The sequence below is a fragment of the Lygodium microphyllum genome, chromosome 3 (assembly GCF_053477565.2).
Source record: "Lygodium microphyllum isolate KBCC chromosome 3, Lygodium_microphyllum_v1.1.10, whole genome shotgun sequence".
In the NCBI taxonomy this organism is placed as follows: Eukaryota; Viridiplantae; Streptophyta; class Polypodiopsida; order Schizaeales; family Lygodiaceae; genus Lygodium; species Lygodium microphyllum.
In genome coordinates, this window is record NC_141137.1 from 172,330,559 (window position 1) to 172,402,647 (window position 72,089).

General features: G+C 40.9%; 1 protein-coding gene across 2 annotated transcripts; it reads right to left on the reverse strand.

Moving 5' to 3' along the window:
* Nucleotides 1-19,010: 19,010 nt before the first annotated feature.
* On the reverse strand, nt 19,011-55,135 carry NTRC (NADPH-dependent thioredoxin reductase C). 2 transcript variants are annotated; one of them, XR_015690372.1, is made up of 11 exons: nt 54,533-55,135; nt 22,442-22,655; nt 22,028-22,133; nt 21,563-21,828; nt 21,137-21,416; nt 20,724-20,831; nt 20,308-20,394; nt 20,079-20,183; nt 19,772-19,902; nt 19,327-19,489; nt 19,011-19,232 (listed from the first exon to the last, which is right to left on the reverse strand). XR_015690372.1 is itself a non-coding variant. In XM_087675090.1 (10 exons), the coding sequence occupies exons 1-10, from the start codon at nt 54,948-54,950 to the stop codon at nt 19,429-19,431; spliced, it is 1,776 nt and encodes a 591-aa protein (XP_087531216.1). In that variant the 5' UTR covers nt 54,951-55,135; the 3' UTR covers nt 19,012-19,428. The 2 variants fall into 2 exon arrangements, 1 of the variants encoding a protein (XP_087531216.1); XM_087675090.1 differs by having other exon boundaries at nt 19,012-19,489.
* Between the last annotated feature and the right edge of the window lie 16,954 nt (nt 55,136-72,089).

Here is a 72,089-nt window from a genome sequence, read left to right on the forward strand (position 1 = left end):
CACAACTTCTGTAGATGTCTTCTGTAGTGGATCCTTCTTTGGATTCATCACTCGATGATGTCTCACTAGCAAATACATCTTCTAACATTTCTAATTCTATAGAGGATAGAGGATCTCTCTCACTTTGAGGAGACTCGGGATAAGCATCAACTACAATGCGGCGGGCACCTCTACCGAATACGATCGACAAGTATATCCACTTGACCTTAGTGATGCAACCCTCAGGCTACCTTAGACTATCGTCAACCATCCTAAGAATCGTGGAGGCATCCTTTTGAATTGTGAGACCTAGCCTCTCTATCAATTCTGAACTCATAATGTTTACAAAGGATCCCATATCGACAATAGCATGATCCACTAGTATTCCATCAACATACGTTGCAACCCTTTGGTAGTTCTTTTCAGCATGCTCAAACCAATCATCTCCTACTCGTGCTATACCCAAAGCTTCTACGATGTACCCAGTATTATGCAGGATCTTTTTGAATTCTTTGCATACTCCACAAGACAACTTGATCAGCTGCAAGAGATTCACATCTGGTCTAACTTCACAAAGAGAGCTTGCCAAATCGAATTCTGATAATTCGCTAGAGCTCTCTTCTCCCGCCGCCAGACCGTTCTCTCCTTTGGTCATTGAACTAGCTTTGGCACTTCCTTCTTAGCTTTTTCCTTCTTCCTTGGTAATTCTTTATCCTTCTTGGCATCGCTTTGCTTTCTACAAGTTTTAGAGGTCTGCCCTCCCTGTCAGGTTAAGGACTTGCGTCCCTTTATCGTCTTACTTAGGGTTTCTATCGACAGGCTTTACATTGTCCTTGTTACCTTGTCTACCCTTTTGACCTCTTGTGATAGCTCGTAGACTAGAGGCTTCAGTCCCATTGACCCACACAACCTCAATAAGGCTAACTCCACTGCCACTAGGCAACTCCTCTACAATAGCCTTGCCTCTTTGAAGGATTTGCTTCGGCCCATCATCTCGCTGAAGGTTGTTCCCTTGCGTATGATGGTTAACAGGACCTTTCTGTCTACAAACTTGCTGGAGAGAGCTAATCTTACTCCAACAGGTGGTAGCCAAATGGCCAAACTTCCCACAAATATCACATTTGACGTTGGAGCAATTCCGCGAGTAGTGCTGGCCACCACACCATTTACAGCTGAATATCGATGGGCCACCCTCTTCAAGGCATCGACTCCCTATCAGATTCTGTTGTTTTTTAAGAAAATTAACATCAACAACTATTTGTCTATATTGCTCAGAAATCATGTCAATGTAGTGCTTCATCATGTCCTTAACTTCACTAAGGACATTCAAGGCACTCAACCTCATAGCCTTGAGCATCTATCCGGTGTTCCATTGGCCTAACAATTTGATTGGGCATTGGTTGTTGCTTACTCATAGGAACAACGTTAGAGTTTGATACTTAGCCTCCAACATTTGGCAGAGCCATCTAACTAGCTATAGGCATAGTCACACTCGGAGGAGCTGGCAATAAGGGTACATTTTGAACCATGCTTCCTCTCCCATTAGGGTTAGTCATCGCTACCCCTTCACTTTCATTGCCATTTATCAATGCCAAATTATTTTCCGGAACCAAATCCATATTAATATTGGTTCGAGAGGCATAAGCCGCTTGCGGTAGGGATTCTACTTCTTGTGCTCGTCTAATGACAGTGTCTACATCCGGCAAAGTGACACTACTCAACTGCACCTGAATGTTGAAATCCAGACCATGCAAGAAATATTGCAGTTGGGCAGCTGTTGGGATAGGGATAGAGGCTTGAAATTTGCGAAAGAACTCTTTCAACTTCTTGGCATATGCTCGTATATCCTCATGTGGCTCTTGACGTGTCATGTTTAATACATGCAGCCAATATTGACCACCCCTTTCAGGGGCAAACTCCCTTCGAAAGGCTTCAAAAAATAAATCAATGGTAGTTATGGTTCCCACCTCTAAGCCATGATACCATATGGCAACTCTTCCTTTGAGAGTCATATTAAAGAACATCATTAGATGTCCTTCATCCTGGATGCGACAATTGAACATCAACTTTTGGAACTCATTAATGTGCAGTTCCGCATCCTCCTCCACTAACCCATTGAAGATGGGTAGAGGGAAACCTAAAGCGGGCAAATCCGCCATTCCAGCAAGTATGGCAACTTCATCCTGGATGCGACAGTTGAACATCAACTTTTGGAACTCATTAATGTGTAGTTCCGCATCCTCCTCCACTAAGCCATTGAAGATGGGTAGGGGGAAACCTAAAGCGGGCAAATCCGCCATTCCAACAGGTATGGCAATAGGTTGTGTTGCCATGGTAACAACCGAATTTGCTACTACTATAGGGGTTCGGACAACTGAAACTAGAGGTCCACTCGAGGTGGAGGGACTAATTGAAGGGGAGGAAGAACTAGAGCTTGCTCCCCCCCCTAATGGACTATGTGCCAAGCTAGGGTTATTAAAACCCTGCCCTTGCAAAGCTATTGGCCCAATCCTTTGCGGAGAGTATCTTCTGTTTATCTCAGCCCGTCGTCTATGTGTTTCTAGTATTCATAGCTGTGGACAATTTATCACAACCTTCATGGAAGGAATAAAATCAATTAATATTGGTTATTTTTTAATGCTTTAATTACTTAGGATTACCATTTTCTAATGCTAAGTATTGCAGTATTCATATCATGAACCAATGGCCACTTTTTCAGTCGAAGGAAATGCCTAATAAATAGTCAAATACAGCTCGTTCAACCCTCTCTTGCTTTTAGAGCTCTGCTTGACAGTCTTGTGAGTCTAGCTCACTAATCTTTGCATACACTAGAGAATAGGTCCCAATCGACCAAGGCAAGGAAATCGCCACTTGTAGGCAGCTCCTGGCAAACGCGCCACCTGTCGGGACCTAAAACGGGCCCGACACTAGCTCTCTAGCACTAGCCAGACCTCTAAGACACACAAGACACCCCACACGGCCTCGCGACCAAGAGCGTCTAAGGGACACACTACACTAAAATCTAATATCGATCTTGCATTTGTAATAGGACACACAATCCAACGTTTGCCCTCCCCTACTCCTCAGAGGGAGATCCCATACACAATGGCATAATATACCACGTATCACATACATAGGAGGCAACCTCTCGGCTAAAACACCGTGGCCCCACTGCAGCTCTCCTACATCTCGAGGATTGGCCCCTTGATGTGTTGCTTCAACATAAAGAACAGATATACAAGCTCCACTCTTTTGTATATTGAACAATCCAAGAGTTGATATTTCCTCACTAAACTTACCGCAAGGAAACCGTAAGCAGTGTTATGCTAGTGAATATGGACAGTATCCATATAATGAATTTCCTGGTCAAATGCATGAAAATGAAGTTGCAGAGACAGCACACCAAGGGAGCTGGCTTTGAATTACTTCTGGAAAAGGTATGCTCTAGTGATTAGCTATCCTAAACTCTAGGATGTTACCATCGTTTTCACAGCTAGCTTCATGCTTAAGGGTGTTTGCCACCTTTTCTTCGAGCGAGGCCTGCTATGACAGAGAACTGCTTTCTTTTCTCCCATAGCAATTTTGTTTTTAATGTTTTAGTTCTTTTCTTTTGCCCTACTCCTGAGGGTGTTTCCACCTTTTCTCAAAAAATAGGTCGATATGATAGGGACCAAAGTCCTTTTCTCCCATGATTGATATAAATATTTTTATTTATTTATTTATTTATTTGAAAGAAGGGTCTATCCTATAGCCTAGGAATCCTCACACACTCCATGTTGGTCATTTATTTAACAATCAAGTGTTATGCATCCAAGTTTTTATACCATGTGGCATGTAAAATGCAAAAGTGTATGACCATTTTGCGAAAGTATTCTATGACTAAAAATTAGTCACGTGGTGTGCAAAGACAATTCTTTAATGATTTTCCAATCTGCTCGTTGTTGCTACGTTGCTAGAGACTAGCACCAAACTTAATCATGCTACTAGTCTCTTTAACTTAAGTAATCAATTGTCCTATATGACATGCACAACCAAATGAATGAGAATTTGATGTATTTCCAGCAACCTCTCTTTTCCACGTACTATTTATGTGTTGCATCGTTCCATAGGTGTAGGGTTTGGTTTTTTATCTTTTTCAATGTATAAAGCAATAAAAACACACTAAAACATATAAACAAGGATGAGATGAGGCTATACCTCATGCCCCAACATTGCTAAACATTCACAAACATTAATCATATTATTTTTTTATTTTTAAAGCACGAAAACCTATTTTTCTCTCATTTTTTCTTTTTTCTATTTATTTATTCATAAAAATAGGATATTTTCTGATCTATGATTCTTGACTGATTATGATAGCTAAAGGATGGTTTTTATCAAAATTTTATTCCATGTGAATCTTTTTTTCCCGCCCTTTTAATTGGCTCACATGAATAAACCCTTAGCTAGAGAAAAAGGCTATGACATCATTGCTTATGTAACACTAGAATGATCCATTAGTGAAGCTAACTTTGCAACTTTGTTATATCTAGCAATGTTAAGATCTTAACAAAAAGAGTTGACTTTTCTTTTTATATGCTAAAACATCAATATGAATTTCATGCTACTTCTTTATTGCTATAACTTTGTCCATTTTTACGTTTTGTCAAGTTGTATGCCACGGTTATCTTTGAGTTTCATCCACTTGATACATGTGTAGTGAGCATGTGATTAGAGTAATGAGCCTAGATAAATTCCAACATGGTATCAGAGCACATACCCATCCTAGGTTCATGCTTTTGCATCCTCATTGAGTCTAGGAGACTCTCATTCTAGTGCAAAGATAAAAAACAAGCACAATCCTTCCATTTATATCTCTCTTTATCCTCACACTATCTTTAGCCCCCTCTGCCCACCTACATTAGAGGAGTCAAACCTCAAGATTCACTTCACCATTGCCCAAATGCTTTTGTGGCATCTTCCTCACATCAAGTCCCTTCATGCCAACATGAAAATTGGGCGTCATTAACTCATATGTTGGGCAACATTGTAGTTCTCCCAAAAATAAGTGCAAATTTTATTGTTAGAAACTCGTGTTCTTCTCTTCACTACAAAGCATTATCTTAAGGGGTACCATAGGATTTTTGTAGTTATTATAGTTAGCTAACCTTAGCTAAAAGTTCTCCCCAATATTCTCTCTCCATGAGCCACACCATTCATTTTTCTCAAACCACCTCCGATGGCAACTATATCCATTTTTTTCTTAAGCTCACTCTTCTTCACTTTACTTAGTTTCAAATGCTCTTGAGATACTAAAAATAATTACTAAAGCATTCCTAGGTCTTTGCACACTCTTATTTCTCCTCTTAAGGCTACATTACAAGATGACAAGCTCTATAGAGACTTCCAACATCAAACATATCAAGGGAAAAGAAGCCAAGCATACCAAAATGTGGACAATGAAGTTCCCTAGAATGTGGATGAGATTTAAAAAGCTTGAAGCTCAAATGAAGTGGAGCAAGACAACCCCGACAAAGATGGCTACTCCAACTTTCATTTAGACTGTTGGAACTTATATAGGACCAAAATTCCCATAAGAGACTTTCCATATGAACCTCCTTCTAGTCCTCTAACCATTTATCAGGATCTATACTTTGTAATGGTTAGGCTTAGTTTATGGGAAACTCTTCCATTTCTTTGTAACCTTGGACTTTGAAAAGAACCATGAAAACTTGGAAGTTGCAAATACCTCTTTCAAGTCTTGGATTTTTGGAGAGAATCAAGAAACTCCAAAAATTCTAAATGTTTGTTTTGTCTTAGGTATTTTGATATGGGGAGTGAGTGCCACCTAGCCAACTTTGTTTCTTTTTAGATTGTTATTTAAGCCAAGGAGGGTATTGAGTTTCACCCATCCTAATAGATGTAGTGAGCATGTGATTAGAGTAATTACCCCACATAAATTCCAACAAAAAAGGGGCTTTGTGTATGGTGAATTGAGATTTCAATGGACTTAAACTCAACCAAGTTAGAGATGAGCTTAGGAGCGACTACTAATGTTGGATTTATGATTATAGGAATAGATAGATACAACTTGGAGAAGAAAATTATTGAGAGCATACGACACAAAGTATATTGATGATAAGTATTGATATAGAAGATTTACAAGACCAAGTTTGCTCTAAAGAGAATGGGCATATATACAAAGCTCCCTAGTCATCCTAAATATACTCACACACATAATTATCAAAATATGGTAACAAATCCCCCTAGGAGCTCAAAAGAAGTGGAGCAAGACATCCCCAACAAGAAATTTGACCATGTACTCAGTTTCACAACTAGAAGTAGCCATAGGAGGCTACTTCTAGCTTAACCACAATACATATGAGGGTTGCAAAACATGAAGCAAAAACCAATTGTGAATATCAAAGTATTGTAACATCCAACCCAATTAATATCCATAAAAGCATGTAAACATAGTAGGAATGATCTACCTTGGGATAGCATATACCAAGGTACCAAGCACTACTAAAATAGAAAAAGATATGCTTCAATGACTACCAATCCTTATTTCTTGGACTAAGCATAACATGCCCATGTTTAAGATTATTAACCCATTGTTAGGCCTCATGATGCATAATCAATGAAGCATGCAATAGCATGTTGATAAAGAAATACATCAAAAAATTGTCTAGCATCATCAGGGCTCAAATTCAAACTCACTCCATAAGCATCACAATAGGCTTGCAATTCCAAGACCAAATCTATACAAACCTACCTCCATAAGTGTCCTAATAGGCTTTCCATTCCAACTCTCTAACATCATGAAGGCTTAAATTCAAACCTACATGCATAAGCGTCACAATAGGCTTGCAATTCCAAGACAAAATCTCTACAAGCATGTCTCATTATGACCAATCAATAATATGTCATTGATACAAACCACAATCAATAGAGATATGTCACCTTCATGTTTGACATACAAGGTGCTCTCCATTGGACTACTATGAAAACATGAGTAGTCAAGTATGCATGTATTTCCTTATGCCCAAACCATTGTGCTTGTTTTAGACCACATAATGCTTTCTTCAATTTGTACACTTTGCTCTCTTACTTTTTGAACAAAACCACAAATTGAAATGCATATACTTTCTTATGAAAATCCTCATCCAAAAATATAGTTTTAATGTCCAATTGACATACATTCCAACCATTATGAGCTACTATAGCACAAATGCTACAAACTTTTCTCACATTGCAAGTGGAAGAAATGGTCTCATCAAAGTCAATACCCTTCTCCTAAGCATAATCCTTTTCAACGAGTTTAGCCTTATAACAATTAACACTACCATTTGGATTACATTTTAGATTGTAAATACCAATAGTTATTTTGCTTGTAGGCAAGTCACACATGAACCAAGTGCCATTCTTGTCAATAGCATCATACTCAAATTGCATAGCAACCATCCAATGTTTTGAATTTTGTGCCTTTTCAAGTGAAATGACCTGCATCCTTTTAATTTTGTGCCTTTTCAAGTGAAATGGCCTACATCCTTTGAATTTTGTGCCTTTTCAAAGGATACTTTCCACAATCTTTTGAATCCATCAAGATGAATGAGTTTTATGGCCACCATCCTTGGAATCCATCAAGATGCATGGGTTTTACAACCTCGTCCCAACTTGACCTCATAAGGCTACTGCTCAAAATTTAAGAGCCTACGAAAGTATGTACCACCAATGATGGCAATCCATCAGATTGCAAGATTCTACCAAGGCTTGAATCCTCCTCTAGATATCCATCTTGAGACAATGGTGGTCATGACTCTTGAAGATGCCCTCATGCAAGCCAACAAACCTATAGCCACATAGATTGCTCATAATAGTCAAGGGATTGTATCATCAACAATAATTATGGAAATTTTTATCTGAACAAGATGGTGAGAGAAACAATGCCAAGACTAAGGTGTAGGCCAATGCAATTACCCAAGACATGAGAGGTACATGTGACAAAGTAGTGCTACCAATCACACATAGACCTAAGAGGTCTACGTGTAAAAAATCTTTATAGAGCATTTAAGTGTTATTGTAAACCCTCTAGTGAATCTGAGATGAAAATAATGGCATCACCATAAAAAAGGCCATATTATATATCATCTTGTCAAGACAAAAAGCATATGTGACAAGGGTGTCCTTATTGTTAGCACTCATGTGTGTCCCATGTGCTAATCTCTTGCCTGTGAACCTCAGTCTGAGACGAGGACATTAGGAGCTCTGACATTGTCTTTGTCTGTCAATTTATGTATTTTAGGCACTTTAGATGGAGGGTACATTTGTACATTTCTTTATGTGTACTTTTGGCTATTTTTTAGTGGTTTGACCACATTACCAAGTGGCCTCTTTCTTGGTTGGGTGACAAGTTTTTGACCTACTTTTCTTGCATTTACTACAGCCATATCTACATTTTAAAGATCTGCCCCTTCACCTCAACATCAAGTCATCCCTTCTACCTTGAATACTCCCCATCTCCATCAATCTTTTCTAATTGATAGGTTGGAACCAGGCCCCCTCTAGGTGGAGGGCCTTCCAGTTGAAGCATCTTCTTTGTTTACTTGCAAGTATTTCTTGAAGGACGTATGTGGCCGATGTGTATGCTATGGGGGATCACATGGTTCGAGATCATTAAGTCTGACCACAATTTTATTACTCTTTATTGTTATATTCTTGTGGAGCTTCTAGTCCCCAATTTGCATTGATGGCATCTTCTGAGAGCATGTGCCGATCCTACCCTCTCTCTACATCCGACAAGCCGGATGGGATGAACTACCCTCTATGGTCATGTTGCATGGAGTGTCTCCTCGACAACTGTAACCTTTGGGATTTTGTTACAGTCCCTATAAACTGATATGGATCCTCATGATGGTGTGACTGTAGATTCGGCAACTTTATAGGATCGGTTGAATTCCAATGCTTGCTATTTTCTCTTATTGAGTTGTACACATTTTGTGCTCATGCATGTTAGACATCTCCACACCACTGCAATGATTTGGAGGAGATTGGCATGTCTCTTTTGAATCCTAACATTTGGGCATCACTTCCTGAGTTGAATCTATGATAGCTCTCTGTCCTCACGAATTCCCCTACACTAAGGGATCACATCCACAGGATGGAGGAGATTTGGGATGAGCTTTCATTCCTTGGTATTTCTTCATAGGATCTAGTTGTGACACCTCTCACATCTTCCATCATCGACATATGATGTGTTCTACACAAGTCTTCTCACTTCTCATAGCCCGGAAACTCTCACTTGGGAGGAGCTAGTTCCATTGGTTCTAGAGCAGGATGCGCATCATCATGAGATATATTCTTGTGGATACTGTGCACATGGCCGTTTTTATGCGACTTTATCTACGGGTATAGGAAAATCCAAGTAGAAGAAAGGGAAGTGGAAGAAATTGGAGTCATCTTCTGCCTTTAATACAAATTTTGTGGGGAGGCATATACAATATCCCACGTGTCGTCATTGTGGGAAGGCCTTGCACCCCAAGGAGAAGGGTTGGAAGATACACCCTCACCTTCATCTGAGACCAAAGGGTGGATCTACATTGGTGCCTTTGTCTACCTCTACTTTGTCACCCGTTACTACCAACAAGTTAGTGTTTCTATACATTTCTGAGGTGGAGAAGCCTTCTTCGATTGTCTTAGCTTCTCAGCCGCCTTGGCTCATTGCTAGTGGTGCCTTGAGTCATATAAATCCCCAAGGTGATTTGTTACAAGGCCCTCGTCCATCCGAGGGTATCATCATTTCTCCTGACATTTCTTCAGTGCTTGTTAGTGGTGTTGGCACCTTGTCTCTATTATATTCCCACCCATCAAGCTCCATTTTTGAGGCCCTATATGTTCCTAACTTGGGATTCCCTCTCCTCTCAGTTCTTGGCCTTCCTAGACTCGAGACCAATGTTGTCTTCACCAAGCTGGCCATCATTGTTGAGATATGTAAGGTTAGCTAATACTTCTACCGACTCTATCCAGTAGTAGACTAGTTGGATGACATGTGTGTGTAATAAAGTCGATCAGACTTAGCTAGTACAGCTAGACTAAATCTCTTTACATTGCTTGTTGACTTAGGTTATAGTATATTGTGCATTGGGTTACTCAGTTAGAGTAAGTGTGATGAATAATGAAGAAGGAGAATACTAAGAGCTGACTGCTCTTTGTTGCCCCTATCTCTCTCATCTTTCTAACATAGAAGTGATGAACCCCCATGACCTTGTGAAGTGTGTGAAGCCTAGAAGCTTGGTATTGGAGTTGTAGGAGCTAGAATGAAGAGTCCTGTGAGTGATCTGCAGGAGTAAAGAGCTGTCCTAGAGTATTGGCAGCTCAAGATCTAGGTATGTTTTGTGGTCTACCTACCAAACAGTGATCAGAGCCTATTGAGGCTTATTTGCAAGGGTTATGGCAAGCATTGGAGCTCTTGACAATGAGCATTGACCTCAATAATTGCAACAGCATCTAAAACATGGGTAGTACAAGTTGCGCATGTTTCTCGACTAATAGGAAGAGAGCAACATTAAACACAAACTATGCTTGCATTTGGAGCTTCATGTTGAAGACAAATGCCATGCAAATCTTTGTCAAGCACCACCTAAAGTCACCCAAGCATTGTGACATGCTTAATGCTAGATCTAGAAACCATCTACAACCTGCATGATTTTCCTTGAACTGTGCCTATAGCCTAATCATTCTCTCTTGCTCAAACTCGAATGTTGGTAGCCCCAAAAGCACACTCTACTATTGGTTAAACAACTTGTCATGGATTGAACAAGACTCCATAACATTGGCATTTTGGGTTTGAGCTCATGTGTGGGATGTTTGAATCAGATATTGGTTGGAAAACAAAGTAGGTCTATTGTTAATCATACAGAGACAGCATACATCCACTTGGTTGAGATAAGGTCACTCATTTTAGATCACTACTTGGGATACAGGAAGTGAATTGAGCTTGAGGGGGAGTGTTGAGATATGCAAGCTCAATCAATACCTCTACCGACTCTATCCAACAGTAGATTAGATGGATGACATGTGTGTGTAATAAAGTCGGTCAGACTTAGCTGGTACACTTAGAATAAGTCTCTTTACATTGCTTGTTGACTTAGGTTGTAGTATATTGTATTTCGGTTTACTCATTTGGAGTAAGTGTGATGAATAAAAAAGAAGGAGAATATTGAGAGCTGACTGTTCTTTGTTGCCTCTATCTCTCTCTCATCTTTCTAACAATTTTTGTTGAGGATTCTTTTATCAGAGCCACTTCTATGACGAGTTGGCCAAAGAGTGGGATATCTATGCCCCATTCCCCTTCCATTGTGCAGGGCCCTCTGAGGCAACTTTCTATTGTCACACTCATTCTTAATCGTGCACCATCTATTCCATAGGTTGCATCACATCCCCCACCATCTTCTCTAATGGTTCCCTCTCGTACCTCTCGACCCTTTCAGAGAGGGACGATATTGGTGATGCAACTATGGATTTCATGTCCCTTTGTGTTTCAGTAAGGGCTTCCTAGGATCGTGAGGAGTTTGTTCAAGGTTTCCAGACTCCTTTGGGCCTTTCTTTTATGTGGACATCCCTTTTCTTTGTCATCGAGCCACCATCCCTTGCTACTCGGCCCTTGGACCCTGTTGTTTCTATGCAGCTTAATGCACCTTTGATAGTTCCTCACTATCATCTCCTAGTTGGGTTAAAGGCTTAGCTCACCCATTCCCAATTAGAGTTTTCTGGCTTGATCTGCTCGAGACCTCTCCATTTCAATTTTCCCTTTGGTGGCCTTCACATCTCCTTTATCCCTCTACCACATCGAGTATTTGAGAGGGTGTGTTAGCAATCATGTGTGTCTTGTGTGGTCACCTCCTGCCTGTGAGCCTCAATCTGAGTAGTCACACAAGGACATTAGGGGCTCTAACATTGTCTTTGTCTATCAATTCATGTGTTTTAGACACTTTAGATGGAGGGCACATTAGTGTGTTTCTTTATGTGCATTTCTGACTATTTTTTAGTGGTTTAACCACATTTAGGGTTTTCGCTCTTTTTGCCTATATATAGGCCACTTGCCCTCACACTCTCATTATCCATCATTGATCCTTTGTAATCAGATAGCCCCCCTCATTCTCTCACCCCCTTGCTACCATTTGGCACCTACACTGGTGCATAGAGCTGCATGTTGGGGCTGAATGTTGCAGCCTTGTACCTTTAGTCATTGCAGTCACATTGTTCCTTCTCTCTCCTACATTCTCTTTTTCTCCTTCTCTATGTGTTCACTTTCCTCTTTCCATTGCACACTCTCACACTTACTTCACTCGAATATGTTGTCCACTCTACCTAAAAGGCCTTTAGTAGCCGGTACTCTCAATGTTGTTGGCTCTTATAAAGCATATATTGCTCCTATGTATATCATGTTGTGCTCTCATATTTTGTAGTATTCTCACAAGCCTAGACTGTGGTGTAGTGTCAAGGCTTTGCGAACATCTACAAAATAGTAAAAGACCCTTTTGTCATGTATCTTTTCATCCTCTATGAGAGCTCTGAGTGTGAGTATCCCCTCTAATGCTAGCTTACCTAGAGCGATGTGTTTGGCATTCTTGTGCTCTCCATGTTTGCAATCTATCAATGGCAACCTTGATTGTGTAAGGAAATCACAATGAGTTCGCATGGACGTAATGAAGCATGGTATATTTGGTTGTCCTAGTGTATCATACAAAAGACAACCGTGTTTTTCTCTTTAATACTAAGATTAAAAAGATTTGCTTATAATTAGTTATGTGTACATGTGTCCCTCTCTAAAGAAGCTCTAGTTTGACAACACTTATCATCATACCAACTGCTCAAAGGGGCCATGTGCTATGTTTGATTATTTGTAGAAGCCTTGCTATGTGGAAATGAATAAAATGCACATGCATGTAGTCTATCAATTAAGACAATACTTTCACTATGATTTATTCCTTCATGTGTTCTATTTGGGCTAGTGAAGTCATCATCTAGATGCACTCTCTCTATGACATTCATATTTATGACAACACACTATCTCACGTTAGCATTCACTCTCTAACATCATGAGAGAGAGAGAGAGAGAGAGGTCAACAAGCTAGGCAAATTTGAGACATCAATATAAAAAGTTGCAAGATTGTCCATGACGAGGGATGTTATAAGAGTATCCATGTCATTGTGGCATGTGTCTGTCCATGTGAGTGAGAAAGAGATTAAACGAAGGATTCGGGTAATGTCTTCCCAAACAAAGTATTCATGATCAAAGTATGGATTCATGATAGTAGGGTTGTGAATCAAGTGTATTACTTTGTTTGAACACTCATAGTCACATGTTCATGCAAGAGTTGGTTCTTGCCCACTAGGGCACTAGATTGTTCCCCACATGTGTATTCATTTAGGACAAGGTTCTTGCCCACATGAACACTTGATTGGTCTGTGCCTTTGGTACTAAGTGCCATTCATAACATCACAAATACTTCAACTTTATAAATTTTGATGTTTTTCCATCTCTTGTCTAGAGACTTATTTAAGAAATGCTTGAAAATCATAGATTTTATCTCCAAGAAGAATTTCCAATTTGTAAAAAGTCAAATGAATAGAAAGCCCCATCTCAATAAATCCAAGCACTCTATTGTGGCAAATTTTACAGCTTTTGGTCTTAAATTGCAATTACTCCATGTGGACCCTAAAAGGATCAAGTTGCCCATTTTGGAGCGAATAGAAAAGAAAGAAACAAAACTTACGATAGTGTGTGTGTGTGTGTGTGTGTGTGTGTGTGTGTGTGTGTGTGTGTGTGAGTGAAAAAGGATCAAGTTGCCCATTTTGGAGCGAATAGAAAAGAAAGAAACAAAACTTACGATTGTGTGTGTGTGTGTGTGTGTGTGTGTGTGTGTGTGTGTGTGTGTGTGTGTGTGTGTGTGTGTTAACATCTACATAAGGCCAATGTGTCCTATGAGACAAAATCCAGAGTACATCCATATCTAATGTCATCTCATCAGTAAGGTAAAGATAACATTAAAAATAAGTGGGTGGCCTATGAAACCATACTGAGAATAATTATACAATGGGACTATAGTAGGGTTGAACCATGTGTAGTGTTGTCCCATTAGTAGAAAAGAATAGAATAGAAAAGGAGAACCAAATTTGATAGAACCACATACAAAATGGTGGTGGAGACTATAGGTTGTAGATGATCTCAAGATCCGCACATGATCTCAGCCATGATGCAGTCCCTAACAGCTTCACTAATATGCTTGGTGGCAAGTCTTCGATGTCTCATGATAATGGCTGTGATCCAATTGTGGTGCAGCCTCCTCGAACGTGGCCCTAGTAGACAACGTCGTGCTCCACAAAGGGAGATGTCTCTATCCAATGTGACTCCATAGCATGGCATATAAGGTGTCTGGTGAGATGGCTTTGTCTCTGTTAGGCTAGTAGTGTCAATAGGGTCCGATCTGCAGAAAAAGGTTATCACTACTCTCTGTGTGGTCCCTTTGGATGAGCCGGCCTCTTCTCTCACAGTAGTGTTGTGCAGTGCCTCTCAAGCTCTAGGAGGAAAAGACCTAGGTATCTCTGGTCCTCATACTCCATGACATAACAAAGGGATCTAAAACCATCAGGCAAGAGGCATGGTACCGTCCTCATATGTCATAGTACACTATACATCTACATATGTAGTGCTCATCTGTCTCAAGCTCTCGACCACAAAGCTAGCAAGTCCTATCCTCTGCTAAGGTATCTGTCCATCTGTCTGTCTCCATCTAAAGCCTATGTGAGGAGGTATGAATTTATCTGATAGCAGCCTGTAGGCTATGGGAGAGATGGGTGTCCATATATACTGGTCGAATAGTAAAACTATCATTAAAGAGACAAGAAATGACTCCTAGAGAACTCCATCCTCAATCCTACAGGGAGTGGTGGGTGGATCCATGTCATTACTATCTCAATCCTCAAGATATCAACTCTGATCGGCTAAGAGAAAGTGTAGGGCAGTCACGACTATAATCAAAAGGTGGAGCGTGGTCAGTATACAAACCACATAGGCTCATCCAAATAGCCATCTGTGAAAACCAATTGTTCTTCTTGCCTCCTGTTGCTAGTTGTCTAAATGATGTTAGCACCAATTTGGAGTATCTATGATGTGGAAGCTTCCATAATCTGTGCCAAAAGGCCATTGCCCTCCTGAAGTCTGCCTCTATAACTATAGCTGATGCCCCTAACTCTGCTATGATATGGGATGTGGGATGGAGGGCTTACTCCTAATCATATGTGCTATCATCATGATCAATGGCCTTTCCATGCTATCCCAGCCATCATAATAATCCCTCTCTGCACTAATCTGATCGATGAGTGGGCTAAGATGCATGTGGTACAAGCTACAACCCCATACCTCTCCTCCATATTGTAGTGTAGGCATGACTAGGGTGTTAAACAGCCATAATTTGGTGTGGGACTCCTAGAACTATATGTGAGCACATTGACTCTTGAGTGCCCCTAGTGTTGCATATCCTCGTGTGCCAAATGTACCTCTAATGCCCCTCTCAACAAAAAACGTGGGCTAGAGAAGGTGACTCCCGTGTAGACGTATTCCCTCACATGCTCCACTGTCTCTCCCAAATGTGAACTAGTACATAGATCTACTCACCCATGTTGCTAAAGTATTGAAAAACCATGGTTTTGATCTCTCCAAGGTTCATTGTGAGGGCTCTATCTCTTCAGAAGATGTGCAAAGCATTTGGGTGGCACTCCAATCCCTCCGGTGAATCTGAAATGAGAATAACATCATCTACATACAATAATGTATCAACATCCCTACTACTAGGCTGGCTCTGACTTCTCCTCCTCGATCATTGTAATCAAACACTTCATCTATGTATAGACCAAACAATGTGGGTGAAAGCAGACATCCTTGTTTCACTCCTATGGTATTGTCAATCATCTCTAATAGCCCCTCAGGTGCCCATACATGACCTGTCTCACTGTCTCATTAATGCATAGATACCTCATTGTATACCCTCGTGTACTCCAATATCCTGCAATCTTTGCATGATACATGTACGAGGCACTGTATCAAAAGCTTTGTGAAAGTCTACAAAGCAACAATAGATCCTCTTGTCTCGGGCTCAATCCTCCTCAATAATGGCTCTTAGTGTGAGAATATGGTCGAACGTGGTATATCCTCATTTGAAACCTGCATGTCCTTGTACTCTCTTGCCTTGGGTTTCAACCCACTCTCTGAATTCGTGCTCAAATATAGATCCATATATCTTGGCCAAAGTATGACCGATCATAATAGTCCTATAGTTCCTAGGGATTAGGGGATCACCACTCTTAAATAGTAAAATTATAGCATTGTCTGACCAACTCATATGAAAGCCTTCATACACTACTCTATCGAACATATGTGCTAGTATGGGTACAAGTAGCATGTGAGAAATGTTGTGCCACTAGTCCATCCTCATCTTGTGCCCTCCCATTTTGTAATCACATCCCTAACCATTTTCCAGGTGAAGAAAGACCACTGTGTTGGTGGTCTACAGGCTTATGGGGGCTACATAGGTGACTATCCTGGCAAGTCATACAACTGTCTCCCATAGTCGAGCCAAGCATCTGGTGATGTGATCTGTATAGGAAACTCTCTTTCATCAAACATCTTCCATGCATTCTTGCTATCTTGTCCCAAAAATAGCTTATATATCTCTGCTTCTGCTTTCGCTAAGTAGTCGTGTTTCTTATTCCGCACAATGCATTTGAAGAATGTCTTTGCTTGATGATGTGTCTAAGTGTCTAGCTCCACTTCTCCCTATAAGCGAGCTCGGGTGACTCTACACTCATCATCATACGAGCTATTTTGGAAAGCAATGGAGCATGTGGATCTACATCAGGACAAGATGTGTGGAGATGCATACATGGCTAATCCATATATGACCTCTACTAAATACCTTGCATATTCTTCCAACGATCCACGCAAGTCTAATGTATGTAAATTAGTTTGCAAAGAACCATTGTAGATGTATGAGGTGTCTTCTATATAGTATTTGGGGTGTTTAGGGAGGCATGGCATTTTCATGTGTCCACAAGAGAATATGAATGTCAAAATAGTATGATTTGCTGCTATTCCAATAGGTCTCTTAGATACCTTTAAGTTTTGGATGTCTAGTATCAATACTAGTGAGCCTATTAAGTAGTCCACAATACTTGCCCCTCCTTTATCATTCCAACATGTCAAATTGTCAAATCTTGACCATTGTGACAAACCATTAAAGATGGTTAGTTTATGTGTACTTTCCAAATCCAATAGGTGTGTCCCATATATACTCACTCATTTATCTTGGGCTCTCCTACATCAACCTATTTCAACTATATTTATCTCATTGAGCATGGCATTATCATGCATATAAAGATCACTTTGTCTCTCCAATGCATGCATTGAAATCTCCTACAAATAATGTCCCCAATACTAGCATATTTCATGATATCCTTATAAAGCACATCAAAGGGAGATCCATCCTATGTGGCATAGATAGAGTTTGCAAGAGAAAAGTAGCATATTCCAATGAATATATCCAATGGTCTCCATGTATGTATGCTAAGCAATAAGTATCCCTTTGAGGTCTTCCTGATATAGTATGGCCACACCTCCAAAACCCCTAGTACTTCCTAGTTTTCTAGTTGCTAGACAAAATGCACTTTCCTACTTATATGCCCACACGTCTAATAATTAGCTACCTTTATATTGGTGTGTCTATGTGCATTACTATATCTATAGTTTCAAAAGCTATATTCAAAGTAACCAGCATCCAAGCATAAGGCTCCATTACAATTCCCTATTGACATCTGAAGTGCCTTATAGGCCTCCAATACCTTGGGCATGCATTTTCTACAATGTGCTATCTATGTTGGGGTAAGGTCATCATCCAAATAAATCTTCACACCTTTGAGGGCTCTTCTCTTAGAGAGGAATACCTTTTTTTTCCCTGTTCCCAAAGCAAAGAATTAGAGCCTTAGACTTAAAAGAGTCCTCCTTCCCCACTCTCCAAGCACGGACTATAGGTACATCTAAAGCCCGATTTTGTCAACAAGTATCTTAGCATCTTCTTGTGGACTACTCTTCTCCTCCCATTCTACTACCCGTACATGCAAAACCCTGGTTCATCTCCTAATCTCTCTTTCCAAAGTAACATTCATTACTTCAATCTTGTTCCCTTACTCTTTTTTACTACCTTAATCCGTAGATTGGTCTCTTCTATTTGCTTCTGCGTTATCTTTGCCACTTCTGCCTATGAGTGAACCTCCCTTTCACATGCCTTTAGTACCTCTCTATTTGTTGTTCTTGCACATTCATTTCTTTTTTCTTAAATGTATTCAATTCCCTCAATTCTAAGATTTCAAATTTATAGGCATCTACTACATTCTACATTTCAATTTGCAACATATGCACTTTGGACAACATTTGTGCCAATAAGTCGTTCTTAATCTTTATCTGCATGTCTTGCATTTTCGCCTTTTGATTTACTATTAGTTCGGCTTTGACCTACTCTCGTATTTCTTTTTCCAATTCCTATCCCAATTTGTAGTTTGTGAGTGTGCGCGCACACGCGCATGCGTGAAGTGATATCACACAATCCAAGATTGCTTCAAAAATATTTCTTGACAAATTCTTTGACTAAACCCTGGTGAACAACTCATACTAGAAAATTTGGAGACTCTTTTACTAACCATCCTTTTCTATTAGGCTATCCTAATCACCTCATTTTTTACAATGACCTTGTAGTGGCTATTGGTGGCTGAGAGAATTATTTGGAAATTATTCTTCTGATCATGCAATATGCTTGCACCCTAGTGGGGTGTATTAAATGCTTTCTTCTTTATATACCACATATTATGGTATCTTTTTTCAGACCTGTGTTTTCAACCTGAAGTACACATTGTATGTGTAGTCAATTTTCTAAGGCCCTCTTAAGGATGTTAATATTGAGCTGTACAATAGTGCACCAGGATCTCTCATGATGAGGCTCAAAAAGTAAACAGAGGTACATTGTTAAATAAAATTATAAAACAGAATATTCATGTTCAAAGAAATGCCATTCTTTTTCATAATCAGGGCCAAAATTATGAACAATGAAAATCTCTCTCAATACAGTATGTCTGAGGCTTTTACTGGGGAGCTGCACATATTGCGGTGAAGTTAAGCCTCCAGTCAGAAAAGAGCACCAGTGTGCTCCTAAAATCACGAGGGGCTGGGTGACAAAAAATAAGGATAGAATATGAAAGCTTACTGTATGCAGTGAACTACTTGTAATACAATGCTCAGAGCTGGTAAAGAAGGCATACCATAGCTAGAGAAGCTCAGCCAACTTTTCATCTACCTGCTCAAAAGAATCTTGAGAAAATTTGTATGTTATGTTAAACTTAAGACCATGGAGCACCAGTAAATCACTTGTTTGCTTCAATGACTTCACGGTACTCTTTCTTCATCTTTACACCAGACATTGACCTGAAATAAGAGATCCAAAAGTGGGTGACTGAACTAATAGATGCTGCCAAGTACCATTTGTAAAGATTTTCAAAGAGAGAACAGTGTGCAACAGTTCACTGGGATACGTGCAGACTGCATCACCTAGTCTAAATCATGAGATGTGTGAAGCCACACTTCAATGCAAGCAGAGAGAGAACTAAATCATGATTTAGAATGCATCACCTAGTCTAAATCATGAGATGTGTGAACCCACACTTCAGTGCAAGCATTGAGAGAACTAAAAGGTTTCAGTAAGCGTACTTCAACATTTCCTTTCCCTTGAAGAACTGGACACATGGTGTTCCCATAATTCCAGCTGCTTCTGCAATCTCTTGATCTTCCTCAATATCAATCTCCACAAAATGCAAGTCTTTTTCGTACTCATCTACGACCTTTAGTGTTACATTTCAATGACAAAAAATCAATAAGTGGAAGAATCAACCTGCAACAGAGCTCAAAACAACAATACAGCCAGAATGGAGAATTTGCTTTCCCAAGACCTGCAGTTTGCATTGGGGAGGAAAATCCCTTTTGTAACCACCTGATAAGCAATTGAATGTAAACTTACCTTACCAAGCATTGGCTTCAATGTCCTACATGGCCCACATGTCGGTGAAGTATATAGTACAAGTATCAGACGAGGACTCTCATGATAGAGCTTCCGAAGAGCATACTGCATATAAAAATGTCCAGGTATGAAATTGAAGCCAGAAATCTACTCTTAATCATTTCAAAGAGAACAATGATCAAGGCTATCTATACTTCAAATATCTGTATATAAGTTTAAGTTTAATTACCTGTCCTCTATGATTGGTCAAAGTGATATCAAAGCCCATATTCACATCTTGACTTGTCAATTCCTTCTTTGGAACCTCCACCTTTGGCTGCCAGCGTGTTAACAAACATGTAATGCATCAAAATATAAACATAGGACAAACATGCAACCACACCACCACTGAAATGGTGCAACCTAATGCATACATACAGGAGTCTGGACACAATGACCAAACATCATCAACAACCCTTAAAATATCTTTGGTAGTCCAAAAACTTGAAATAGAACTAGGAATTAATCCTTACAAAAAAACAGGAGTTTCATCAGGACTATAAATCTGAGTGAGAGAGAGAGATGGGATGTGGGGGATGCGCACTGTGTGTGTGTTTGTGTTATCTGCTATTTTGTTTCACCCAACCAAAAAAAAAAGAATGTTACCTGGTGGAATTCCACTAGAAGGTTATTCTTTGCCAGATAACGCTCAGCAGACAGTGCTGCCATGCAACCTGAACCAGCAGCAGTAACAGCCTGTCTCCATTCTGGATCCTACAAGATTAAATGGCATAACATCCGAAATTAAATGTGCTGAAGTTATGAACATAGCTTCAAATCACTGTCATGAAGATTAGAAGCCAAAAATGGCAGGGCTAAGCGAAATTGATTGCTCTGGGACTCCGGATACTAGCACTAACTTCCAATAGCAAGAACTCCTGAGAAAGCTTAGTCATTCAAAATATTATATTCTGCTTTATGTCAGAGAAACGACTGTCTCTGAGTAGTAAAGAGATTGTGTTCAACCTATTAAACGCTTTTCTAGCAGTTTTAGTGGATAGATGCCGAAGAATTTTTACCTGTAGATCTCCAGCAGCAAAAACGCCTTCCACAGATGTCTCAGCTCCACCATTTTTCACAACAACATAACCAGCATCATCTAGCTCAACTTGCCCTTCCAGAAGCTGACTATTAGGCTTATGCCCTATTCCATAAAAGAGACCCTTAACATTCAATGTTCTTTTCTCATTGGTCTTTGTATCTACAACTGTGACACCTGTCATTTGACCTTTACTATTGCTCTCTAGATCCACAGTTTGTGTATTGAAATGAACTGTCACATTTGGATTATCGATAACCCTGCAGAATGTAATAACATTGCAATTCTCATACATCATTCAACTAAAAAGCTCCACATGATGTTCTGAAGATAAAACAAGTTAAAGCCCCCCTTTCCTTTCAGATTTATGGAGTCACCAAAAAGAAACAAGTCAGAAAATGCACACCTGTCTTGCATAGCTCTGGATGCTCTCATTTGATCTCTGCGTACCAACAGATGCACATGTGAAGCATATTTTGTCAGATATAGAGCCTCTTCAGCTGCAGTATCACCACCTCCCACAACAGCGAGTTCCTGACCTTTGAACAGTGGGGAGGCCCCATCACAAATGGCACACGCACTGATACCCCTACTCCAAAACTCCTTCTCCCGTGGCAGCCCCAGCCTTTTTGCAGTGGCACCAGTTGCAATAATCAGGCTATGACATTTGACCTACATCCAAAAAGCCAGCAGCTGATTTGAAGTTATAATTCATTTTGACATTTTGAGTTCCTGCAGTAATTTATTGAGTTTGAATCTGCTGCACAAGTTCAATAATCCCTACTAGGGAAGAGCCGATAAATCTGTGATGGACTGGCAGCCCTAGAAAAGTTTGTGCATGAGTGTGTCATTGGCTTTCACAAAAGCTTACCTCTCGCTCACTGCTCCGAACAGTGAATGGCCTGTTTTTCACATCAACAAACTCCACGTCCTCAGTTCGAAGCTCTGCACCCCAGCGTTCTGCCTGCTTGCGCATTCTGTCCAACATATTTTTAATCCATTAATTCAAAGAACCAAATTACCAGCATTCACCCTATGAAAATTCTTCTTCTTCTTGACTTATAGAATATTATTTTGCACATCTTCAACCCAGACTGAATTCTACCTTCAGTTGAATATAACCAATCAGTTTCAAGGTGGGAACATACAAAAAAGAAATCAACCCTTTAAGTTAATGGCAAGTGCCAATCTACCTTCCTCTTCAGACTACCCACAGAATATCCTGGGCATCCCATCATTCCAGATTTAGGAAAGAAAAAACATACCACTAGGGTTGCAAACTAACCTATCCATCAAGTCAGGCCCTGTAATGCCATCAGGAAAACCAGGAAAATTTTCAACCTCTGTCGTCGTCATCAGTTGACCACCAGGCACACCGCCAACTTGATAGCCTTCGAACACAACAGGTTTGAGATTTGCACGAGCTGCATATATTGCTGCAGTGTATCCTGCAGGACCAGAGCCTATGATTACCAGATTCTCCACGCCATCTTTTGGCACTGAAAAGAAAAACCCACCAGAAATATTTTCAAATAAGCCAGATGCAAAATCAAGTACAAGAGTTGCTTATAATCATGAATAAAACTCAAAAGTCTTAATATTAAAAAACAGAAGAAAACAAAATGTTTACATATGCAGTGGGAATCATCATAGTCATATGGCTTGAGGTGTTTAAGCAGGGTCTCTTAAGTACCAGTTCCCATCACTAACCTCCAAAATGAGAACAAATTATATTCACAGTGGACCAATGACATTTGCTTTTGCCTCAACATGTGGTGGAAAACTTGTATAGTTTACCTCAGAATCTCTGTACTCTACACTCATAAATGCATCTGTTATTTCACAAATAGCAAATGGATCCTAGATTAGAATTTGAACAGGTGTGTAACCATTGTTTGGCTAAAGCAGACACCACTTTACAAACTTAAAACCCTGATTTCAATTAGGAGAGTGCTCAACAGAGAACCACAATCGTGCTTACCACATAGTAAAATTTGACCATGCTGTGCATGGTTGATAGGTTATGGTGGTATGTTTTAATGCTAAGCAGTGTAAAAGGTGTTTGCACAAAAGCATGCACTTTTCCCCTATCTGATGTGTGTTCATCAGATAAACAACAACTAACAAACCCCCCTTCAAGTCATGGGTGACCGAAGTCATGACATGAAACATATGAAAAAGAATCATGGGAAGCTCTTACCTCAATAGAGTAATCTCGTGCAACAGATTTTGATAGGAGATTACACAAAGCAAGGAGATATTTGCAACTGGAGCTAGAATATGGCATAATCTACCACTAAGCTCAAGGACTTACAACTGGGGTTGGTTCAAAGGCGCATGTGCATCACTCAAAGGCTATTCAAAAGCAAGTGTGGCTCAAACACACAGTGCATGTGCTCAGGAGTCTGAGCTTTAAGTGCAGCTCTCAGGCTCATCATAGAGGCCATGGGAACCAATTACTAATCTCCCTTAAAAGAGGTAACTCCTTTGAAAATTGTAAGGAAAGGAAATAAAAATAAGTACAACTCATTTTGGATTAAAATATGGGCAAAGTACCCCACACAATTATTAATTAGTGATGGAAAGATATCGCCCCTAGTGTCCTAGACACTAAGTGACACTAGGCTTAGGGTTTTCTATGACGGTTAAGCCATTATTATAAAGAGGCATTTTGTGCATCACTAGCACACAAGTGTGGCGTTATTCATTGTGATCATCTCGAGCATTGTGCTCTCTCTTACTCATTAAAACATCCCCTCTCACTTTGTGATTGAGTTATTATACATCAACTAATTCTTGCATTATCTTTCATTCTCTATCAATCAATCGCACAATTACTTCACACCTAGGCCAACAATGGTATAAAGCCACTTACCTTCATTGTCATTGCTTGTGAGGCCAGCTGCTCTAACCCATGCTCGGACAAAGCTCCATCGTTAGCATCCTTCTTACAGCTCATCTCCCTGCATTGCAGACAGCAAACCTACCACCAACTTGTAGAGTTCCAAGGTGGCCGCCCACTCTTGGTCCACGGGCAACAATTCTGTCCATCCTAGTTGTTGCTTCCAAGTAGCGCATCTGCCCCTCGTCCAATCTAAATCACTGCTGCATTGGTATCACGTGGCAACCTGTTGGTAGCCGATACCACTTGTCTATATGTGTTCACCCCACAACTTCAGTGCAGCCCGTCTAATTGACCTGTCATGCAAATTGCTGCATAACCTGCTGCTTGGTCACCAACTATCACGTCGACAACCTGCTAGCGCCGTGTCTTCGGCCGATAAGCTTCATTCAAAACGGTCCATTATTTAATAATTCTATTATTTTTTTCAACATCAAAGGCCCCTGTTCACATCTAAGCCCCTTCCCCAGCACGATTTTGGGGCTTTTCTCAAATTATTCAATTTACCCAATTTTCACAAAATTTGGGGTTCACATCAAATTCTCGAATTTTGTCACTGGATTGAAGGAATTTGACACACAACTTCATCAAAATTGGGGATATTTGCTGTGCACCTCCAATTTCACTCCAAATTTGCTGCTAAATTTGGGGCTTTTAATCAAATTGGCCAAATTTCACCAACAAATTTGGAGCTTTTCAAGAATTTGGCATTCTTCATCAAAATCCAAGCCGAATTCAATCTTAGATGCAACATTTGATATCTTTTGGAGACATTCGGCATAATCTAGGTAAAAATTTTGCAAAGATACTTCAAATTTCTCTTTAACTTCTTGGTAAAATTTGGGGCCTTTTACCATTTGAGCTCAATTTCACTCAAATTTCTTTGGGAATTTTGGGGCTTCTTTTAAATTCGAAAAATTTCATCAAAATCAAGGCTTAAGTCAGCTTTAGGCACAGCATTCGGTATCAAATGGTTAACAATTTCATTCAATTTCTTCTCTCTCTCGTCAATTTTCAGGTAAAATTTGGGCCTTTTGCCCAATTTCACCTCCAAGGCCCTTGAAATTTGGGGCTTTAACCTCAACTCACTTTCTTTGGCCTTGACATGCACAAAAATCAAATTATTTGGCTTGTTTGTCCTGTTTTTCCTTGATATTGAAGAAAAATTCTACTATTTGAGCACATTTGGTGGGTGAATATTCTTAAGTTCTATTATTCTCCACATTATCAAAACATTCTCAGCCATTAATCCCTAATTTCAGCATATTGCTGATTGCTGCCTTGTTTTGGATAATATTCTATTTCCCAAAATTATTATTTTCAGCATATTTCCCTCTCTCCTCAGCAAGAAAACAAGAGAAAAATAATATTTTCACATTATTTGACTCCATTGAAGCGGCCAATGACTCTTCTTTCAATGATTCATCATTATTTGGGGATAATTTTCTCTCCCTTTGGAAAGTATTACTTTATTGCTGATTTGCACTCATGGCCATCAATAACAATGATTTATTGGGCATGCATGGCACTGATACACCACGCAACAAGCTTGATGGCACCAATTACCTCATGTAGGCATATATGATGTGACATTCTTGTCACAAAGAATATATAGAATATTGTGAATGGCACTGAGCAAAGGCTGGCTTCACAAACACTGGCACCACCCCCCACCTCTACATCGAGACATGACTCTCATAATGCTGAGTCATCTTCCTCTTCCAAACCAACTCCCACTCAAGAGCAAATACGAAGGGACGACTTGGGATCAATCAAGTGCCCAATGAAGCGCAAGTTGCTTACTTGCATAAGCAATTGGAAGATGTTCACATGGAAGGAGGGTACCATGGATGCCTATCTCATCAACATCAAGGATCTCTTCAAAAGTACTTATTTAATATAGATGGAGTACTGCCAAACAATCAACTTGTTTCAACCACCTTGAATGGTCTACCTAAATCCTACCAAGGTTTTGAACTACTTTGCAATCGGTAAACATGGACAGCCAAATAGTAGTCATGTATATCATGCACTGTCATCTCCTACTTGGGAGCCTCAGTCTGAGTCAAACAAGGACATTAGGAGCTCTAACATTCAATCTGTCATGTGGTTTGACATAGGAGGTGACTCTATTTAGAGCATGCATTTCTTTTCCAATGAGTGTCAAGTGTGTTAAGACTAGCTGTGTTATTTTCCAGCCCACTGCATTTCTTTTTCAATGGTAGGAGGCTGCGTTTAAACTCCCCAGATAGGGTGACCAGCATTTCCTAATTGCAACAGCATTTTCATGATTATTTTACTGATGTTGTCAGATTGGCCAGCATTTATGCCACTCCCAAGCTGCAGTCAGCTAGTTTCCAGCATTCATGGCTATTTATAGCCTGGCTGGTCATTCATTCAGAGATTTTCCTCTACAAGTTTCAGCACACTCCAACATTCAGTACTGTCCTCCACCTTTCATTGCTGCCTTCTGTCATCAGCCTAATCCAGTGCCCTCACGAAAACCTTTGGCTACACACAAGGACTGATCAATTCTCATTGAATTTAGCTTCCTTTCAGAGTTTAATGCAGATTTTCTCCTTTCATTCTCTTCCTTCATGATAGTCTTTCTCTTCCCTTCTCTCTCTATGTTTGTGTTTCCTCTTCCGTTGCACACTCTCACAACTACCTATACCTTTGATTAGCCTATATCTCTTTTGTTGTAGGAACAACAAAGCCGTCTCAACCGCAATGTTAATTTGGTAACTGAATAGGCCTTTTCTACCCATCGTCGTGGAAAGGGGAAATCTAAGCCAAAAACAAGCCAGCTAGTCCAAAATCAGCAAGCCTTCATGCTGGTCATCCTTTTACTTCCACGCCTTCAGCATTAAAGACCTCCTCCCATGCTGGCCCATCCCCTTTCAACCCTTGAATCAGCAAGCCTTCACACTGGTCATCCTTCTACTTCCACACCTTCTACATTGACGGCCTCCCATGCTAGCCCATCCTCTTTCAACCCTTCAAAAGGTACATCCAACAAACCCAAGTGGTGCAATTACTGTTGAAAGATGGGGCATGATATCACTGAATGTTGAAGGCACATAGCATTAGAGAAGGAGTCATCCAATATCATTATCACACATGAGACCGTGAACTATACTGGATTTAATGATTATAATTTTTTAATTCAATCTCACTATAATTCTTCTATTCATGATTCTTATTTTTCTATCAATGATACAACTTCTACTTGGTATTTTGACAGTGGTGCTTCTAAGCACATCACCTCTTACCAAGCATTATTTTCATCCCATGTACCTGACGGGAGCATAGTCATATTGTTGAGATTCGTCTCTTGTGCCACATCAGCAGTGCCACGTGGCAGCAGTCGGCTGCATTTAATGCAGCTGACCTAATTATTTTGGGTTATTTTGAGGCACTCGTTTCAGCCTTTATAAGGCTGAGTTTCCAGCAGTCTTGTACACTTGTATCTGTCAGATTTCAATCTACTAGTGACGGAGATTGCACTCGGGACTGATGGAGATCGAGGTCCTCGAGGTGGAGACATACGCAGATATTTTCTCTGCACCCATGTATAATTTTGTATCCTCATACCACATTCTTCATTGCAGATTTTCTGTGTTTCACTGTCTCTTTCTCTCTCTCTCTCTCTTCTCTCTCCGTTCACTCTTTGTCATAGTCATTTGCTTCCGCATTGCTTCACTCTAACATGGTATCAAAGCATTGAAGGACTGACCTAGGGTGGATCTATATGGAGAGGAGTTTTCAGCGCGACACGAGGCTGCCTTTTCAACGTTCAACTACGAGCAAGTGGACTGCACATTAGAACAAGGCTGACGCAAGCGTGGGCGTGTGAAAAAAGAGAAGATTTGCTGAAGTTGCTGCTGTTTTTCCACTGTTAGAGAAGGAAAAAGTCTGCCTTTTTGACCTTCAAGTGCAGATTTTACCTTTTCATCGCCTCCGGCGAGTGGAGAAGGAACGGGACAAGCGAACCTCAGCCCTAGCAGGCTGTATTTTCACATTCAAAGGGGGCTGCTTTTTGTGTTTTGTGCAGGCATTGTAGGTGGAGATGTCTTCTGAGGCCAAGACAGAGTTTTAGGCGATCATGGATCGGAAGGTGCCCGTCCTATCCGCTCTTCCTTCAGATCAAAGGCTCGATGGTGAGAACTACCGCATCTGGCGGGTCATGATGCTTGCCATATTGGAGTCCTATGATTTGGCGGAGCTTGTTACAGAGGCTATCAACCGTCCTTCGTGAGACGAGTCCAAATTCTCTTCCAGTGAGAAGGTGGAGTTAGCAAAGGCTTAGGAACATTGGGATAAACTCAATGCACGCATTCGCTCGTTTTTATTTCTCTCATGTACTACAGTTGTTATCTCTCACATATCTCTTGGTTTACTACACAATTCAAAGTGATGGAGAGCTCAAAATTGGTGGATCTAAGGCCGCAAAGAATCAAGAGAGTTGGGAGATATGGCTAGAGTTGGATCATATGTATAATCGGATGACCGTCATGAAGCGTGTGTCTTTGGAAGTGCAAATGAGGACTATGAGTGTCAACAAGTCATCATTCATGCGGAAGCATATCAACAAGCTAAGGCAGCTTCAGATGCACGTTCAAAACGCAGGGAAGGTGATCACTTCTGAATACATGGCAATAACTCTCCTTTCACAGTTACCACCTCGCTTCAGTGGTTTTTATTCAACCTTGATTGCTTCAGGGCAGTTTGAGACTCTTCGGTGGGAAGAGCTGGTTCCTATGGTCTTGGACCAAGAGGAGTAACTGAAAGGAACTAATGCTTTGAAATCTGAAGCTTTGGTTGGTCAATCCTCTCAAAAGAAGGGAAATGACCAAAAGTAAAAGAAGGAAGACAAATCTAAGAAGGACAAAGACAAGGAGTCTACTCGTCACATTTGTGGTAAAACAAGTCATTGGAAGAAGGATTGCCCCAACAAGGAGAAGAAGGAGAAGAAGGAGAAGAAGAAGAAGGAGAAATCTTCAAAGGATTCCAGAGCGGTGGTTGTTCCCTCATCAACTGCTTTCCTCCATTTGGAGGTGGTTGAGGATTCGACTGTGCCGGCTTCTGATACTGCCTTGACTGCCCCATTTACTCGGGAGTGGATTGTTGACACTGGTGCCTCTAGACACATGACTCCTTCAGCAGGTGTTACTCATTTGTGGCCTTCTCATGGACAGATTCTTATTGGAGACAGTTTGTCTATTCCTATTCTGGGACGGGGTAACATGCATCTTATTCCAAATGGACGTGATGGTGCCCATGCATCTGAGGTACTTTATGTGCCGGCTTTGGGGTATCATCTTCTCTTGATACACAAGATTTGTGCCCTCGGCCTTTTGGTCGAGTTTGATGTGTATTCTTTTCGGATTCTTGATTGAGGATCGAGAGCGGTTCCTTCTTCAGGTTATGAGGAGAATGGAGTCTATAAATTGCAGTCTTCTTCTACCTTGACTTCTCTTCTTCTTACCTCTCAAACACAGTTCAAGCTTTGGCATGCTCGGTTTAGTCACCGCAATTATGAATACCTTCAGAAGGTGTCTAAGGACCACTTTGTTCGAGGTTTGCCAAATATTGTGGTGAGTCGATAGCCTTGTGTATCCTACATCTGTGGGAAGCAAACTTGTGATGTTGTTCCCAGCAAGGCTTCGAGGCTGAAGACGCACCCTTGGAGCTTGTTTCCACCAATCTTTGTGGACTGATGAGGATGGAATCCCTTCAAGGGAGTTTGTATTTCATGCTCATTGTAGATGATTACAACAAGATGATATGTGCCTATTTTCTGAAGTTAAAGTCAGAGGCTTTCTCCAACTTCAAGGATTGGTAGCTCTTTGAGGAGAACCAATCACAGCGGAAGTTGAAGACCTTACGGTCGGATAAGGGAGGAGAATTTGTTTCTAATGAGTTTGCTCGGTTTTGTGCCAATCATGGCATACACCAAGAGTTTGCCAATACAATCACCCCTCAAGAGAATGGCATCTTGGAGCGGAAAAATCACAGTGTAATCGAGATGGCCCGTACTATGATGGAGCATCGTCACACACCTCAGTGTCCATGGACTGAGGCAGTGGCTACTTTAATTCACATCCTTAATCGTTCTCCTACTTCCGTTGTTGGTATGACACCTCTTGAGGCGTACTTTGGATCCACGCCTGATATGTTCACATCCCGAAGACACAATGTGTGGCTTCCAGAAGACAGGTGTTTGTGGACTATAGCTCGCAATCTCAAGGCTACCGATTGTATGATCCTATTAAGCGGGATGCATACACGGGCCATGATGTTCGGTTCATGGAGATTCCAGCCCCAGAGGGGAGTGAGGATCACCCTGTACTTGGAGATCCCGGTGATAGCTGGGCTCCGGCGACTGTTCCTCTCGAGCCTGTCTCTTTTGAGGATTCTTCTTCGGATGAGCCTACTACCCAATCACCGAATTCACCAATTGGTCTCCATTGCCAATGGACCTTCCAAAAACTTCAGCAGATGGAGAGCGCCGAGACGAGATTCGGCCTTCTCCTCGTTGGGCCCGTGACATGCTCCGAGATTCAAGGATCAAGGGGGTCCCTAAGGAGTGGGAACCACAGGATAGACCACAGAGGTCACAGAGGCCCTAGGCACATTCTACGGAGTTTGTTTGATCTAACTACTATTTGATGTCCCGTGTTATGCAGGATAGAGAGCGTGTGAAGAAAACAACTAGGGTTTGCACTGAGGACACACAGAGTGTACGACCACGACAAAAACACAAAGAGATAGACACAGACAGACACAGAGAGCAAAACTCAAACCCTAAACGCAAAAACTCAAACACAAACAGAAGAAGGGAGAGAGAGAACACAACTTTGAAGTAAATGAATGATGTAAATGAATGTAAGAGTGTACAATGTGCTCAAGGGCAGAGCAATGTTGGAGTGTGACGTCCAACGGAGATAGATCCCAAGTCTGTGACCACCAGTCGGAGTGTAGGAGTGCTGAATAGTGAATGGCAGCAGGCTGGTCACCAAAACGCAGCAGTCTGGAGGCTGAAAACTAGTAAACGCTGGAAACTATGCACAGGTGCTGTAAATAGCAAGCTGAAACAGTGTCTGATGTGGCTGGCGATGACTACATGATCAGATCACAGCAGCGCCAGCAACTGATGTTAGCATGGATGAAGGCGCCAACAGCAAGAGCAAACATGGATGGAGCGGTAGCAGTCTCGAGGGCTGAATAGCCGCGAGGGAGGAGGCTAATGGCTGGAATCTACACGTGGAGTGAGAAACCTGCACACACGGAATGAGGTTGAATGGGGGCAGCCTGTCTATTTATAGATGTGGAAGGGCGCCCTAAAAATTAGGATTTCCACTAAACTCTCTCGAACCACTCCCCATTTTAGGATTTTACTCTAAAAGAGCATTTTTTTAGTGTGTTTTGGGGTTGATTAAGAAGCTAATCAGCAAGTATTACATATTTTAGCTCAACAAAGCCTACGTCAATGAAGGAGGCTTTATAGTCTGATCATTGGCGGAAAGCGATGAAAGCCAAGTTAGAGGCTATTGAGCGAAATGGTACTTGGTTCCTTGTGCCTCGTCCCTCTCATAAGAAGGTGATTGGTGTCAAATGGGTTTTCAAGACCAAGTACCATAGTGATGGCTCTTTAGACAAGCACAAGGCTCACCTTGTTGCTAAAGGTTTTGCACAGCGCCCAGGTGTTGATTTCCATGATACTTTTGCCCCCATTGCTCACATGGTGACTATTCGTGTTGTTCTTGCCTTGGCTGGTCATAGGAGATGACCCGTCTTTCATTTGGATGTGAAATCGGCCTTCTTGAATGGCGATTTGAAGTAACAGATCTATGTAGAGCAGCCTCCTGGCTTCGGTTCCTCACATGGGAAGGTTTATAAGTTAAAGAAGGCCTTGTATGGCCTGAAGCAGGCTCCGCGCACTTGGAACAAGAAGATTGATTCGTTTCTCCAAGCCAAGTTGGGATATCGATACTCTAGGGCCGATCCGCAGCTTTATGGGCACACTTCCGAGGGTGGTCATGTGTTGTTTGTTTTGTAACTGCTCGAGTTCTAGTTTCTCCAGTGTCAATCCTTGCTACATCAAGAAGTGCTCTTCTTGCTTACCTTATATCTATAAATTTGTTTAGGGCACACAGAGATGGTAATATAGAAATATTAGTTCCTTCTTTGCATCGCCTTGTAGTAGGAGATTCCATTCCTTTCTTGTGTAACTATATTCAAAGCTCCATTGAGATATCACTTATTATCTGCATTCAGTAGTTATATTCTTCTTTTTACGAGGAAATGCAGTAGTCCAAGGAGGAGTTATGCAGGGCCACTACAGAGCTTGCCTCTACTAAAGAAACGCTATTTGATCTATTTAAACAAATAGAGCAACCGATAACTTGTTAGAAGCCCAGAAAGTGTAGATATCCTCTTTGCAAAAGCCCAATTAGTTGAAGCAAAAACTCTGGTAGTTACTGTTACTGAGAAAAGAGACCGCCTTTCTAATGAAAACTAGGAGTTTTGAGTCTTAGTTGGTGCACAAAGAGTAGAGTTACAGTCAACAAACTTTATAATTGCTAGTCAGAATATCCAGATCAAGGAGTTGAAAGCACAGTTGGCTCAGTTACGTTTTGTTCCGCGGAGTCCTAGTGTACCCCTAGTGCTTGTCTACGAAGACAACTTCATGTAAAAGGCCAGCTTTTACTCTTAACTATAACATCGTGACCATTAAAATACTAAAAACCAGACAAACCACAACACATGGATACTATTGAACCAAGATTGAATTGATCATGTTCACACCGACTGACTTGTAGATTGCATCATCGACACTCCCACATAGCGCATTCCTTGAATTAGTGATCAATGAGAAGTGAGTAGAATTAACTTTAATTTTTGGTGGATTTTAAAAAAATTTGTTACAAGTGGATGAATTTTTCATTATGTGATAAATTTGAGAAAGGAAAATGGCAGTTTTTTAATTACCGATTACAACAATTATTAAATTGATAGGTGTATTAAGCACAACCCTTGACTTCGATTTCAACTTGTAGGGTCTCTAAATACAAAATCATTCTTAAAGATTATTGTGTGTGGAGTGTGTTTGGCCAGCACGTGCGTGAGTGACAACCGGTTCCTTTTATCACAAATTATGATGTATATGTTTGGCACATAAAGTGCGTGCCATGTGAATGACTGGTTTATTTTATTTTATTTTAATGTGCACATGCAAGAAGATTACCTTTGTTCTTTGCAAGCAGAGGTTCATGTGTGACCAGCCAAAGGAAGAGGCTGCTTCTTGTCCCAAATAGTGTCTAGTAGCCAACAATGGATTCTTTTAGGTTGTTGAATTTCATGCCTAGTTTGTTCCAAATGATCATCAATAGTGGGTTGCTCATGGGACAAGGTCTCAAGCTGCTGTTGTGGCTGTAAGTTAGACTAATTCAACTGTTGTAAATGTACCTAGAGATGGTGGAAATGAATGCTAAGCACAAGAATCAGCCATGGAACCATTATGGAAGAGCGGTAATAGGCTGTCAAAGATGTTTGAAGCATTAGTAATAGACTGTTTGTGACAGTCCAACGAAGGATTAGAAGCATTTTCAATGAAAATAACATCTTAGTTGGCAATAATCTTGCTTATAGAGGGTTGATAAATTTGGTACCCTTTGCTTTCATTACTATACCCTATAAAAATGCAGTGAACAACCATATCATCCAACTTTTGCCTCTTTTGAGAAGATACACGAGCATACGGCAATGAACCAAAAATCTTTACATGAGAGACAGAAGCCTTGGAGCTAGTCCATGCCTCATAAGGAGTGATAGTGTGCAAAGCTCTTGTGGGACATGTATTCGAAAGATAAGCATCACAAAGAATAGCATTGAACCAAAAAGAATTTGGTAAATTCTTACTTTCTATCATGCATCTTGCCATCTCCACTAGTGATTAATTATTTTGTTCTGCTACTCCATTTTGTTGTGGGGAGTAAGGGATGGTGCACAGATGACGAATTCCTCGAGATGCAAAATACTTTGAAAATTGTTTAGAAAGATATTCACCTCCCCTATTGGTGCAAAGGGTCCGAATGAGAGAGCTGCTTTGGTTCTCCACCATGGCAATAAAAGTCTTGAAGCAAGAGAAGACTTTGGATTTGAACTTCAGCCCATATACCAAAATGAATTGGGATTTGGCATAAACAAAGATGACAAAATAGAGGAATCCACCAAGAGATTGGGTCTGCATAGGACCATAGATATTACTATGAAGAAGATGCAAAATAGGAGGATCAACATGAGAATCCTTGGGAAAGGGAAATCAATGCATCTTACCAAGTGGGAAGCCTTCACAAATGTGATTTGATGGTAGATGAATTTTGGAAAGATCTCAAACCATATCCTCTGAGTAGAGTTTCATCAATGCACGATAGTTGATGCGGTCAAGTCTCTGGTGCCATAAATGTGTATCTTGGAAAGCTTCCTTTGTTAATAAGGTGCAATCAATAGGATTTTCAGCAAGTTGTTAATCAAATGTATCAAGTCGGTAGAGGCCTTAACTGAGGGTGCTTGTCAAGTCAATGGAAGAAGAAACTTGATCATCATATATTGCACATTGGAGGCTATTAAAAATGACTTTAAACCTTGAAGTTGCAAGTGCTGAAATAGAAATTGGATTCTTCTTGAACTTGGACACATACAGAGCATCTTGCAATGTTAAAGGAGCACCCGAAACAGAAACAATCCACACATGACCAATATCTTTTATTGTACAAGAGGCATTGTTGGTGGCACACATGTGTCAGAGTGAAGCAATGCGGAAGCAAATGGCCATGACAAAGAGTGAACGGAGAGAGAAGAGAGAGAGAGAAAGAGACAGTGAAACATAGAAAATTTGCAGTGAGGAATGCTGTATAAAGATGCAGAATTATACACAGGTGCAGGGAAAATATTTGTATATGTCTCCACCTCGAGGATTCGATCTCCGTTAGCCCTGAGTGCAATCTCCATCACTAGCAGGCTGAAATTTGTCAGATACAAGTGTACAAGACTGCTGGAAACTCAGCTTTATAAAGGCTGAAAAGAATGCCTTAAAATAACCTAAAATAATCAGGCCGGCTGCATTAAATGTAATCGATTCCAGACAGTCCCCGATTGTTGCCATGTGGCATTGCTGACGTGGCACAGGAGATGACTCTCAACACCCCCTCTTAGATCTTGGACAAGGCAACAGACGGAGGGATCTGGAATGGCGGTGAAGTAAAGCCTGGGGAAGTGCCTTCGTAAACAAATATGCAAGATTGTCTTCAATCTTATAGTATTCCATATCGATGGTCGCATCCTGAAGCTTCTACGTGATGAAGTGATATTGGATCTCTATGTGCTTCGTCAGGGCATGGAATACGAGATTCCGTGGCAAGGCAATGCAACTCTCATTGTTGCACCATAAGATAGTAGGACGAGTCTGGGGGCAGCCAAGCTTCTCCAACAACCACTGAAGCCACACAGTCTCACATGTGGTAGAAGACATAGCTCGATACTCTGCCTTAGTTGAAGATAGGGCTACCGTGGGTTGCTTCTTGCTACTCCAAGAGATAGCACCAACACCCAAGGTAAAACAATAACCTGTAGTAGACCGCCTTTGATCCACATCGTCAGCCCAATTTGAATCACTCCAACCTGCAAGAATAAGATCAGAAGCATTTGTACTTGCTGGATAGGAAATCCCGAGGTTGGAAGTCCCCCTCAAAAATTGAAGTATCCTCTAAGCAGCTTGCCAATGTACCTACTGAGGTGCACTCATGAACCCAGCCAAGAGGCCTACAGCAAAACATAGATCAACCCATGTGTTGAGAAGCCAAATCAATGATCCAATTAGCTGACTGTAGCGGGTAGCATCCGCCAAAGGAGAATCTGCGTGTGAAGTGTCCTTCTAGTTCAGATCCATAGGAGTAGAAATGGACCGACAATCCTCCATCTCAAAAGTCACTAAGAGTTCTTGTACATATCTTTGCTAAGAGATGAAAATCCCCCTTTGAGACTGATAAATCTCATGGCCCAAAAAGAAATGGAGAAGTCCTAAATCCGTCATCTTGAACGTTTGATGTAGGGTTGCTTTTGTCTCTTCGACCTTCTACCTTTGTCTCTTCGACCTTCTAGGCATGATCACCTGTAACAATCAAGTCATCAACGCAACCACACGCTTTAAGCGCTTTCTTTGAAATCACCAGAGAAGGAGGAGAATCATTATTTTCAAGGATGGGTTTCGGATCTTCTGAAGGAGGAAAAACCACTGAAAGGTTTTTAGAAGGTGGTGAAATTTATTTGGCAGGGATAGAGTATGTCAAAAAAGCATACAAATATGACCCATAGGTGACATTAGACACACTACCCCTAGTGACCTTAATAAAATATTGATCCATTTTTGTACAAAGGTACAAACTCTAGTCAATGATCACTCCTTTAAGCACCATTCTAGAGGCAGTGAACAACTCCTTGGATAAGTAATTGAAGGAAATCTTGACAGGCATAAAGCGGTCTTGAAGAACTGACACAATAGCCTCCAAAACAAATCAGAGATCATTGCTACCAAGAACTTAAGGTGGTAAGAACTCTCTTAGGATCCAAGATGGTACGGGTTTGTTTCTACAACAACTTGATTTTGCTCATTAGCCAAGAGTTAACGGCCTACTAGAAAACCCTCCATGGTAAGGAAGAGACAAAGCCTTTCCCCAACCTCTGGGTATCATCATGACAGTGGTATCTTAGACAGAACTGGCTCCTTGCTATTAGAGGATAAAAACTCATCACACAAAGCAAGATCACATGAAATCAATGGCAATAAAAGAGTCATAAAATTGGAAAGGTTGGCCTTAATAATAAGGTCCGATTTCAACAGGGGAGAATAGTCTCTACAAACCAAAGAAACATATTGAACTTATTGAGGTGTCATTCAAATGATAATAAGACACACACACCACACAGACAAAAATATATATATGCAAAATAACAAAATGAAAATAGATAAGAGGTTGACAAAGTATCAGCTTATACACAAGACCACTGATCATCCCAAACAAATCACATCCTACAGAAATTTCGATATGACCTATCCACTCATGTGATCAGAAGCCTTATAATATACAACACATGCACCCTGATCCCCGTATTAGATAGTTAAAAAAAACAAAACCGAAAACCAGACAAACCACAACACATCGACACTATTAAACTAAGATCGACCTCATCATGTCGACCCCAACTGACTAGTAGATTATGTCACCCAGACTCCCATGTAGTGCATTCATTGAATTAGTGATCAATGAGAAGTGAGTAGAATCAACTTTAATTTTTGGTAGATTTTTTTAAAAAATTTTACCAATGGGTGAAATTTTTATTAGGTGATAAACCTAAGAAAAGAAAATGGCGATTTCTTAATTACCGATTACAACAATTATTAAATTGATCAATGCATTAAGCGCAACCCATGACTATGATTCCAACTCGTAGGGTCTCCAAATACAAATTCATTCTTAAAAATTATTGTGTGTGGAGCACATTTGGCAGCACATGCATAAGTGACAACCGGTTCCTTTATCATAAGTTACGATATGTGTATTTGGTACATAAAGCGTGTGCCATGTGAATTGTTGGTTTATTTTATTTTATTTTAATGATGTACTAAGCACGGATACGCATAAAAAATGTGATCTACTTGGTTTATTTTAGAAATTAAATATTGTTTGTTGTGCATAGAAAAAAACAAAAAAACAAAAAATGATATCTGCAAGTTGTGTGTATACAACCTAATCTAAATGCCCACACTAAAAAGAAATGGCCACATCTACGAAGGAAACTAAAATGCACTCCAATCAGTTTGAAAGTTAACAACATAACCGCAAAGACAAAAATACAACATGTATTTTTGTGAAATTTACTTTTTTGGTTTTTTTTATGTTAAAAATCTCATGTTTTATTTTGTTGGATTAAAATCAACCAATTGGAAAGGCAAACAGCAATGAAAAGTGTGGAATTTTGAATGAGAATTTTCTAGATTTTTTGTCATATTTTTATGTTGTTTTTCGGTCATTTGTGTGAGTTCTTAAAGACTTTTAACGACTGAGATGACTAACTGATGGCAATGTGGGTCTGACCTCACCACTGTCCCTATTGGGGATTGCTACCACCCTGCTTCCCCTACCGATAGTTATTCGACTAGGGTACACAGATTTGATTCTTGGGTTTTAGTTGTGTGCCTCTTGCCTTAGATTGAGGCTCGTCGTGATAATATGACAATATTGACAATACCCATTTTTCTAAGATACATTGTGTAATCTAAGTTTCAGAGAAGGTTAAGTGGTTCCTTGAAAATCACTAGCTTTGTTTTTAAATTCATTTTGATTTGAGTTTTGTTTGTCCTTGCCCTATTGCCTCCTCTCAGAAGATGCAACTAAAGCATCCTCTATTAAGGACGTGTTATGAAATTGATTAAACAACCATGCATAACACAACATCTCATAAAATGTGGCCATTTGAGGCTGTAAAATTACTTGTTGCACAAAATGGAACTATTTTCTTGGCAACTTGTTAAGAAACAAGGTAACTTGATCATCAAAGGACGTAAAAGCCCTAGTGATGGTTGAGATTTCAACAAGGAGACGCCAACACTCAACGAACTTGACTTTCAAGTCATCCTTATCTATGATTTTGAAATTTTGGAGATCATTATCCAGATTCATGCGATGGATCCTATCCCAAGCCACATAGCGGCCAGTCAAGTATACCCAACACGCGGATGCTAAGTCGAAATACTTGAGTTGAGAGTGAAACTCAGAAAATAAGCCCCACATAAGCTCAACATTAGCGGAGGAATTACGAGCCTTCCATGAGCAGATAACCTCGCATAGAACAAGTGCAATATCAAGTTGGGGTGCCAACCCTTGCACTAAATCCCATAGGTTTTGAGAGTCTAAGACATGCCTCATCAAATTTCACCAAGTGGTGAAGTCTAACCCGTTGAAACGAGTCTTGTCATTAAAAGCATGCTTAGCGAATGAGAAACTATAACCATGAGGTGTCATGAGGATATGTATTTTCGAAACCTCACTTAACATGTGGATTAATTTTTTATCACATGGTTAAGTAAATGTTGCATGCGTGAGGTGTAACTGGGTTTAGTGTAAATTTACGAGCCCAGAACCTAAGAAAATCACGAGATGTCAAAGGCAAAAGTTGCTATAAGTTATGCCGCATAAGTACTTGGTGGTATCTGATGCCAGTTGTTGGTCTAGGTCATTCATTTGGCCATAAGTGTTAGTTGGTGACACTAGGAAAGTGGCGTTTAATAATACCTAACGCCAATCTGATGGCCAAAGATGATGCAGAGAAACTCGGGAATGGAAGTTGCCTAGCTAATTTAATTATTGGCCAGTCAGATTATTTTTCAGGACACTAAACTAATTATTAGATTGATTTTCAGTATTTAAAGATTGAAAAGCAATATTTAATTATGGATAATGCTAGAAAAACCGTTTGGGAAGACTGCCACTTGTCAAAAATGCCCATGCGAGACTAAAAAACGTCTTTAGGGCTAAAGACATGCATTTTTAGTATATTCGGCTTGTAAGAGAGGGGAAGAAGATGTTGGTTTGATTTACAGCCATCGGAGGACCTTCTGAGGCAGCCAAGGGCAAGAGGAGACCAATCAACAACACGTGACAGCATCTACAAGCTGTTAAGACAGGGCAGCAGCAATAAATGACTGATTTTCTTTAGTTCTTTGCATCTACAAGCTATTGAGACAAAGCAGCAATAGTAAGTGACAGATTTTCTTCAGTTCTTCGTGAAGAAAGTCTGAATTTTCTCTCTGCTCAACATTCCCTCTCATCTCCCGGCCTTTCTACAGCCTTGCTCCAAAGATTACAGCATTGAGATCACCAGAGACTGAGAAATTTCAGATTTCTTTGCTGTAAACCCTAATCTGCAACAAAAATTAAGGTTTAGTAGCAGCCTCAAGAAGCATGCCAAAAATTGGAAGCTCCAAGATTTGTTTCAATAGGGCTGAAGCTGTTTTTAGCCTATTTAAGTAGAGGGACCAGCAAATCAATGAATTTGGGACATTTTCCATCTCCATCAAAGCGAGTGAAGGCCAATTGATTGCCCAAATCAAGGGGCAAATCAAATTGAAGACTTGCTTGTCATTTTAGACAGCAAGGAGAGTTGGAATACCGAAAGGGATTGGGAGAATCCCATTGTACATCAACTTCTTCTTCAATTAAGTTAAATAAATACCAAAAGGGCGCCAGTTTTGGAGCCAACAGGGTGTCCAATATCCATATAATGGTAAAGTATGCATTTCAGTTTTGTGAATTTACTAATTGCTGTAAATAGTGCTTAAACAGGTTATCTACCACTCTATTCGAGAAGGAAGGCCGGTTTCATGAGGTGTTTGTGAAGATGGATAGATGGGATAAGATTGAGGATAAGACGGTGGTGGTGGTGGTGGTGGTGGTGGTGATGATGATGATGATGATGATGATGATGATGAATAAGAAGAAGAAGAGGGTAAAGTTAGATAGGCAAAAATAGGTTGTTGATATCCAATGAGTGCTGATTATAGCAACGGTACTGGAAAGAACATAGGTTCATATGATACTCTAGGTGAAGATGGAGCCATTGAGACACAATAGCCTTGTCCAAATGTCGGCTAGGGCACAACATAATGATCGGATGGTCCACTAGGTAATGCCATAGAGGCCAACTGCGATACCAAATGATCCACATTTGAGTATGTTTGGGATACACTCCCAAAGGGATAGCCCAAATGTGCGTGTTTTGGGAGATCAAGCCTCCGTCATAGGTACACCACCCAAAAACACATATGTAGAGGTCCTAAAGGCTATGCCCAAATGTGCAAAACCCCGTGATGTGGTGTACGTTGTTGGATAATGTTGTGCACTTGATGGAAGCAGAAAGAAAGGTGCAACAAAAGATGAGGAAGGAATGGGTGCAAGCCCAAATGGATTTGTAATGGATATTATTATGGAAAACATGGTTAGTTCATTTTGTCCATTAAATGCATAAGATGAAGATGCACCTACTCCATATTGACCATGAGAAATAAAATCATTTGAAGGAAAAGGAAGAGATGGAATACTTACAAGTTCTTATTTTAGCTTATTACCTAGTTTTGAGTTCATAAAGAAATGTCCGTCTTCCTCATTACTCACAAATCAAAGTTTGTTTTGAAGAGCTCAACAGGAGGTTGAAGATAATCCTGAGTTTGGTGCACAAAACTAGTAATCTTGTAGGACCTTCAAAATCTCCACTACGGACCGGCCATTTACAAGTGGAACTTGGCTCGGATTACATATCACTTCCACAGTATTTCTTTTCTCCGATGCCAAGTACGAACCCTATTATTTCAAACTCTATGCCAATTGATTCTACATTTTCTCTTGGATTGGGGATGCTCGTAAAGGAGATCATACTTAGTAGCCGAAATTTAATATGGTCTGTGGACTCCATGGTAGTCCAATGGTTCTTCCCCCATGTCAAATCAAACAATAGCAAGTTAGGAGGCCCACGCCTGACCGTTTCTGTCCATATTTGGTTATGGAGACGAGAGCAGTATTGTGTTCAAAGTCATCTAACCCTTCTATTGTTTTTGCTTTCACAAATGAGCTTTCCGATTAAAGGCCAAGGTTTCTCAAAGAGTGCCTAACTCTAATACCATGTGAAAAAATGCTCTAAATGCAGAAAATACAAAACCAATTGTACAACAAAGCATAGACTGATAAACACAAAACACAGTTAGGGTTAGGGTAAGGGTAACTTAGAGATAGTGAACACAATGAATAATAAAGTGAATCAATAATGAATATATAGTACTCATGCAGCAAACACACTATGCAATGAATATTGAATCTTGAACTCTCATATCTCTTGGATCAAGGCAGAGGTGATGAGTTGTAGAGTGTGTCGTACTCCGAACGGATCCCGAATTGCAGATAAGGCAATCTCAAAGTGTCAAACACCAACAAGCACAGCCAAGGAAGGCTGGATCTGATGTTGACAGTAGTGTGGAAAGAGAGACTAAAAACACAAATACCTGAGAAGAGAGAAACTGAGAGACAACTGTTAGGTGCAAACGCAGCTTGTAGAGGAGAGAGAAGATCAAGGTGGCAACTAGAAACTATAAATGCAGCTTGTGAAGGAGAAAGAAGATCAAGGTGACAACTCCAAACTGCTCGCAACAGCACTAGATGCTGACGATAGCATTAAACGCAGCACTCAGACAATAGACAACAACTCCAAGGTACCACGCAATAGCTATAGACAGGTGGTGAAGGCTAGAATTGGGCGCTAAATGATAGTAGCAAATGGCTAGGGGAAGCTCTAACCCCGATGTCCTTCACAAACAAGATGTGAGCTATAGAGATACGGCTTCTGAAATCTACAAAAACGAGATTAAGAAAGAGTGATAGACTGCATGCTTATTATAGAAAGTGAACACCCAAATTAGGGTTTTGCATGTGGGACACAGTAACTCTCTAAGATCGCGTTTCTTTTTAAAATAAGAGGTTTTTTTCATTAATTAAGCATGTTTTAGGGCTTTTTAAGTCAAGCTAATGCATTTTTAGCTCAACAATATATTAGCGAGCCATTTCCTCGACAGCAGTACGGCCCAAGTGCCACGCCAACAGAGCAAGTGAGTACAGCAAGGTGCCACATCAGCAGGGCGGATAAGTGCCACATGGCACAGGTACAATTGGGCAGCAGATTCTACAGTCGAACAGTTTCTGCATTATTTTATGCAGTCCATAAATGCAGCCGACCTGCTACTCGGCATTATTTCCTAACAAACTATTTATAGTCACATTGTGGCACATTCTCATACATTATTCTGATCTTGAGATCTGTCAGAGTTGGTCTGTAGAGACTGATTGTGCTCCGGCTGACGGAGATCGAGGTCCTCAAGGCAAAGACACACGTAGATATTTTCTTTGCACCCGTGTATATTTCTACACCCGTGTATATTTCTACACTCTTAAATAGCATAATACACTACAGATTTTCTACGTTACACTATCTCCTTTTCTCTCTCTCTTCTCTCTATGTTCACTCTCTCTCAGTCTTTGTCCTATGCTTCCACATCACTGCACTTTGACATGGTATCAGAGCAGTGAAGACGGACTGATTGACTACTGAACCTACTGGAAGGGGAAATTTCAGCGCGACACAAGGCTACGTTTCCAACATTCGAGGGCGAGCAGAAGGGCTACGCTCGGATCAAGGTTGAAGCGAGCATGGGCCTGTGGGAAAGGAGTCCAATTGGTGAATTTGCTACAGGTTGTTGCTATTTGAAGGGGAGGAAGACTGTGTTTTAGGTCTTCCACTGCAAATTTTACTTTTTCATCGCCTCTGACAGCTGAAGAAGGTTCGGAAAGCAGGGGAAAGAGCCCTAGCAGGCTGCGTCTTCACAATCAGAGGGGGGCTGCTTTTGCGTTTGTGCAGGTATTACAAGTGAGCATGTCTTAAAAGACTAACTTGGAGTTCCAGGAGATCATGGACAGGAAGGTGCCTGTCCTACTGGCTCTTCCATCAGATCAAAAGCTTGATGGTGACAATTATTGCATTTGGCGTGTGATGATGTTGGCCATTCTGGAGTCTTATGATTTGGCGGAGCTTGTGATGGAGGAGATCAATCGGCCGCCGGTGATAGATGAGTCCAAACTCTCTTCCAGTGCTCGTATGGAGTTGATCAGAGCTCAATCTCATTGGGACAAACTAAATGCTAGGATTCGTTCTTTTCTATTTCTGTCTTATATTGTAGCCGTCATCGCTCACATCGAGCACTTGACGATGGCTTGAGAGATATGGCTAGAGCTCGACCAGATGTACAACCGGATGACCCTAATGAAGAGGGTTTCTTTGGAGGTGTAGATGCAGACCTTGTCCATGAATAAGTCTTCTTCGCTTCGGGAACACATCAACAAGCTTCGGCAGCTTCAAATGTAGGTTCAAAATGTGGGGAAGCCTATTTCCTCCAAAGACATGGCGATCACTTTGTTGTCCCAGTTACCGCCACGATTCAGTACTTATTATTCCGCTCTTATTGCATCAGGGCGGGAGTCGACTCTTCGGTGGGAAGATTTGGTTCCTATGGTCTTGGACCAAGAGGAACAATTGAAGGGACAAAATGCTTCCAAATTGGAGGCTTTGGTTGGTCAAGCCTCTCAAAAGAAGGGGAAGGACCAAAAGAAGAAGAAGGAGGACAACAAATCCAAGAAGAACAAGGAGAAGGAATCGACCTGCCATATTTGTGGTAAGACCGGTCATTGGAAGAAGGATTGCCCCGACAAAGACAAAAAGGACACCAAGAAGAAGGACGCGAAGGATTCTGGAGCAGTGACTGCACCCTCATCAGCTGCTTTTCTACACTTAGCAGTTATTGAGGACTCTACGCCGAAGACTTCTGATGCTGCGATGACAGCTTCCCAGGCTCGAGAGTGGATCGTGGACAGTGATGCCTCACGGCACGTGACTCCTCCTTCCGTTGGTGTTGCCCATTTGCGACCTTCACGTGAGTAGATTCTCATTGGAAACAACTCTTCTATGTCTATTGTTGCGCAGGGTGAGATGCAACTTATTCCAGATGGACGTGGTGGTACCCACACTTCCGAGGTGTTGCATGTGTAAGGCTTGGGGTATCATTTACTTTCGGTCCATAAGATTTGTGCTCTTGGCCTCTTGGTGGAGTTTGACAGTGATATTGTTCGAGTCCTTGATCGTGGATCGAGGAAGGTTCTCTCTGCAGGGTATCAGGAGAATGGCATCTACAAATTGAAGTCTTCTACAGCTCTTACCTCACTTCTTCTTACCTCTCAGACACAATTCGAGCTATGGCATGCTCGGTTAGGCCACCTGAACTATGAGTACCTTCGGAAGGCGTCGTGAGAATCGTTTGTCCGAGGTTTATCGAACATAGTGGTGAGCCATCAGCCATGTGTCTCCTGCATTCATAGAAACTGCATCAGGATGCGATTCCCAACAAAGCTTCGCGGCAGTCTACTTCACCTATGGAGCTTGTATCTACGGATCTTTGTGACCCGATGAGGACCTTCATGTTGATCGTAGATGACTACAGCAAGATGACATGGGCCTATTTCTTGACATTGAAGTCGGAGGCTTTCTCTCACTTCAAGGATTGGCTTCTCTTCGAGGAGAACCGATTTGGCAGGTGACTGAAAACCTTGCATTCGAACAAGAGCGGTGAATTTATGTCTATTGAGTTTGCAGGTTTTTGTGCAGATAGGGGCATTCACCAAGAGTTTGCTAACACCAACACTCCTCAAGAGAATGGCATTTTGAAGCGGAAGAACCGAATGATCGAGATGGCACACACCAGGATGGAGCACCGACAGACACCTCAGTTTCTGTGGGCCGAGGCGATGGCTACCACAGTTCACATCCTCAATTGATCTCCCACTTCAGCTGTTGACAGGATGACACCTTTTGAGGCTTACTTTGGGACTAAGCCAGATGTCTCGTATTTCACGATCTTTGGGAGTGACGCCTAAGTGCACATTCCGAAGACACAGTGTGACAACTTCGAGGCCGCTTCCCGACGACAGGTTTTTGTTGGCTACAACTCTCACTCCCAAGGTTATCGTCTGTTTGATCCCATCAAGCGGGATGTCTACACGAGCCGAGATGTGTGGTTTGTGGACGTTCCAGCCACAAAGGGGGGTGAGAAGCACCCCGTCCTTGGAGATCCAGGGGAGAGTTGGGCTCTCGAGACAGTTCCTTTGGAGCCCGAGCCTTTCGATGGAGATTCTTCTTCTAATTGAGAGTCTTCTCATCCACCGGCCACTCCAATGGAGCTTCTGCCGATGGATGTTCCCGAGTCTTCAATAGATGGCGAGCGACGGGGAGAAGTCCAGCCTCCTCCTCATTGAGTCCCTGACACACTCCGAGATTCAAGGATTCACGAGGTCCCTGAGGAGTGGGAACCACAGAATGGACCGCGGAGGTCACGGAGGAATCAAGCACATTCTTCAGAGCTTGTTTGCTCTAACTATTGTTTGATGACCTATGTTATGCAGGATCGTGAGCCCACTTTAGTGAAGGAGGCTTTGCAATCTGACCTTTGGCGGAAGGCTATGGAAGCCGAGCTAGAGGCTATTGAGAGGAATGGCACTTGGTCTCTTGTGCCTTGTCCCTCTCACAAGAAGGTGATTGGCGTCAAGTGGGTCTTCAAGACCAAGTACCTTAGCGATGGTTCTTTGGCCAAACCCAAGGCTCGCCCTGTTGCTAAAGGTTTTGCTCAGTGTCCAGGCATTGACTTCCCTGATACCTTAGCCACCACTGCTCGTATGGCGACTATTCGCGTTGACTTGCCTTGGCTGGCCATAGGAGATGGCCTGTCTATCCATTGGATGTGAAGTCGACCTTTCTCAATGGTGACTTGCAGGAGGAGATCTATGTTGAGCAGCCTCCTGGCTTTGAATCCTCGGATGGGAAAGTCTACAAGTTGAAGAAGGCCTTTTATGGCCTCAAGCAGGCTCCGCGTGCATGGAACGAGAAGATTAACTCATTTCTTCAGTCCACGTTAGGATATCAGCGCTCCCAGGCCGATCTGCAGTTGTATGCGCACACTTCCAAGGTTGGTCATGTGTTGTTTGTGTTGTATGTTGATGATTTGATTCTGATAGGGGATCATGCACAGAAGGTCCGACAGACCAAGACACATTCCATCAGACATTCGAGATGACGGATTTGGGGCTTCTTCATTTCTTCTTGGGTCACGAGATTTATCAGTCTCAAAGGGGGATTTTCGTCTCTCAGTGGCGATACCTTCAGGAGCTCTTGGTGACTTTTGAGATGAAGACTTGTCGAACCATTTCTACTCCTATGGATCCGAACTGGAAGGCCACTTCCCACTCCGATTCTCCTGTGACGGATGCTTCCCGCTATCGTCAGTTGATTGGATCCTTGATTTGGCTCCTCAACACTCGTGTTGATCTTTGTTTTGCTGTGGATCTTTTGGCGGGGTTCATGAGTGAACCCAAACAGGTGCATTGGCAGGCTGCCTTGCGGATACTTAGGTATTTGAGAGGGGCCTCTGCCTTAGGGATTTCTTATCCAGTAGGTACAGATACTTCAGATCTTGTTCTTGCAAGTTGGAGCGACTAGGATTAGGCTAGCGATGTGGACCAACGGTAATCTACTACAGGCTACTGTTTTACCTTGGATACAGGTGTTATCTCTTGAAGTAGCAAGAAGCAGCCCATACTAGCCCTTTCTTCTACTGAGGTAGAGTATTGGGCTGCGTCTTCCACCACATGTGAGGTCGTGTGGCTTCGGTGATTGTTGGAGGAGCTTGGCTGCCCCCAGACTCGTCCTACTCTTCTACGGTGCGGCAATGAGAGTTGCATTGCCTTGGTACGGAATCCTGTATTCCATGCCCGGACGAAGCACATTGAGATCCAATATCACTTCATTCGAGAGGCTTCTCGATGGGACCATTGATGTGGAGTACTATGAGACGGAGGATAATCTTGCCGATTTGTTCATGAAGGCACTTCCCCAGGCTCTTCTTCGGTAGCATTCCAGATCCCTCGGTTTTTTGGCATGTCCAAGAATCTGAGAGGGGGTGTTAGCGAGTCATTTCTTGGACAACAGTACGGCCCGAGTGCCATGTCAACAGAGCAAGTGAGTACGGCAGGGTGCCTCGTCAGCAAGGCGGACAGGTGCCACGTGGCACAAGTACAATCGGGCAGCTCATTCTACACTCAAACAGTTTTCTACATTATTTTATGTAGCCGGTTGCATGCAGCCGACCTGCTGCTAGGCATTATTTCCTGACTAACTATTTATAGTCAGATTGTGGCACATTCTGATACATTATTCTGATCTTGAGATCTGTCAGAGTTGGTCTGTTGAGATTGACTGTGCTCGAGCTGGCGGAGATCCAGGTCCTCAAGGGGGAGATACACGCAGATATTTTCTCTGCACCCGTGTATATTCCTGCACTCATATACAACATACTACACTGCAGATTTTATGTGTTACACTGTCTCCTTTTCTCTCTCTCTCCTCTCTCTGTTCACTCTCTCTCAGTCTTTGTCCTACGCTTTCGCATCGCTGCACTCTGACACAATATTCTACTAAAAACCCTAAACTTTTGCAAAAATTAAGATTTTGTAACCATCTCAAAAACCGTACCATCGATAGAAGGCATCGTACATTAAAATCAGCACCTGCAATTTGTGATATTGTTAGGGATTTCAGGTGCCAATCCATCCCTTATGAATTTAGGGCAGCATTTGGCATATTGAAATCCAATTTAAGCAAGTCCTAGGTGAAATTCAAGGGGCAATTTGGCCAATTTATTTGCTAATTCAATCTATAGCAAGGGGCTTTTGGATCAGCCAAGGAGATTGTGAAATCTCAGCTTATACCCAATCCATTAGACAAGAGTTGAAGAAATACCGAAAGAGGCACCAATTTTGGGGCCACCAAGGTGTTTATTGTCCAAGATTATGAAGTAAAGTGTATATTCCAATTTATGTCTATTTACTAATTGATATAATTAAGTGCTTGATCAAGAATTACCACCCTATTTGAGAAGGAAAGTTAGCTTCCACAAGTCAATTATTTTACAATGTAAGACCCAGAATCCCGAGATATCAGTTGGTCCCAAAGGCAAAAGTTGTATTAAGTTATACCTCACTCAGTACTAGGTGGTACCCAATGTCAAATTTTGACCTAGACCAATTTATTGGCCACTAATGTCAACAATGACATTAAAGACTAGGCATTACTTAATTAATTATACCAATTAAGGACTGATGACTGCTCAACAATACTTGGAAGACAAATTGGCCTAGCCAATTTAATTATTGGTTGGTAAAATTAATTTTTGAGCACTAGAATAATTATTATATTAATTTTTTAAATTAAATATTCTAAAGAAAATTAATTTAATAAGATGAATAATGCTGTAAAATGTGATTAAAAGGTTGTCTTCTAGCCAATTTAATTATTGGCTTTGGTGAAATTAATTTTTTGAGCACTAGAATATTTATTATATTAATTTTTAAGATTAAATATTCTTTTAAAAATCAACTCAATAAGTTGGATAATGCTATAAAATGAAATTAGAAGGCTGCCACTTGGCAAAACTAGTCCATGCAAGTGGGAAAAACGTTTTTGGGGGCTGAAGAAAAGGAGGTTGTTAGAGAGGAGATGCTATAGATGCAATTTGTAACCACCACCAAGGACAAGTCCTACAGCAAGGAACGGCAATTTAGAGCCCTCCAAGTACACATGACAACAGTCCAAGGTCCTTGTGTGGCCAACTGTATATAGGAGGGGCCAACAGACATTCTAGTGATCCTAAGTTGTAGCTGATAGCTTCCACGGCTATTTGAGCAGGGCAACGGTAGTTTTTCAATCTTTCTCACAATGAACCTCTAAAATCTCTCTCTATACAACTCTCTCTCATCCTCCAACTATTTCTCAAGTTATCTCAACAAAATCTAATCACTTGAGTCATCAAAGGTGGAGATTTTGATCAATCTCTACTGTAAACAATTTACAATAAAAATTAGGGTTTGACAGCCACCTCGAGATGCATTCTCAGAATTGAGACCTAGGACTTGAATTCCAGTAATTGATATTAAAGAATTTCAAGGAGATTCAAAAGGCTAGCCAACCCAGCTCAAATTTGGGGCTTATTGGATTAGCTGAGGAGATTAGAGAATCTCAGTTGTACTCCATCCACTTGTAATAAAAGCTAAAGAAATACCACAATGAATGCATGTTTTGGGGCCAACAAACTATCCATTATCCAAGAGTAAAGTAGTAAAGTTTTTCAATTTATGTGAATTAATTACTTGTAATCATTGATTAATTAGATCATTACCACCCTCTCCGAGGGGGCATGCCCGTTTAATGGTTTCATCGCTGGGATACCATCAAATCCCTTGACTTTGTGGGCATGAGGCACCTGATTAAAGGTCAAAAGCTTTGCTCTAGTGCTGAATTTATATTAAACTGAGCATACAACATGTCTTCAAATAGTGAGATGGGATCAAGCAAGGATGATGCCTCTCAATCTGAAAATTCACAAAGTATTGGGAGGAATGCAATGCCTAATCTGGACAAGGCACATAGAATGGACGACGAGCTGACAATATTGGTTTAGACCAAAATGTGGACCCTTCTAGGTCTCTTGAAGCTAATGACCCCAAGAAAAGGAAAAGGAATTTGATGACCAATTTAAAGATCAACTAAGGACAACAGCTGAAATGTTTGTGTAATCAGTAAATGATCCTCAGTTCATGTGCTTTTTAAACCCCTTAAAAGAGGGTGGCAAAGGCAAGAAGACAAAATCATCTTCAAAAGCTTTAGGATAGCAAGATGCACCAAAGGAAAAGCCAATACAGCAACATGATGTTCCAAATGTGGGTAATGAGCATGAGCAAATGATGCCAATGGGGCAACTAATACACATGCAAGGCCAACTTGGAAGTGCCAATCCAATGCTTTTTGGACAACAAGGCATGCATGCAATGATGGGGCAACTAGGGTACTTAGGTAGTGGCACTAGTTTCTATGCTATGGTGGGTTAGAGACCACATACGAGGATGTACAGCACAACTCCTTATGGTATGCAACAACCAATGCGTAGTGTGGAAGGCCCAAATATCCAGGTATGGCTGGTAATATGCATATCACCATGTATAGAGATATTGGCCCGAGGTTTCGTGCTGGTTAAGATAGAATTGCAGCAATATGAAAGTTCCAAGGATCTGTGCGCTCCAAAGAGACAAAGGCCTAGAACCTAGTGGAGGTTTCGACGCAAGTAAAGTTAAGAGGAAAAGTTTCCATATGCTTCTTGATGAAGCTTCAGCATCATTTCACCTATGAAAGAATGCAATTGAATGGAGGAGGGTGACCTAGCAGATCATCCTCAATGATAAACTTGTACCTTGATGTGTTTCAATTAGAGCCGATTTTGGAATAGCTCTTTTAGGCTCAGCAAAGCATAGAACGTCTAGCGTATTGCCTGATGCTCAAGGGGAAGGTTGCACCTCCACTCCCCTCATGATGGACAATGTAGTGGATCTCAAATGTACTTGGTTTGCATTCAAGGTACGGTATGCTAACAATATTTATGCCATTGGGATCACTATTCAATGCACTAGTCACTATGGGTTTGTATGGATATGGTATGGTTTACACCTAGGCTCTGAAACTATACATTTGAAAGACATGTACGGAATACATGGAATGTACATTTTGATGTGATGTACATCTGCAAGGCATGTATGGAAGACATCAATAGTATGCAATGTACATTTGCAAGTCATGCAAAAGAAGTACTATTGCATGAGTTACAATTGTTGACAATGAAACCCAGCGGTCGATGCCCTTTCATGATGAAAATGCAGCTCCACAGCACTTTGTTGATTTTGTCACAGCAAGAAACAGCAAGGGTGATGCTCCAATTCAGTCATGTCCAGCTCTCATCTTGGCAAATAATACCATGTGGCTGTGCAAGGGAAAAGAAAAACACGGAGTGAGAAGAGAAGATAAAGATAAGATAAACATAGTATAAATGAAGGAACAAGTCTGACTGAACATAGACAAGGCTACAATTGTCAGCCCCATCCTGCCAAGACACATCAATGAGGGTGCCAACAGAGGCAAGTGATGATGACAAAGATAGGGAAGCTGGAGAACTGAAATCGATACGAGCTTGGTGGAGTCAGCAGATTAAAAATAGCCCACGATCAAGAATGTGTCCGACCTGAATTGATGTAGGTTGGACATGTCCAAATGCTGCCGGCAGACCCTCAAATGGCTGCCAGGTCTGCCCAGCCACATGGAGACTGTCCGCCCTACAAGAAGGTGGGAAGGACCTCCATCTAAAATGTCTAGGATAGATGAATAGAAGGCAACGGCAGTGTCAGAGCTCCTAACATCCTCATCTAACTTTGACTAAGGCTCACAAGCAAGACATGAAAAAGAAGACAGACATACACATGTTTGCTGATAGAGTAAACCTAGAACATAAACTCATGTGATTGGCTAAATCCATTTGCATCTCAACCAGGCCCAAAAAAATTTCCAAACAAAATTATATAATTTACAAAATTGAGAGTTTTAAATAGGACAAATGGCAAAAAACACTCTATAAAAGGGTGCTACCCTTCCAGCTCATGTTTGGCATCAGCCTTCATCTGTTACCAGTCATGTGTACCATGTTTGATCATCTCCTGCTTGTGGAGCCTCAATCTGAGTCAAACGAGGACACTAGGATCTTTGACTGTGTGTTAATCCATCAGTCATTTGGTTCATTGTCCCAAACACTTTAGGTGGAGATCCTTCCTTGCATTTGTCACCCAGAAACCTGTTTCAGCACAATGGATTTTATTGGGCACACCGGCAGCATTTATTACATTGCGGCTGTGCCGCTCACTGCATCATTCATTCAGTCTCTCATTTTCAGTGCCAGTCCTCCTCATCATCTTCTCCACCTCCTGCCTCTGTCTGGCACCCTCACTGACACTCCATGCAAGGGCTGACTAAGACCAGCCTTGTATCATTCAGATGTCTGTCAGTTTTGTGCCTTCGTTCCACTGTGTTTCTCGTCTCCTTCTTCTCTTTCACTCCATGTTCATTGTTCGTTTCCACTGCACACTCACCACATCGACACCCTCATCTTACCTTCAAAACTGCCACCCCGGTATCCAGTCTTCATCTGCACTAGACCTGCTTCCTTAAGCAACATCATCCCGCTATTCACAACTGCTGCTGACAATGTCATCTCAGCCCAGCAACACATTCAGCCTGCTCTTAACAGTCTTCCCTGCCGCATTTCAGCTTGGCAGCCTAGTGCTCTAGCCTGAGGCCTCCCTAATAGCCTCCACATAATTGTCTTTTGATGTTCTGGAACTGCTGCTGGGGACAACTATATCCAGGTTGTTATCTTAGCTGTTTCAGCCATTGACTGCTCCAGAGAACTACTGTGTTTGCTGATTTTGTGTACTCCTCAGCCTCAGAGACATCAACCTCACATCTACCATCGAGTTACAATGGTCTGCTGTGTTTGGGACCCGTTCCCAAGGACAACACTTTCCTTTAGCATCCCTCAGCCCGCTCCCAAAGACTGGCTGCTGGACAGCCTTCCACTCCTTGAATACTCCAATTGTATCACATGCCTCTATAGCATCAGTTCATTCATTGAGTCCTCATTCTGATTCACTCTTCCTCCTTTTTCTTTGAGTCCATCTAGTCATCGTGTCTTGCCATACATTGTGTTTTTATACAAACCCTAGAATTTTCTCAAACCTATGTCTAGAAGGGTATACTAGTTGTGCTGAGTGTGTGCGCATGTTTGCATCTGTGAAGGAGAATGCAAATTGACAAGAAGAATTACTTCAAAGGAGAGAGAGAGAGAGAGAGAGAGAGAGAGAGAGAGAATGCTAACTAACAAGAAGAGTTACTTCAAAAACGGTTGTTTGTTTCTTTTTAATATCCATAGCCCAAAACCAATGTTGTCTAAACCTAGCTGATTAAGAATGACAATAATCGACACATGGTCCATTGTCTTTACACATTGATCCAAGTATGAAAAAGTTATCCTCTTGGCAATCAAGTTATGATCATGTGCCTTCAGCATCGTAAGCCATGTATCTCTCAGATTGACACAATTATAATTGTGTGCCTTGAGAACTGTAAGCCATGTATCTCTCAAACTGACACAACTTGCCTCTATGTGCCAATGCTGCTTTGTATGGCCTGTTGTTTGTTCACTCTCTCCTTTAGTACGATTTGCTTCAAAAGGGTAGACTAGACCTATACAAAAGGTTAGGTGAGTCATGTACAGAGCCCGGAACTTTGCAACCTTAGACCAATGTTATCCAAACTTGATTGACAAACAGACATGGTAACTTTTGTGTGTTTGATATTCCATTACTCAGCTACCTACACGCACCTGCTTGCCTCTAAGTGCCAATGTTGCAATGTTGTGTGTCATCTCTCAACATTAGCATGATTTGCTTGAGAAGGCTACTTCAGTTCTCTATGAAAGGTTCATCAAATTAAACACTGAGCGGCACTGAACAAAAAAGACATGGAATGCTACCAATTTATTCCCGGGTCACCTTCCAATCAAGATTCTTTCAAATACTAATAGAATATGGACCTCACCCAAGAAGCATCCTGGCACGGACGTGTTCTTCACTATCTAGCCTAATGAGAATTAATGCATTCCTCCTTGTGGACACTCGTAATCAATGTATTTTAGGGCTGCCAGAGCATCAATACACCGGTCCACCCGGATACTCCAGGGTCATGCACGATGGGGAAACAGGACTGAATTCTGACTGGTTTAAGCCTGTGTTATCAGAAAACTTTGGCAGGCTTGTAGACTAAAGTAAACGTAGGTACTACCTGAGGCGACTTTGGGTGCCTCCTCAGTGGCGATGACAGCTTGCGGGAGTTTCCTTTGATGTTGAGGTCTTGAAGTAATCCAGACTGGCTGCTCAAATGCACCATGAGAAGAGAACGACGATCCACTAAATTTAAGTTCGTCGCTGCTGCTGTTGCTGCTATGTCTGTTACTATTGATCCTGCTGTTGCTATGGTAAGGATTGAGGGACCTCCAATTCAAGAAAATATGTCTGCTGATACTGCTGCTGCTATTGCAATAAGAGTAGTAACAAGGCCGCCTGGAATTGCCAAGTAAGCCGCCGGAGGAAGGGGATGGAGAGGAAGAGGACTCATGGCAAGAGCAAGAGCAGAGGCTGTCTGAAGGTCTCGAGAATCCCCAAGCTGCTGCTGCGGCTGTTGTGGCGGCCGCAACGGCCATGGCTCTGTGAGCGTGGCAGCACCAACGTGCGTCTGTCTCTCGTGTTCGCGCGCGTCTTGCTCCGTCCCTCCCTCGATGCTTCCGCTGCTGCTTATCAATATTCTCTTCTTCTAGTTTATCGGGGCCCCCGAAATGCAATTACCCGTAGCCTGTAGGTGGTCAACAGCAACACTCAAGCTTGTGGCTGAAACTACAATGGACTCTCGTGCTTTATATCCGACACCAATTCTTTTTAAAAATAACCTGGTATTATTTTATTTTATTGTCATCATCGTCATTGTTCTGGAGAGAAATCTCACAGCCATCTTATGAATTTTCACAGGTGCACCTATTTGACGTTTTAGTAATTATCCTTTTTGTTAGTTTTTCGGGTTAGAGAATGAAAACATAAGCTTACACCCAAATTTGAAGAAAAGCTTAAACGTTTGAAAGTTTTTAGGCTTTTCAAGTTTGTAAATTACAAAAGCTTAAAGAAAAGCTTCGAATATTGGGAAGCCTTAAGCCTATATAAAAGGGGAAGAGTTAAGTGGTATGGGCCGTTCTCTTCATTACTAAATTTGTCTCTTATTTGAGGAGAGAGGAAGGTCATACACAAGTGTGTCGAGACACGTGCGTGAGTTCCTCGGTCATCGCAATTGCAAGCTAAAATGTTAGATTCAAATCTTCATCATTCATTCTTCTTAGGATCAGTAAATAGTAGTGAAATGAAAACGAAAGAAAACGATCCTTTGAATGTATGGCAAAAATGAAAGCGTAACGAACTTTCAAGCATACTAAGAAAAACGAAAATGTAAAACTTCAACAAATTGGATATTTTGAATGGATGGGGGAATGGCACCTTCTCCCATAATTATTTAATTACAAATAGATTTGGGACACCTCTTCAACATGCTATATAGCATGTTTTTTCATTTCATTTAGTTTTTTTAGTTTTTGAACTATTGTTATTGTTTATTTTTTGTATTTATTTATTTTAGTAAGATTACTATTAATAATAAAAAATCGTCATCATTGCATGTCGAAAAAATAAACTACATTTTTTTTAATGAAAGTACGAAGTATAGTATGTTTTTCTATGAACAAGTGTACTGCAATTTTATGATAAAAACATATTGTTCTCATCATCAGCATCAATGGACATTACAAAAAATCAAGGTCACAATGCATCCTTCAGGACTTCTAGAAAAATGAAAACTATGGCTTCTAGAAAAACATCACTAAAACTATTTGCTACAACTTGGTACGACATAGAAAAATTCAAATCATCTTGGGTGACAGAATGTGAAAGTATCATTGGAAGACTAACAATCTGTGCATCCTGTGGTATAGTCACAATGCAACATCATGCTGTCAACTCGCAAAAGAATGATCTATCTACAAAAGAAATACAAGTTACAATAGCTATGTCAAGCACTATTCTCCTCCTTGCATACCAACAACATGGAGTCAACATGATGATAACTAAATGCTGACCATGTCTTGTGAAGAAAGAGAGAAACAAATACGTGGTGTCACTCTTACTAGACTACACAAAACGAATTCTCAATACAAAGCTGTTACAACTTCAACTATTTAGCATCATTGATACATCCATCACGATCTGCAAAATAACAAGAGCAATTGTAAACGGAACCTTGGACGGTCGATACATTCTCAATAACCCTCTAGTCTCTTGGAATGATGGATTGCTTTTGCAACCATCTACTAGATTTGACTTGACTATATTTGATATTGCGGATGTGTTTGCTTTCAACATGCTACATAATCCTCTGATCCAGAAGTACATGGCTATAGCAAAACATCCACATCCAAGGATAGGGCTTTGCATCCTCAACAAGCAATCCATCGAAATGATTATAGAGATCTATCATGAAAGCTCTCCATTCGATTCAATGCTCCAAGCAGATCACAAGAATGAAAGATGTTACAGTTTGCTCAAAATGTAGTCAAGCCAAGCTGATGACATGCATTCCAAAGAGCCAATCGGCACAAGTTTGCATGCATCATATTACAAAAGAATAATTGTCTTATTGAAAGAACAACAATGTTCAGGATGGGCGGCTTGCCTGCACCAAGAACCTCACCCTACCTAGATATCACCTAGGAAAATATAGTGTTTCCGTTCTTATTCCCACTTGGTCATGGCGCCTACGACCAAAAGAAATGTGAATGTTCGAAATCATGATTAGTGACTTGAACTACATATGCATACTTATTCTCCTTTTGACATTCTCCAAGTATTTAAACAACGCAAAAACATATCTACAAATGTACTTCACTTCAAAACACGACTCATGTCTAAACACCATCAGTAAAACTGCTACATAACAAACATGCAAGAACTGCATATAGAACTTCAAACTTCTTTATTGAGCTGCGCATGCCAACCTAGTTTTTCCTCGACACTTTTGTAGTGGTTTTTGCCTCAACTATCTTTTAGAGCTTTTTCATTATATAAACACTTTGATCGTATCCGAACTTATAGGGATACATGCTGTGTAAATTGTTTGCACATTGTGAGAATATACAAGTGGTCTATCATTAATGCTCGGCTTAACAAACAAGAGAGAGAGGATGTGCCTCACCCTACTCTAGCACACCCATTTTGAGGGAGTGCTCGTAAGGTGAATGGGTGAAACATGGTTCATAACAATCTTATTAAAAATCAACACAATATTTGACTAAAAGTAGAGAATCACAAAGTAAAAGAGAAGAGAAAAGGAAATATGTATTGTGCATAGCAAAGCTACAAGGAGCAGAGTTAGCGATGCATTTAAAACATGTACTCTGTTGTTATGGAGCCCGATCCACTTGACCACCCTTGAGCTATACTCATTTACATAAAAGATCTCAATCCCAATCACAATCTCACTCTCAACCTAACTCGCACTTTCATTCTCGTTCACAATTTCAATCTTAGATTTCACAGAAGAAGATAATACCCCATCTCGATTAGTCTTCTTAATGGCTTCACGCACCTAGAAAGAAGCTTTTTTCAAAAGATATGTTTTCCAAGAAATGAATAGATATAATCTCCCAAAACTAGCACACCTATTCAAATATTCCCAAAAATAATCTCCCAAAAAAAAGTAAAAGCAACACAATAATGTTTTTTATTTTTTAAATCAATTTATTTTTTTAGTTTTTAAAATTTTTGAATGCTCATATCTTCAAAACTATGAGGAATTTAACCGAGTCTATGAGAGGACAAAATGTTCTCCTTGATGCCCTCTTCAAACTTCGCGAGACATACTTCAACCAAATTCCGCTCTGTTTAACCACAATTTAAGCTCAAATATAAAAAATGTTAATAAGTGTTAAAAAAAATTAACTAAAATGTACCATTACCAAAATTTATCCATGCTCTTAAAATTACCTAAAAATCACTTCTAAATAATATTTGCACATACATTACAAAAAAGTTATGTATGGCTTTATTAGGACATATCACATTCTTACTTTTTCAAGGTTAAGTAGAAATCAAAGGTGCTACCTATGTTTGAGTGCTTTCTTCTTGTTATGGTTGAGAACCAAATTGGGCATTAGTTGAAACGCCCATGATTTGACAATGGAATTAAATATGTCTTTAAGGCATTTGAGCAACTTTGTGATGAGAGGGGTATTAAGCGTAAGTTAACTGCCACATACTCTAAACCATATGTATACAATAACATAGATTTAAAAATATATTTACATATTTTGAAAAAAATCATATATTCCATGTCATATTCCATGAGAAATATATGCATATAAGACTAGAGCAAGTAATTGCTATACATAGGGTGACCTTTTAGGAGAAGCCTCCTATTATTGTATAACTAGCCCTAGTTAGATAGCCTACTTCAACTTCCGTTGATGGTGCAGTGGCCTAGGATCCTCATATTGTGCAGGATCATGATGTTAAATAGAGAGGACGTTCCATATAGGCCCCACAACCAATCTTAAGACTCTTTGTTGGAGCCTCATGTACTCTTGATTATTTTGATCTCTCTATGCATTATGTCATGGTGAGAGATACTAGTGAGTCTCTCACATGATGAGGCTATGCGTAGAGGTGATAGTCATTCTCAGGAGAGGACCATGTAGTTTGAGTATAATTCACTGCAAAAAAGCTATACATAGGATTCGATATCTTTGCTCGATGGAAAACATGCATTGCCATACAAGTAGGTGTACAAGTTGAAGGGTACCCCTAGTCACCCTAAGCCATCATACAAGGCTAGATTGGTTGCTAAGGGTTTTAAGCAAGTGAAGGGGATTGATATTGATGAGATATTATCTCTTGTGGTTAAGATGACTTTCCTAGGCTTGGTATTGTTGGCCTTGGCTACACATATGGATCTAGACTTGTACTATCAAATGGATGTGAAAATGTATTTCCTTTATAGGGACTTGCATGAGAACATTTATATGAAATTGTCTAAGGGCTTTGAGGAAAAGGGAAAATAACACCTAGTGTGAAACTTGAGGAAGAGTCTTTATGGACTTAAGCAAGCACCCTAAGGAGTGGTATCATAAGTTCGATGCATTTATGCATTCACAGGGTTACTCCCATAGAGATATAGATCTGTGTCTTTATATAAAGAAGGCCAGTAATGGTAGCCTTATCATTTTGTTGTTATATGTTGATGATATCAAGGCTAGGTACATTGTAGGCATTGAGACTTGCAAGGAGGCCCTATGATTAAGCCATTAGATAGTAAACCTTGGTATGATTATGACTCCTACATTGCATTTGAACAAGATGAGTACCATTCACTTGGCATGTAATCTAGTATTTCATGCAAAGACTAAGTACATTAAGGTATGTTATTACTTCATGAGAGAGGTGATTGAGGACAAGCAAATAGAGCTTCTCAAGATCTCGACTAATAAAAATCCTACAAATTTGCTCACTATAGTGAAATGTTATGCCGTCCTTGGGAAGATAATGGGCATAGGATGAGATAATGTCTATTCCTCATCCTATTATACTTATATGTACGCATTGAACTTTGCCACTTTTTTCTTATCTTCTCCACACTCAAGCACGTTCACCTTTAAGTGGGAGGATTTTGGGGGTTAAAGGTTGCCTCTACCTAGCCATCTACATTTACTTGTACTTATCATTCGCACATCTATATATTATAGGTGGCGACCACCTGTCACTATCACTTTATTCTTTACTCTTTACATGACAATAGAATAAGGGAAAGTAGGTCACACATTGTAATTGTTAGAGTTCCCACACACCAGTCTCTCTCTTCTTTGCTTGAACCTCCATAGCTCTTGTTTCTTTCTTACTTCTGCTTCTGTGTTCACTCTTGCTCCACCTTTCATTCTTTTTTAAAATTAGTGCTAGTGGTTGGATAAGTTCTTTATATTTTTTATTTGTATTCCAAAGCTTCCATCATCATGGATTAGAACCGTTTTGATACTACTTGGAATATGAATGGTCACAATCGTATGAAAAATCTACATGATATCAAACTAAAAATAGGGAATCGCAAAGTAGAAGAGGAGAGACGAAAAATCTATTTTATATATAACAAGGTTAAAAGGAGCATAAGAGCCAATGGTGCATTTTAAAACTATACTATCATGTGAAGCTCGATACATCCAACCACTCTTGACCTATATTCATGTACATGAAGGAGGTCAATCGTAATCATAATCTTGCTCTCAATGTCACTCACAACCTCATTCTCATTTACAATCTCACACTCATATTTCACAAAAGAAGATGATGGCCTATCGATCAATCTTATGAATGGCTTCACATGCTTAGAAAAATGCTTTTTCTAAAGGACACATTTTCTCAGAAAAGAATGGATAAAATCCTAAAAACCTAATATACCTATGCAAAACCTAACAAAAATAACAAAAGAAAGGAAAAAGCAACACGATACCGTGTTTTCGTATTTTTTTGTTGAAAAAAATGATTTTTCATTAACAAAAGCTTATCAACCCTTCGACTAAATTTTGCTCAATTTAGCCACAAGTTAAGCTCAAAGACAATACATGTTCCTATATGTCAGAAATATTTGGACCAAAAATCTGCCATTACCAAATTTTATCACACTATCAAAGCAACTTAAAAATCACTTCTAGACTATTTACACATATATTATGAAAAAGTTTAGTATGGCTTGATTAGGGCATATCACAATGGGGAATTTAGATTACCCCACTTTCCATGAACACACTTGGGCCTAACCAAGGGTGGGGAGAGCAGAATTTCACTCCCTCCACTAACTCTAAGTGCAACCCGTCTCTTACTTCTCAAGTCTCCCCTTTTCCATCCCTTCACCCCAAAAAGGGGGGGGGGGGGGGGGGTTTTCAATGAGCAATCCTCTAAGCTAAACTCAAACTTTTTTTTGACATGGTGACAATTGTCCTTTTTATTGGTCCAAGTCATGTAAAGAGGAGAATTCTAGTGTTCTCCATGTTCCAATAGCTTAGCTTGAAGTGATGCATTTAAAAGGGGAATAATGAACATCAAATGTCATATGCTTTGAAATTTACTTTTTGTTGCTCATATGAAAGCTTTATAATATTGTAACTCTAGTTTCAATCATGTAAGAAAATTTATTAATTTGTATTTTAGGATGTCATTGTTGCAATCTATCTTATACCATTTTCTACATTGTTTTCCAAGAAGCCCATTATCTATGTGTTTCTCATCCACCTTAGACCATGATGGTAAGGGTAAATTATCCATGCAAGTGAGAAGAAATTTAATGTATATATCAAAAACCCTTTTTTATTATCATTTAGATAAATAAGTACAAGCAATTCGTAATGTTTCTTTCTAATAAAAAAATAGGACTTGGTGAAGAAAGGGTAAAAAACAAATAGATATATAGAAGCTTAAAGCATTTCCTTCTCACACATAGATGTCTGAAGCATTTCCTTCACATACCATTACACCAATCAAGTAAAACATCATCCACAAAATAGTAGGTGTATGTGTGTGTATCAAAGTGTATGATTTTGTTAGCATTGCCCTTTAGGGCATCTGCTATTACAATGGTGTGGTGACAAGGTGGTGCATGCCCCCAAAAATTTACCCATACTTCACTTAAGTGCCTCACTTTCTTGAGTTAGGTGGCCCAGTTTTGAGTTAAGAGTCATGAATCTCTTGCTTGGATGTACTACCTTCAAATAGAAAAAATAAGTCCTCGATATTAATGATAAAAAATTTACCCATGCTTCAATGTGAATCTCTTCCTTGGATAAGTACTACCTTCAAATAGGAAAAAGAAGTCCTTGGTTTAAATGAGAATAACTATCTTTAAGAAGATGCCAAAAAGTCACTTTATCTTTTGCATGATTCATTTTTTTAGCTCCAAATTTATATCTTCCTTTTTTCATTAGAAGCATTATATATGCTTGAAGAGGGTGGATTCTACATAGAGAAGAGAAGTAGGAGAGTCTCAATTGCCCACTCAATATGCTTCAGTGAGGGGAGGAGAGCCCTGAAGTGGAAGCACGAGTCAAAGCTAGAGCTATGGTGGAAGGAGCAAGAGCAAGAGAGAGAGAGGCACACAATGTGGGAACTCCAACAGTCACAATGTGTGACTGGCCTTCCCATTATTCAAATGTCGCTAAAAAAAAAAGAATGAAGTGACAGTGATGGACACCTGCTGCCTACAATGTCCAGGTGCGAGTACTATTAGTGTAGTAGTATATAGGGTGGCTAGGCAGAGGCGCCTTTACCCCTAACAATCTCCCACTTAAAGGCAAATATGCCTCGATGAGGAGTGAAAAGAAAAAAGGAAAGATAGTACAACATATACATAGATACAACAGGATGAGGAAAGATGTCATCTCATCCAATACCCATCAACCTCCTAAGGAAGGCAAAGTGCTTTATATAGAGGCTTTTTGTGAGCAAGTCTGCAAGATTCTAGTTTGTTGAGATCTTGACAAGCTCAACATACATGCCCGCAATGACCTCATGAATGAAGTGATGCCTCACCTCGATGTGTTCATGGAAGACCAGATTCCTGGTTAATTGGATAGCACTCATAGAATCCGAATGTAGTGTAGGGATAGTATCTGCAATACTAAGGTCAGTAACCAAATGGCCTCCTTGCAAGCCTCAGGGCTGCAACATACTCGGCCTCTGTGTAGTAGAAAGGGCCATGCATTTCTGCACCCTGGACATCCATGAAATATCATCTCCAACAAAAGTGAACCATAACCAAAAGTGGACTTCCTACTATCAGCATGTCCTGCATAGTCAAAGTAAGTGTATTCTATGACTCTTGTATCCTGACTACCATAACATATGCACATATCAGCAGTGCCCTTCAGGAACCTCATGATACCCTTCACAGCATCCCAATGCCTCTTGCTAGGTGTAGCCATATAACATGCCACAACACCAATTGCAAATGCAATATTTGGACAAGTGGCTATCATGGCATATATAAGATTGCCCACTATGGATGCATAGGGAACCTTGGTCATCTCGGCCCTCTACTCATCTATTTGTGGATAATCGACCTGTGATACATTCACATGAGAAGGCAATGGGCAGCCAATAGGCTTCGCATATTGCATATGAAAGAACTCATACCAAGTGAAAAATAGAGTAGTCCCCCTGAGACCTATCATGTGTAATGCCCATACCAAGTATATGAGAGGCATGTCCCAAATCTTTCATCTCAAAGCTTTTCTTGAGCTGAGCCTTAAGAGCATCTAGCTTATCATGAGCTTTCCCTACTAAAAGCATATCATCCACATAGAGTACCAAAATTAGTAAAATGAACCATTATGGGCTTTCTTCGTGTACAAGCACGGTTGCATAACATTATGGCTATAGCCTTGTGATTTTATGAGTGCATCAAATTTGTGGTACCATTCCCTAGGTGCCTGCTTCAAGCCATAAAGACTCTTTCTCAATCTACACAATAGATGTTCAATGCTAGGCTCTGCAAAGCCCTTAGGCTACTCCATGTATATCTCATCATGCAAGTCCCCATATAAGAAAGCCGTCTTGACATCCAATTGATACAAGTCCAAGTCAAGCTATGCAGCCAAAGCCAAGACTAAGTGTAGAGTGGTCACCTTAACCACAAGAGAGAAAACTTCATAAAAGTCAATACCATGCTCCTGCTTAAAACCCTTTGCTACCAATCTGGCCTTATATGCTGGCCTGGGGTGTCCAAGGGTACTTTTCAACTTGTACATCCACTTGCAAGGCAAAGCTCTCTTGCCACTAGGCAAGGAAACCAAATCCCACATATGATTCTTATGCAACGAGTCAATCTTAGACTGCATAGCCCTCTCCCAAGAGTGATTGTCATCCCTGCGCATAGCCTCATCATAGGTGACAGGCTCTCCTACATCTGTAACCAAGACATAATTTATGGAGGGCTCATAATGATCAAGAGGTCATCTATCCCTAGTAGAACGCCTCAATGCAGCTTGTGCTACCTATCCAACATCCTACACATCATGTCTAAAATCTTGGCCATGAAGATCGGTTGCTAGTGCAAGCTATCTAGCTGGCTATGCAAGAGCAGGGGTATCCTCTTGAAAGATAACCATGCGTATTTCAATAACTTTCTCAAGCTGCATATACAGTTTGTCCTCATGGTACACAACATCATGGTTGCAGATCACTTTTCGCGTTGCCTGCCGATCCCAAAGACGATATCCCTTCTCACTTGCATCTTCATAGCCAAGGAAAATACATTTCACACTTTTAGGATCTAGCTTATTACATTTGTCATTGGGCACATGGTAGGAGGTCTTACATCCAAAGACACGGAAATGAGCATATGAGGGAGCCTTTCTTGTCCGTACCTCCTCTACAACTTGGAAGTCAATACCATTGCAAGGTGACCTATTAATGAGATGCATAGCAGTAGAGATTGCCTCAGCTCAAAAATATTGTGGTAAGTCTGCTTGGCTAAGCATACTATTGCAGACTCTCTCATGGATAGTCCTATTTATACACTCAACCATACCATTTTGGGGAGGGATGTAAACGGCGGTCAACTAACGCTTAATACCCTAATCATCACAAAATTGATCAAAGGCACGTGAGACATACTCACCCCCAATATCGGTCTTTAGGCATTTCAGCCTATGACTAGAACTGGTTCTCTGCTAAAGCAAGCAAGCCAACACTAAAAGACTGCCAATACATCATATTTATGCTTTATGGGATAAGCCCAAACCTTATGTGAATAATCATCAATAAATGTGACAATGTACTTTGCACCCCCTAAGGGCTGATGTTAACCGTTAGATGAACAAGGTGGAAAATCTAGAAAATCTAAAGCAGAAGACAAAGGCTAAGGCAAAAGTGGAACGAAAGACGAATGCGCGCCAAGAAAAATATGGAAACACAAGAAGTGCGAAAAAGGCCTTTGTCTGAAGAGCCAAGTGGTAGGAGCATAAGAGCCAATGGTGCATTTAAAAACTACACTATCATGTGAAGCTCGATCCATCCAACCACTCTTGACCTATATTCATGTACATGAAGGAGGTCAATCGTAATCATAATCTTGCTCTCAATGTCACTCACAATCTCATTCTCATTTACAATCTCACACTCATATTTCACAAAAGAAGATGATGACCTATCTTGATCAATCTTATGAATGGCTTCACATGCTTAGAAAAAAGCTTTTTCTAAAGGACACATTTTCTCAGAAAAGAATGGATAAAATCCTAAAAAACTAATATACCTATGCAAAACCTAACAAAAATAACAAAAGAAAGGCAAAAGCACCACAATACCGTGTTTTTGTATTTTTTTTGTTGAAAAAAATGATTTTTCATTTTCAAAAGCTTATCAACCCTTCGACTAAATTTTGCTCAATTTAGCCACAAGTTAAGCTCAAAGACAATACATGTTCCTATATGTCAGAAATATTTGGACCAAAAATATGCCATTATCAAATTTTATCACACTCTCAAAGCAACTTAAAAATCACTTCTAGACTATTTACACATATATTATGAAAAAGTTTAGTATGGCTTTATTAGGGCATATCACAATGGGGAATTTAGATTACCCCACTTTCCATGAACACACTTGGGCCTAACCAAGGGTGGGGAGAGTAGAATTTCACTCCCTCCACTAACTCTAAGTGCAACCCATCTCTTACTTCTCAAGTCTCCCCTTTTCCATCCCTTCACCCCAACAAGGGGGGGGAGGGGGGGGGAGGGGTTTCAATGAGCAATACTCTAAGCTAAACTCAAATTTTTTTTTGACATGGTGACAATTGTCCTTTTTATTGGTCCAAGACATGTAAAGAGGAGAATTCTAGTGTTCTCCATGTTCCAATAGCTTAGCTTGAAGTGATGCATTTAAAAGGGGAATAATGAACATCAAATGCCATATGCCTTAAAATTTACTTTTTGTTGCTCATATGAAAGCTTTATAATATTATAACTCTAGTTTCAATCATGTAAGAAAATTTATTAATTTGTATTTTAGGATGTCATTGTTGCAATCTATCTTATACCATTTTCTACATTGTTTTCCAAGAAGCCCATTATCTATGTGTTTCTCATCCACCTTAGACCATATTGGTAAGGGTAAATTATCCATGCAAGTGAGAAGAAATTTAAAATATATATCGAAAACCCTTTTTTATTATCATGTAGATAAATAAGTACAAGCAATTCGTAATGTTTCTTTCTAATAAAACAATAGGACTTGGTGAAGAAAGGGTAAAAAACAAATAGATACATAGAAGCTTAAAGCATTTCCTTCTCACACATAGATGTCTGAAGCATTTCCTTCGCATACCATTACACCAATCAAGTAAAACATCATCCACAATATAGTAGGTGTATGTGCCTATGTATCAAAGTGTATGATTTTGTTAGCATTGCCCTTTAGGGCATCTGCTATTACAATGGTGTGGTGACACAGTGGTGCATGCCCCCAAAAAATTACCCATACTTCACTTAAGTGCCTCACTGATTTAGGTGGCCCAATTTTTGAGTTAAGAGTCATGAATCTCTTGCTTGGATGTACTACCTTCGAATAGAAAAAATAAGTCCTCGATATTAATGATAAAAATTTTACCCATGCTTCACTTAATTGGGCTAGTTCTTGAGTGAAGAGATGTGAATCTCTTCCTTGGATAAGTACTACCTTCAAAGAGGAAAAAGAAGTCCTTGGTTTAAATGAGAATAACTATCTTTAAGAAGATGGCAAATAATCATTTTATCTTTTGCATGCTTCATTTTTTTGGTTCCAATTATGTTTTATATCTTTCTTTTTTCATTAGAAGCATTATATATGCTTGAAGAGGGTGGATTCTACATAGAGAAGAGAAATAGGAGAGTCTCAACTGCCGACTCAATACACTTCAATGAAGGGAGGCGAGCCGTGAAGTGGAAGCACGAGTCGAAGCTAGAGCTATGGTGGAAGGAGCAAGAGAAAGAGAGAGAGAGACTCCAACAGTCACAATGTGTCACTGGCCTTTCCATTATTCAAATGTCACTAAAAAAAAAAGAATGAAGTGACAATGATGGACACCCGACGCCTGCAATGTCCAGGTGCGAGTACTGTTAGTGTAGTAATACATAGGGTGGCTAGACAGAGGCGCCTTTACCCCTAACAACCTCCCACTTAAAGGCAAATATGCCTCGATGAGGACTGAAAAGAAAAAAGGAAAGATAGTACAACATATACATAGATACAACAGGACGAGGAAAGATGTCATCTCATCCAATACCCATCAACCTCCTAAGGAAGGCAAAGCGCTTTATAGAGAGGCTTTTTGTGAGCAAGTCTGCAAGATTCTGGTTTGTTGAGATCTTGACAAGGTCAACATACATGTCCTCAACGACCTCATGAATGAAGTGATACCTCACCTCAATGTGTTCATGGAAGATCGGATTCCTTGTTAATTGGATAGCACTCATAGAATCCAAATGTAGTGTAGGGATAGTATCTGCAATACTAAGGTCAGTACCAAATGGTCTCCTTGCAAGCCTCATGGCTACAACATACTCGGCCTCTGTGTAGTAGAAAGGGCCATGCATTTCTGCACCTTGGACATCCATGAAATATCATCTCCAGCAAAAGTGAACACATAACCAGAAGTGGACTTCCTACTATCAGCATGTCCTACATAGTCAAAGTAAGTGTATCCCATAACTCTTGTATCCTGACTACCATAACATATGCACATATCAGCAGTGCCCTTTAGGGACCTCATGATACCCTTCACGGCATCCCAATGCCTCTTGCCAGGTGTAGCCATATAACGTGCCACAACACCAACTGCAAATGCAATATTTGGACAAGTGGCTATCATGGCATATATAAGATTGCCCATTGTGGATGCTTAGGGAACCTTGGCCATCTCGGCCCTCTACTCATCTATTTGTGGATAATTGGCCTGTGATACATTCACATGAGAAGGCAATGGGCAGCCAATAGGCTTCACATATTGCATATGAAAGAACTCATACCAAGTGACAAATAGAGTAGTCCCCCTGAGACATGTCATGTGTAATGCCCATACCAAGTATATGAGAGGCATGTCCCAAATCTTTCATCTCAAAGCTCTTCTTGAGCTCAGCCTTAAGAGCATTTAGCTCATCATGAGCTTTCCCTACTAAAAGCATGTCATCCACATAGAGTACCAAAATTAGTAAAATGAATTATTATGGGCTTTCTTCATATACAAGCATGGGTCCATAACATTATGGCTGTAGCCTTGTGATTGCATGAGTGTATCAAATTTGTGGTACCATTCCCTAGGTGCCTGCTTCAAGCCAAAAAGACTCTTTCTCAATCTGCACAATAAGTGTTCAATGTCAGGCTCTGCAAAGCACTTAGGCTACTCCATGTATATCTCATCATGCAAGTCCCCATATAAGAAAGCCATCTTGGCATCCAATCGATACAAGTCCAAGTCAAGCTGTGCAGCCAAAGCCAAGACTAAGTGTAGAGTGGTTATCTTAACCACAAGAGAGAAAACTTCATAAAAGTCAACACCATGCTCCTGCTTAAAACCCTTTGCTACCAATCTGGCCTTATATGCCGGGCTGGGGTATCTAGGGGTACTTTTCAACTTGTACATCCACTTGCAAGGCAAAGCCCTCTTGCCACTAGGCAAGGAAACCAAATCCCACATATGATTCTTATGCAACGAGTCAATCTTAGATTGCATAGCCTTCTCCCAAGAGTAACTGTTATCCCTGCGCATAGCCTCATCATAGGTGACAGGCTCTCCTACATCTGTAGCCAAGATGTTAACCCCAACACGAAGAAAGCAAAAGGAAATAAAAAAGACGCAGGGCAAAGGCAGAAAAAAGGTAGCTCGACTGAAGAAAGAAGAGGAGAAAAGGCTAAAAGCACAAGGGCAACCTTAAAAAGGTAGCTCGACTGAAGAAAGAAGAGGAGAAAAGGCCAAAAGCGCAAGGGCAACCTTAAAAAGGTAGCTTGACTGAAGAAAGAAGAGGAGAAAAGGCCAAAAGCGCAAGGGCAACCTTAAAAAGTTCAAGGCAAATGCAAAAGGGGAAAGGTACATTTTAAAATACAAAGGCGCACCCTAAAACCTTGTAAAAGAGCGCCAAGCGGTGGAAAATCTGAAAAGCTAAAACAGAAGACAAGGACAAAGGCCAAGGCGAAGAGAAACGAAAGACAAAGGTGCACAAGAAAAAGCGCAAGTCAAAACTTTCATAAAAAAGCGCAAGCGCATCATGGTTTAATTCAAAGAGCGCCGGGCTCTCACCCGTGCAATTTGTAAATGTAGATAGGTGAGTGGTGAAAAGGAAGCTAGGAAGAAAGAAGAACAATGGGAAAATGGCATAGACTACGGCCGGTCATGTAAAAAAAGGGAAAAGAGGATGACCGCCCAAAAGGGATTTAGGGTTTTGTATATAAAGTTGAAAAGTGAATGAGAAGCTCATTCTTGTGTGTGACAAAAAGTGGCTCTCCTCTTCTTCTTGTTCTCCTTGACTTGCTTGCTTGAGCTTGTGCTTGAGAGAGGGAGTGTGAGAGTGTGAGGGAGTGAGTGTGTGAGGGTGAGGGATTGTGGGGTGGAGAGGCTCTCCATCTTCTCCTCTCTTCTTCTCTTCTCTTCTCTTCTCTTCTCTTCTCTTGCTCGCGGTGATGGAGCTTGGAGCGTGGAGCTTGAGGATGGAGCTTGCTTGAAGCTCGCACTTGGATCGTGGAGCTACCGGAGTGCGCGGGAGAGGAGGTAACTCGAACGGCATGGAGGTAAGCTCACTACACCCGTAGATATGGATGGCGCGTCGGCTATGTGAGAGGTAGCCATTAGTGCTCGGCTCGGAACGCTTGAAACAATAAGCGGTCCGTGGGTCTTGGCGGTTGAGCAAAAGCTCCCACATTTTAGTTCCCTTTTGCCGGGACCAACGGATTCAAGCCTTGAGCGCTTGCGCGCTTCAAATCGAGCATCGAAGTAAGGGTTTTCCCTGAACCGGTGCTTGAGATAGGTAGGAAGTGAGGGGGTTGAAGATGGTATTCGATCTCCTTGGAAAGTAGGTTTTTTGCTTTTTGAGATTTATGTTGTGAGACGAAGTAGTGTAGGTCTTTACTTTGTAATTTGAATGCATTAGAGTAGGAGAAAACAAAGAAAAACAAAGAAGATAAACATTAGGATTTATTGTTGCAAAACAGGGCAAGAATCGTGCAAAAATGGTAAAAAAACTCGCTTGTGATCCCTAAGATCGGCAAGTGAGTTATTGGGGGTATCAATACCATATCCGGGAAGGGGTATAAGGGCCAAAAGTGGCAAGAAAGGCCACATTGTGCATTGCAAGGTTTCAGGAGAGCAGGAGAGAAGAGGGAAGCTTCGTGAGTGGATTCACTTCAATCTTGTCACCCGAGAGATATTTGCCCAGCCCAGGTAATTCTACACCTTCCCCTACATAAGTAGGATGGATTTGGAGCTGCTTGACTAGGGGGAAGGCTTTCAACATCCGCCGGCTCGGCGAATTTCGTGAGGTTCGGCAAAAAAACGAGCCGCGTCCGGCGTGTCCGAGTAATGGCGATTCTGGGGGCTGAGGCCCAGAATCGGCCCTCAGACTGCTCGGCCTACTCGTCCCTTGGACTGCTTGGCCTACTTGGCCTTGGCCCACTCGGCCCTCCTGACCACTCAGATGCCCACGCTCGGCCCGTTCAAGTCGAGCACTCGGACTACCTTGGAACTCGGCCTCGACCCACTCAGCCCGCCTGACTCAGCCTCGGCCTATTCGGCCCTCGGACATCCGGGTTCGGACTGGCCGAATGTGGCATTCGGACAGTTACATATGGCCCTCTCCACTCGACCCTTGGACGTGCCGAATCGGGCACTTGGACCCTGCAATTCGGACCAGCTGGGCCGAGTAAAAAATTTTGATTAGATTCTCAGAAATTTGACCTGACCCAGTTAGAACTCAGCAACGCAAATTGTTGAAAGGCCTTAGGACACTCAAAACTTGATTCTGGCACACAGAATAGGCAAAATCGTAGGGCGCAGCCGCTTGATAGCTAGAAGTAGCTAGGGACTTAGATGCAAACCGCTGGGTGGTAAAGCCTGATTGGACCCAAAAAACGAACAAGGCAACAAATTAGAAAAACTCTGAACCCCGAAATTGACCCCACAGGCTACATAGAGCTAAAGCCGCATCACAGATCCATCGTTGGGCTGAAACTTAGAGCAAGTAGTTCAAGATTTGGATGAACGGTCCTCCAAACTGCACATGGTGTTTACCATAACGGCCCTACAGGCCGGGGAGGGGACTGCCCCCCGGACCCCCGCAGAGGGGGTTCCACCCCCTCCGCACCTCCCCCAACTAGGTTGGAGAGAAGGCGCGTGCCGTGAACAGGTCCTCCAAATTCGACCCTAGCGTAGTAATGGCTCTACATGAACATGGATTCTCACTGACAAAAGAGCAACCAAAGGTCCACACCCAAACCTAGAGAAATAGAGACCCTAGAACCCTAATGGGCCAATCTAGCCATCAAGGGCAAAAAGGCCACGCCACAAGAACACATGTACATTGTGTTCAAACTGGGTCTAGTCAAAGTAGAATGCAATATTATCAAGCTAACAATGCGAGGATGACTAGACATGACAGTCTTGACGATAGATGTGCCTTGAGCAGCTCTGCACAGATGACCCAAGACCTCCATAGAGAATCCACATCTGACTGTGCAGTTAGGGA

Coding starts and splice junctions, on each gene's coding strand:
- NTRC (XM_087675090.1), bottom strand. CDS start 54,950: ATGGCCGTTGCGGCCGCCACAACAGCCGCAGCAGCAGCTTGGGGATTC. Junction 22,134..22,441: donor GGGCCTGACTTGATGGATAG/GTTAGTTTGCAA, acceptor TATGTTGGACAG/AATGCGCAAGCAGGCAGAAC. Junction 21,829..22,027: donor TTCGGAGCAGTGAGCGAGAG/GTAAGCTTTTGT, acceptor TTTTGGATGTAG/GTCAAATGTCATAGCCTGAT.